This window comes from Loxodonta africana, chromosome 3 (genome assembly GCF_030014295.1).
Source record: "Loxodonta africana isolate mLoxAfr1 chromosome 3, mLoxAfr1.hap2, whole genome shotgun sequence".
Classification (NCBI taxonomy): domain Eukaryota; kingdom Metazoa; phylum Chordata; class Mammalia; order Proboscidea; family Elephantidae; genus Loxodonta; species Loxodonta africana.
Window position 1 is genome coordinate 76,990,079 of NC_087344.1, and position 59,079 is coordinate 77,049,157.

The window sequence follows — 59,079 nt, forward strand, 5'->3', positions numbered from 1 at the left end:
GTGTTAACTGCAGTATGCAGTGGTCTGCTTCAGCTCATTGGGAATAAGGTGGAGCTGGGGGTGTTAACTGCAGTATGCAGTGGTCTGCTTCAGCTCAGTGGGAATAAGGTGGAGCTGGGGGTGTTAACTGCAGTATGCAGTGGTCTACTTCAGCTCATTGGGAATAAGGTGGAGCTGGGGGTGTTAACTGCAGTATGCAGTGGTCTGCTTCAGCTCAATGGGAATAAGGTGGAGCTGGGGGTGTTAACTGCAGTATGCAGTGGTCTACTTCAGCTCATTGGGAATAAGGTGGAGCTGGGGGTGTTAACTGCAGTATGCAGTGGTCTGCTTCAGTTCAATGGGAATAAGATGGAGCTGGGGGTGTTAACTGCAGTATGCAGTGGTCTACTTCAGCTCATTGGGAATAAGGTGGAGCTGGGGGTGTTAACTGCAGTATGCAGTGGTCTACTTCAGCTCAGTGGGAATAAGGTGGAGCTGGGGGTGTTAACTGCAGTATGCAGTGGTCTACTTCAGCTCAGTGGGAATAAGGTGGAGCTGGGGGTGTTAACTGCAGTATGCAGTGGTCTACTTCAGCCCATTGGGAATAAGGTGGAGCTGGGGGTGTTAACTGCAGTATGCAGTGGTCTACTTCAGCTCATTGGGAATAAGGTGGAGCTGGGGGTGTTAACTGCAGTATGCAGTGGTCTGCTTCAGCTCAGTGGGAATAAGGTGGAGCTGGGGGTGTTAACTGCAGTATGCAGTGGTCTGCTTCAGCTCAATGGGAATAAGATGGAGCTGGGGGTGTTAACTGCAGTATGCAGTGGTCTACTTCAGCCCATTGGGAATAAGGTGGAGCTGGGGGTGTTAACTGCAGTATGCAGTGGTCTGCTTCAGCTCAGTGGGAATAAGGTGGAGCTGGGGGTGTTAACTGCAGTATGCAGTGGTCTGCTTCAGCTCAATGGGAATAAGATGGAGCTGGGGGTGTTAACTGCAGTATGCAGTGGTCTACTTCAGCCCATTGGGAATAAGGTGGAGCTGGGGGTGTTAACTGCAGTATGCAGTGGTCTGCTTCAGCTCAGTGGGAATAAGATGGAGCTGGGGGTGTTAACTGCAGTATGCAGTGGTCTGCTTCAGCTCATTGGGAATAAGGTGGAGCTGGGGGTGTTAACTGCAGTATGCAGTGGTCTACTTCAGCCCATTGGGAATAAGGTGGACCTGGGGGTGTTAACTGCAGTATGCAGTGGTCTGCTTCAGCCCATTGGGAATAAGGTGGAGCTGGGGGTGTTAACTGCAGTATGCAGTGGTCTACTTCAGCTCAATGGGAATAAGGTAGAGCTGGGGGTGTTAATTGCAGTACATCAGGAGGCAAGTAATCTGGACTAATTTGTTTGCGTCCTTTCTTAAATGGAGCAATACAGTACAATTGGCTTAAGTGGAAAACAGTTAAATTTCCAATACTGGACAAATACAAACTGCCACCTAAAGAGCTACTGGAGCTGTGGTGGAGCAGTGGTTAAGAGCTTGGCTGCTAACCAAATGGCCAGCAGTTCAAATCTACCAGCTACTCCTTGGAAACCCTATGGGGCAGTTCAACTCAACAGGATCAACTCAATGGCAGTGGTTATTATTATGGTTAGAGATCTGTCACTGATCTCATTCTCAGGTTGTGCAAGATTTTGGCAAGAAGAAAACAAAAGCTCTATGCTCAGTCCCATCCAAACATCTCAGATTTCCAGAACCCCATAGTCTATTTGTGCTCTGGCTAAAACAACAACGCACAACCTAAGTGAGAAATCCCTCGATTTTTCCCACCTCTTATGTGTATGTCAGACCTTGAGATTGTCTTTTTTTTTTTCCTATAAAAAGATCACTCCAGTTGCCATCTTTTTTATATACATAGATAATGGACTGGCATTTTCTCCCAATGAAATGTCATTTTTTCCCGATTATATCATATATGCTATTTTTTAAACCACATACAAAAAGTATAATGAAAAGAATAACAAAGTAAAATCCTACTTTTTCTGAGGAAAAAACCATTTAGTGGCCATTTTGTTATGCACTGTTACGACTGTATACACATAATCTTAAAGAAACTGCATCATTTTTTGTCTTTTATTTTGAATTTTTTTAATGCAAGGTGTTTTCCTTCACTGACTTCCTCCTCCCTGAATTCATTCCCTCACAGTTTTCACAGTGATCATATAAACATGACATATTACATATACACAAGCATATTGGAGTCAGAATGGACTCGATGGCATGCAACAACAATATTGGCTGTTACATAAGAAAAGTGAGATTGTACACTGCTACAAAAGCTACCATTATCTCAGAAGTAGGGAGGTTGGTCAGTTGGTCAGTCAACCTTAGAGGGTGGGGTGGGGTGGGGGAAGGGATCCAGGAGGGATTTAGGGGAGGTTCCTCAAAGATTTAGGGATCTCCATGAACCAAACCTTTCACCATCTACCACATTCTCATCCTTGCCTCACAGCTCTTTGCTACTGGTTCCCAGGCTGTCCTGCTACTTAGGAAGTTCCTGTACCAGCAATCTTTCCTGACACAGATTCACAGTTTTTAGTCTAATGTTTACATGTGGGCCTTAGGTGGTAAATTAGGTCCTGGGCTTACCACTCACTGACCCGCTTTAAACTGGTAAATCTAAGTAAGTAGTGATAATATATAATAATAATAATTACCAATTTGGACCAGTAAGAAATAAGATAAAACAAAAACACTAGATAGCACAGGAAAAGTGGAAAAGACAAATGAGTTTAGGATTCCTTGTGTTGTTCTGGAAGACAATGGAGATAAACTTTTAGGCCTTGTTAAGGATAGATGTAAAAACTTATTAGAAAAGCACAGAAATACAACGTGTAACTTAACAGACCTGAAGAGGGAAATAATGAAAACTCAAATCCAAGAGAGTAGGAAAGGTAAAAGTCGCAAAAAAAAAAAAGTATGGTAAATAGAAAAGAAAAATAAAAGCATAAATAAGTAACAACATATCAAAAAATCACATTAACTGCAAATGGGTTAAACTCCCCTATGATGAGAAATAAACAATGGTCTAGTATATTTTTTTCAGAAGCACTTTAATCTTCTTATAATTTCCTTTGCAAACTGAAATCTTCTGATTCCCAGTGAGCTAGAGCAGAACACTGCACATTTCTTGCCACCTTGACCTACTAAGCAGCTCTTTCAAGGGGATTTCACACTACAGCAAACAGTGGAGTCCCATACACCCTTTCAAAGGGGGTGCTCTTCCTATTAAGTACAGTTTGGAGTTCCTCAGATGAAGGACAGGAGCAGGGGATGAACTAACAGTACCATTATTGCTATATGATTTTGTACTGTGTTCAAAGTTACTTGAATTGCTTCTTTGTGTGTTTGTTACTGATTTAATAACTCAATTTTTTTTTGTTGGTTTATATTCAATTTTAAGGATGGGGGCAGTCCAAGTATAGCCTGCCATCTTTCCCTGTGACCCATGAATGAATCTGTGCTTAGGCCCAGATGTATTGGCCTAGTTTGTTGGACAGGATATGAGTGTAGGATGACTCCCTTCCTGGGGTGTCTTGACCCAAAACACATTCCATAGCAGATAGCAAGTAATGGTCTGTCAGCACATTCCTTCCCTTTTGCCCTGAGCACATGTCAACGTTTTTAGGAACTGCTTACCTAAGTATGTGCATTATCTAGCACCTGGCCAACCCCACTACTGTATCTGTTTCCAGCAGGAACACCTGCAGCACAAGAGGGGTGTGTGCTATCTCCCTGCTGTTGGCTGCGGAGTAAAATCTGGTGGTCATGGGGGACAGACACCCACTATTGAAGCTGATCTTACTCTGTCTCGTCTCTATTCAAGTGAAGTGTTGTTCTATCCAGTGTGTCTGTGAGTTGTGTCTTTCTTGGTGACCCTGACACCCCCCTGTAATGTAGCCTCAGAACTCGTCTACATCCATGAGGGATAAAAATCAGGATCAGCACAAAGCTGGCTTCAATGAGGTAGAGGTCAAACATACCTCCACCCTCCAACTTTTCCACCATTTGATACCAGCTGCCCCCTACCCCCAGCACTCTCTACTCTGCTGGGTTTGATAATTCATTGCAATGGCCACAAAGAACTCACAGATCATACTCACAATTATGTGGTTTATTAGGGAAGTAACAGGCTACAACTCAGGATCAGGATCAACCTGGAAGTAACAGGATACAACTCAGGAGACAGGATCAGCTTTGACAATCAAGGCAGCTTCCAACCAGAACATCTCTCTTAGCAACTTGGCCATGCTCACAGACAACCCTTCTTGGTCGTGCTCACAGGCAGGTCACCTTCCTTTCAGCAGTGCCTACAGGTAGGCCACCCTTCTTTCGACTATACCAGGACCTTCTCTTGGCCATGCATGTGCCCTTCTTGGCCATGCACATGCCTTTCTCTGCCTTCAGCCTACCCACCATTGGCCTCTTCTCTACTGACTGGCCAGTGTAGCATCCCACTTGGCCACTGCCCTCCTAGCAGCAGCTTTCTGCCATCACTGCTGGCTCTGCTGCTGGGCCCCTTCCTGGGCCTTTCTGCCACCAGGCCCCACTAGGCCTCTGCTCTGCTCAGGCAATGGTTGGAACTCTTTTAGCTCTGCTGACAAGTACCCGGAGGCACACTGTTCTGCCGGCAAGCCTCCTGCCCAAAGGCGCTCAGCTCTCTCTCTCCATGGGCTGACAAGCCCACCACAGCTGCTTCTCTCTTTCCGTGGGCTGGCAAGCTCACTGTGCCATCTTGTGCTGGTCTCCTGGTTTCTGCTACTCATACCATTGCCACCATTTCTCTGCTGCTGGGCTCTGCTGTGCTTGCTGCCATTTCTTGCTGTCTTGTACCATCTTCAGTGTTATGGCTTTATCTTCTAGGTCTAGGAGGTTCTCATTGCAGAGACCCTGGGTCCAAGGAGTGTGCTCTGCTCCAGACTCTTCTCCATGGTAGTGAGGTCCTCCCTGAACCTCTGTGGGATTGGCCTTATATAAATAAGCAAACTCCCTGTCAATTTTAAGGCATGTCCCTCCCAGCAAGGCCACAAACTGATCAATCCCTGCAAGTCACTCAATCCTACTGGGTGGTTTTATACACCAGTATTTGCGTAGTAAATCGACCAATACCTGCAAGGTGCATAAAATAGACCAATCACAATACAGACTGCGGCCCAAACAGTCCTTTTTGGTAGAATTATAAGCCCAAGGCCAGAAACACCATACATAAAGAGAAACCCATTGCAGTGCATCCCCCAACACATGGAGTGGGTTGACATCCTCGGGCTGCTGCTCCTGGTGACAGGCGTTGTTATGGATTGAGTTGTGCCCCCAAAATATGTGTTGTAAATCCTAACCCCTATACTTCTGGATGTAATCCCATTTGGGAATAGGGTTTTCTTTGCTATGTTAATGAGGCCGTATCAGTGCATGGTATATCTCAGGCCAATCACTTTTGAGATACAAAGAGCACATTATGGACAAACAGGGAAGATTGATGGCACATGACAACTGCCAAGGAATCAAGGATCAGAAGCTGAAAGACACAAAGATCTTCTTCCACAGCCAATAGACAGAGTGCCTTCTCCTAGAGCTGGTGCCCTGAATTCAGACGTCTAGCTCCTAAACTGAGAAAATACATTTCTGTTTATTAATGCCATCCACTTGTGGTATTTCTGTTATAGCAGCACTAAGAAACTAAAAAACAGACATTATTGTGCTCCTTGCTATCCTCCATGTGCTAGGACTTCTCCCCTGGAGGTAGCAGCAGGTGTCACTTACTCAACACAGGAACTGTATTTTTACACAAATAATGCATGCCTTCTGCATTTGTTTGCCAGTCTTGCTTTCCTCCTGTGAGGCACCTTTGCAAGTGCTGCCATGCCAATCCTCTTCCCCATGTTGCTGTAAAAACAAAATTAGTATAGTACGCTTACAAAAATACCTTGTGGGGTGGTGAAGAGGGCATGGCCGTCAAACAAATGAAGGCATGTTCGTTTTGTAAAAATAAGGTAATTATGGAAAATTTCAAATGTAAACAAAAGTAGACAGAAGAATATAATGAATTCCTATCCATGTACATTATTACCTATTTCAAGTATCAGCAATTCAAGCCCACTCTTACTTCTATACGTTCCCAGTACCCACCCACTCCCAGATAATTTTTGAAGTATCCCAGACACCAGATCATTTTATTCATGAACACTTTAGTCCGTATGTCTAAAAGTTAAGCATTCTTTTGAAAACACATGACAATAATACCAGTATGTCTACTAAAAATTTTATAATGATCCATTATAATAATATAACTATCCAATCAGGATTTGCATTTCTTTTATTTATTGTGGTAAATATATATAACAAATTTGCCATTTTAACAATTTTTAAGTGTACAATGCAGTGGTATTATATTCAAATGTTGTGTAACCATCACCACTATTTCCAAAACTTTTTCATCACCCCAAAAACAAACCCATTAAGCTGTAACTCCTCGTTTCCTCATCTCTCCAACCCCTGATAACCACTCATCTACATTCTGTCTCTATACATTTGCCTATTCTAGATATTTTATATAAGTGATGTCATAAAATATTTCTCCTTTAGCGTCTGGCTTATTTCATTTAGCGTGCAAGGTTTATCCATGTTGTAGCATGTGTCAGAACTTCATTTCTCTTTATGGCTCAATAATACTTCCTTGTATGTATAAACCGGAAGAAAGGCCTGGCGATCTGTTTCCAAAAGGTTGCGGCCTTGAAAACACTATATAGCACAGACCTACTCTGCAACACATGGTGTCACCATGAGTTAGAACTGCCTCAACGGCAACTGGTTTTGGTTTTGGTATGTATAGACCACATTTTGTTTATCCATTTGTTCATTTACTGATGAACATTTAGGGTGTTTGCACCTTTTGGCTATTGTGAATAATGCTGTAATAAACATTGTACAATTATCTATTTGAGTCCCTGCTTAAAATTCTTTTGGGTATATACCTAGGAGTAGTAGTACTGCAGGGTCATATGGTAATTCTACATCTAAATTTTGAGGAAACACCAAACTGTTTTCCAGAACAGTTGTACCATTTTACAATACCATTAGCAATGAATGTGGGCTCTACTTTCTCCACATCCTCACAAAGACTTGTTATCTTCAGCTTTTTTTGATAATAGCCATCCTGGTGGGTGTGAAGTAGTATCTCCTGGTTTTGATTTGTGTTTCCCTTGTGACTAACAGTGTTGAACACCTTTTCATGTACTTATCGGTCATTTCTATCTCTTCCTTGGAGACATTTCAAGTCCTTTGCCCATTTTTTAATTGGGTCATTTGTTTTTGTGGTTTAATTGTAGGAGTTCTTTATATATTCTGTGAGAGAAAGATGTGGCAGACTGTTTCCGTAAAGATTACAGCCTTGGAAACCGTATGGGGCAGTTATACTCTGTCCTACAGGGTCCCTATGAGTTGAAATTGACTTGATGGCAGTGGGCTTGGGTGGGTTTATATATTCTGGGTTCTAATCCTTTATTAGATATACGATTTACAATTACTTTGTCCCATTCTGAGTTGTTTTTCTACTTTCTTCATGGTGTTTTTTAAAGTACAAAACTTTTTATTTTGACAAAGTCCAGTTTATATATTTAATCTTTTGTTGCTGGTGGTTTTAGTACTGTATATAATAATTCATTGCCAAGTAAAAGGTCCTAAAGATTCACTCCTATGTTTTCTTCTAAGAGTTATATTGTTTTAGGTCTTATATTTAGGTCATTGATCCATTTTCAGTTAATTTTCATATATGATATGAGGAAGGAGTCCAACTTCATTTTTCTTACACGTGATGATCGAGCTTCCCAGCACTATATGTTGAAGAGGCTACTCGTTCCCCGTTGAATGGACTTGGCACCCTTGTCAAAACTCAATTGGCCATAGATGTGTGGGTTTACTTATTTCTGGACTCTCATCCTATTGCATTGGTCTATATTTTTATTTTTATACCTGTACCACACCGTTTTAATTACTATAGCTTTATAGTACATTTTAAGACCTCTGGATGGCACAAATGGTCTGCATTCAGTTAGGAATCAAAAGGTTGGCTGTTTGAACCCAGCAGCACCACAGAAGAAAGGCCTGGCAACCTGCTTCCATAAAGATTACAGCCAAGAAAACCCTATGGAGCAGTTCTACTCTGTAACACATGGGGTCGCCATGAGTCGGAAACGACTCAGCAACAGGTTTGGTTTGTTGAGTTTTAATAAGCATTTTTAAAATGACTTTAGTGGGCTTAACATTTGTTCTGGAAACTAGTCACCCATCCTAATACCTGTCAGGTAAAAGACAAACAGATATACCCTCCTTTTTGTGGCTAGCCGACAATGACTAACCATTCTCTTTTTGGGGAAAGAATATAAAGTCCCTTCCCTGAGTGAATATCGGAATTGGCCTGTTGCTGTTCCCTTACAGCATGATTGTAATACTTTGAAACATGCTAACTAAATTTAAAAAAATAAAGTTTTTAACAGAGCTCTGACACAGCAATTTACAGTTTATATTTTTAAATTATTTACAATTAAGATATATTTATGTTATACTCGTGTATTAAATTCAATTCTTTTTAAAAAGAAAATAAAAGAAGAAATGCTACTTGGTCATGGTATGTTAAGGATGTTAAGGTACAGTTTCCTTAATAAACTATTTTCTATTTGTATTTTTTTTTTTTAATTCTCATGTCCGTTTTAAAAGCGAAAATTACATACGTGTTTCCTTTCAAAATGACCAGTGCCCTCCTTGAAGTCCCATCGATTCCAAACTGGAAATCTCCCCTAGGCAAAAAGGAAATCCCTGAGGCCTTCCGGGAATAAGTTCCAAGCGCCTTATGGGAAATAGTGTCTCAGGTGACTGGACTACACTCCCAGAGAACTCTGGGAAATCTGGGAGGACAGCTACTTTAGCACACGCGCAATGGCGATCAGGAGGTAGACTTGTTATTTGGTGCACTTCGGTGCCTCGCAGTCTGTAACCCTTAAGTGCTTGGGGTACAGTTGAAGGGTAAAGACCAATTTTTTGGTTCATGGGAAGGAAATAAAAGTTTAGGTAACCCCTACCAGCGGCTACATTTGACTCAGAGGAAGCCGGGAAAGGGCAGGGCTCTCAATGCCGGGCCATGGAAGACCGTGTTCCAGATGTTGTCCCAAATGTTTGAGAAGAGGTGAGAATTACAAAGGAATGGAGGCTGTGGACTATGTGGTTAGGTTCCATATGAAAGGAAAACTTATTGGAGGGGAATAAGGTTATGGCCAAAGCAAGGAAGAATCAGAAACTACTACTGAAGAAAACATATTCATTCTCTCTCTCTCTCTCTCTTAGTTTCTGTCTAAGTCTTTTGTGGCCTCTCACAAACACACTCACACTCATGTTCCCTTTATTCCCCATTGGTTCCTACAAAATTAAGCTGGCTCCCTACCATTTCTATTGTCACACTTGGCCTCTGGGGATATGCTGATTCTCCTCTTAACCTAATGCAGAAATAGTTTGCAGAATCACAGACTGATAGAGCTAGAAGAACTTTTAGTTACACTTCTATAACTTCTAGTTATACTTCTTCATTTTCAGGAGGGATAAAACTAGCCCTGAGATGGTAATTGAGTGCCTAGTATCTCACAGCTTGCTAGTGGATAAGTCAGGCCTAAAATCCAGTCTTCAATTTCCAGACCATTACTGTTTTCCCTGTAACACAGTTCAGTTGGGTCAAAGTTGCTTAAATCTCTTTTGAAAAAGTATAATCGGGACAGACTTGACAATAAAAGAGGTTCATTCATTAATTCACTCAGCAAAGACTTGTTGAGTGTCTTTTGGTCTGTGATGCACTACGATAAACAAAACATAGTCTCTGCTTTTCATGGAGAGAGATAAAAACCAAATAAACAGACACATAATCTGTCATCCGGTGATAAGTGCTATGGAGAACAATAAAGCCAGAATAAGGGAATACAGAGTGATGATGATAGTGAGGGGCCTCATTTTATAAGGTGGTCAAGAAAAGACTCTCTGGTAAGTGACACATAAGCAAAGACCTAAAGGAATTTAGGGAGCGAGCCATGCAATAAATCAGTATGTCCCATGGAAGAACAGCCCAGGCAAAATGAACATACAGAGACCCTGAGCTAATTAAGCTTGGCATTTCAGAGGAACAGCAAGGAAGCTGAATGACTACAGTAAGCAGTAGGAGAGTGATTGGAGGATTTAAATTGATGAGGCCAGAAGAGGCAGGGCCAGGATGCTGTAGGGCTTTGTAGACTTTGGTTTAAAAAAATGTGTGTGTGTATATATATATATGTATGTATATATATATATGTACTCATATACAAAATGTCTTGTGTATATACACTGGGCTGACTGTGGAACAGACCATCAATTACTCATGTGCAAGTTCAAACTGAAGAAAATTAGAACAAGTCCACAAGAGCCAAAGTATGACCTTGAGTATATTCCACCTGAATTTTGAGATCATCTCAAGAATAGATCTGACGCACTGAACACTAATGACTGAAGACAGACAAGCTGTGGAATGATATCAGGGACATCATACGTTAAGAATGCAAGAGACTGTAAAAAGACAGAAAAGAAAGAAAGACCACAACAGATGTCAGAAGAGACTCTGAAAGTTGCTCTGGAACATAGAGCAGATAAAGTAAAATGAAGAAGTGATGAAGTAGAAGAGCTGAATGGAAAATTTCAAAATTTCAAAGAGTGGATCAAGAAGACAAAGTATTGTAATGAAATGTGCAAAGACCTGGAGATAGAAAACCAAAAGGGAAGAACACACTTGCCATTTCTCAAGCTGAAAGAACTGAAGAAAAATTCAAGCCTCAAGTTGCAATATTGAAGGATTCTACAGGGAAAACACTAAGCGATGCAGGAAACATCAAGAGAAGATGGAAGGAATACACAGAGTCACTATTCCAAAAAGAATTGGTCAACATTCAAACATTTCAGAAGATAGCGTATGATCCAGAGCCAGTGGTACTGAAGGAAGAAGTCGAAGCTGCACTGAAAGCATTGGCAAATATCAAGCCTCCAGGAATTGACGGAACACCAATTGAGATGTTTCAACAAATGAATGCTGGGAGTGCTCACTGTTCTATGTCAAGAAATTTGGAAGACAGCTACCTGGCCAACCGACTGGAAGAGATCCGTATTTGAACCCATTCCAAAGAAAGGTGATCCAACAGAATGTGGAAGTTATCAAACAATATCATTAATATCACACACAAGCAAAATTTTGCTGAAGATCATTGAAAAGCAGTTGCAGCAATACATCAACAGGGAACTGCCAGAAATTCAAGCTGGATTCAGAAGAAGATGTGGAACCAGGGATATTATTGCTGATGTCAAATGGGTCCTGGCTGAAACCAGAGAATAGCAGAAAGGTGTTTACCTGTGTTTTATTGACTGTGCAAAGGCATTCGACTATGTGGATCTTAACAAATTATGGATAACATTTGCAAAGAATGGGAATTACAGGACACTTAATTGTGCTCGTGAGGAACCTGTACTTAAGAGGCAGTCATTCAAACAGAACCGGGGGATACTGTGTGGTTTAAAGTCAGGAAAGGTGTGAGTCAGGGTTGTATCCTTTCACCATGCTTGTTCAGGCTGGGTTGCTATGAGTCGGAATCAACTTGACAGCAATGGGTTTTTTTTGTTGTTGTTGGCCAGAAGAATGGACATGTTATCAGGAGGGATCAGTCCCTGGAGAAAGACATCATGCTTGGTAGAGTAGAGGGTCAGTGAAAAAGAGGACCCTCAACAAGACGAATTGACACAGTGGCTGCAACAATGGGCTCAAACATAGCGAAGACTGAGGATGGTACAGGACCAGGCAGTGTTTCTTTCTGTTGTACATAGGGTTGCTATGAGTCGGAACTGACTTGATGGCACCTAACAACAAGTTTTTCTGTTCCATTTGAAAGACAGTTACTTGCATGCTGTTGGACCTCATTGACACCGAACTTGACATCACTCAGGTATCGGGATGCTCACATGCCCAGAAATCCCAATCATGTCCTGGATAATGGGGGGTCCCAGATACCCACTCTGGTTGAACCCAACAGTAGAGCATTGTTAAATGGAAATGGTACATTCAAGACTGAAGACATTTAGGGCCCCAGGAAGTGTCCAGGTTCCACAAGTTGCACCTTTGTTTGAGGTGTCTTTTTCAGGAGCAAAACAGCATGGCCATCTTGTGACCAGAATGTGTGACCATCTTGTGGTCATTACCCCCCCGTGTTAAGAGAAAAACATCCTTCCCTTCTACGATCTAAGATTAGATCTTGCCAGCATGCAATTATATATTTAATTATATACCTTAAGACTAAAGCACTAGGGGAGGGGGCCTACTTATCCTAGGGTAAATTATTTCAGGACAACTTCAGAGTCGTCGGCAGTGGGTTTTTTTTTTTTTTTCAGTATAAAGGTCACACAGGCAGCGGGAGCAAAAGTGCTTTCTGCAGCTACTCAAACTTTAACCCCAGAACATGATTTTAGCAAGAAGCAAACCAAAACTTTTTTATACTCGGCTCAAACTGAACGTGATCTTAGATGCCCAGAAGTCTATTTTTCTTCATATGAATTCTGTCCCTTTGTCTGATTGTCAAAACCATGTCTGAAATAGCCGTGCATAATGTAAGCAGGATATCCTTTTTACACCTTTTGCTCTAAAATATGTTACAGCATGTGATATTTTTACTTTTATTTTTTCCCTTTTTAACAGGAACACTCAAAAATGCCACCCCTCTCTTTGTTTAAAGTATTTATACTCAGATGCATGGATTTTTTTTTCCATTTTGAAAGATAGGTTCATTTTTTATAATTATGTAATACTGCTCATTATGCATCTATATAAATAAAATACAAATATTTGATGAAGAAAATGTTACCTGAAATCCCATTTTCCTGAAAATATCCAACATTAACATTTTAGTGACCCTTTTCATGCATCTCTTTCAACCTGTAAATAAAATGCTAAGATTTTATATAAGTTAGATCATGTAATGTAGGTTATATTTATCAGGTACACATTTATTAAAACTATAATCTTTTTTCTTTGCTTTATTTAGCCCTTCCTTCCCCTCGATTATTGCCCAACATGCATACAGTTTCTCCACATTCCTATTCTCATAAATATAAATAGGAAAGAGCTTGGGATGATTTTTTAGAAAAGAGGGGTTGTATTATACTATATTGGAGTCCCTGGAAATGGTTAAGTACTTGGTTCCTAACTGAAAGGTTGGCAGTTCAAACTCGCTCAGAGGCACCTCTGAAGAAAGTCCCATTGATTTGCCTCTGAAAGGTCACAGCCACGAAAATCCTATGGAGCACAGTTCTCCTTAAACACATGCGGTTGCTGTGAGTTGGAATTAACTTGATGGCAACAGGTTGGTTTTTGGTTATTATACTATGTACTTCTCTGTTATGAAGCCTGACTTTCTCCCAGCCTTAGGAGTGGAAAAGAATAAATCTGTGTGCTCAGCTTCCCCCAAAGCTTGGGGAGCGGGATACTACTTGCCTTGGGCTCCTTGCTGCTGGTTACTAAGCTGTCCTCTTGCACATAGAAAATGTGCTGTGCCAGCACTTATTAAAAGGTGACCAAAGCAGATCAGGATTTCTTAACCTACGTTTATGTGCGGGCCTCAGGTGGCTGAGTCTCCTGAGTTTACTATTCACAGACCCTTACTGAGAGATTTAGTTCAGTAAGAGAATTGAACCCAGGAAGAATAAAATGCAAGAACCAGTGATAAATTGTGGGAACTGTAACTACTGTCACAGAACAATTTGTGTATAAAATTTTTGAATGAAAAAGTAATTTGCACTGTAAATTTTCAACTAGAACAATAAAATTTTTTTAAAAAGCTTATAAAGAAAGGAGTTGTAAACATGTTGGTAAATCTGAATGTCTTAGTTATCTAGTGCTGCTGTAATAGAAATACCACAAGAGGATGGCTTTAACAAAGAGAATTTATTCTCTTACAGTCTAGGAGTCTAGAAGTCTGAATTCAAGGCACCAGCTCCAGGGGAAGGCTTTCTGTCAGCTCTGGGGGAAGGTCCTTGTCATCAATCTTCCCTGGTTGAGGACCTTCTCAGCGCAGGGACCCCAGGCCCAAAGGATGCGCTATTCTCCTGGCTCTTGTTTCTTGGTAGTACGAGGTCCCCCTGTCTCTCTGCTTGCTTCTCTCTTTTATATCTCAAAAGAGATTGACTTAAGACACAAACTAATCTTGAAGATTGAGTCCTGCCTCATTAACATAACTGCCATTAATCCTGCCTCATTAACGTCATAGAGGTAGGATTTATAACACATAGGAAAATAACATCAGATCACAAAACGGTGAACAATCACACAATCCTGGGAATCATGACCTAGCCAAGTTGACACACATTTCGGTGGGGGCGGGGGGAGACACAATTCAGTCCATAACACTCTATAAGTGTTGACTGAAAGTAGTTTCAATAATGACTGATTTCTGAGAGGGCTAGAAGGTGAAATGAATATACTAGATAATATCGGAAAGGTAGGTGTAATGAGGGTTGTTATAAAGTCCTTGTTCTGAGAAAGGATAGAGATACTAACTTCATACCTTGTTGAGTATGCATGTTAAAAATTGAAGGGCACCACTAAAAAAATAGAATACGTCACAAATCACTGGAGTTAAAAAAAAAAAAAGGAATAAAGAGAACTCTATCTCTAACTGAGTCTTGGTGGCACAGTGGTCAAGCGTTCAGCTGTTAACCAAAAGGTTGGCAGTTCGAATCCACCAGCCACTCCTTAGAAACCCCATGGAGCAGTTCTACTCTGTTCTATAGGGTCACTGTGAGTTGGAATCGACTCATCAGCAAAAGGTTTGGTTTTTGGTATATAACAGAAAACAGGAAAGAACTAAAGCAAGAAAGAAAAGGCATGGCAAATAGAAAGCAGAAGTAGGATGGCAAGACTATGTGAAAGTATACCACTAATTACAATAAATGCAAATAGATAACCAACTCGCCTGTCCTGAGGAATAATGCTGCTCTGTGTTATATTTAGCTTTTTAATCTGTGAGAAGCACCTTAATTTCTTTGTGACTCCCACTGCAAAAGATACTCAGTTTCCCTCCCCTCAAATCAAAAGACCTGGTTTTATGTATCTTTTTGGAGAAAGCAAGAAGAAAAGGAGATAAATTGGCGATATTATTAAATTATTTCATGAAATAGTATTATCTCCTGTAAAAATATACATTTTCTTCAAGTAATTTTTTCAAGTCTAGAAATTAAGTACAGCTATAAGGCGAAAAATGAAAGTTAATTCCAACTCACAGCGACCCCATGTTTTTAAGGAGAACTGTGCTCCATAGAATTTTCATGACTGTGACCTTTCAGAAGCAGATCAAACTAATTTAGTCTAATTTTGAACAAGGCCTTTCAGAGCACCACGGGAGTACAAAGAAGGTTTAAGGTCAAAGTGGCTGTTTCTTTTGAGTCAAGGTTCTCTGTCTTTTTTTTTTTTTTCTCCATCAAGAGGGAGAAGGAGATAATTTTTATTCTTTTTCCTTTTCTCTTGACAAAAGACAACCCTAAAAATCCACACGTTTCAAAAGCAGACTATCCGATTGGTTTTTTAAATCAATATATTAGCTGCATTCAAGAGCATTAAAGCAAAACCATACAGAAAGGCTGAATAATAAAGGAATGAAACAAGATCCATTAAGCAAATAATAGGGAGCTGATGTAGCAGTTGCTACATTGTCTGGAAGTGACACACATTACTTCTGCTCATATTTTAAAATAAAAAACCAAACCCATAGCCATCAAGTCAATTCCAACTCATAGCGACCCTACGTACAACAGAAAGAAACACTGCCCAGACCTGCACCATCTTCACCATCGTTGCTGTGTTTGAGCCCATTTTTGCAGTCAACGTACCAGTCCATTTTGTTGAGGGTAGTGCTCTTTTGCTCTGACCCTCTACTTTACCAAGCATGATGTCCTTCTCCAGGGACTGGTCCCTCCTGATAACATGTCCAAAGTACCTGAGACAAAATCTCACCATGCTTGCTTCTAAGGAGCATTCTGGCTGTACTTCTTCCAGGAAGGATTTGTTCGTTCTTCTGGCAGTCCAGTCTATTTAATATTCTTCACCAACACCATGGTTCAAAGGCATCAATTCTTCATTGGTCTTCCTTATTCATTGTCCAGCTCTCGCATGTATATTAGGCGATTGAAAATACCATGGCTTAAGTCAGGTGCATCTTAGTCCCCAAAGTGACATGTTTGCTTTTTAACACTTTAAAGAAGTCTTTTGCAGCAGATTTGCCCAATGCAATATGTTGTTTGATTTCTTGACTGCTGCCTCCATGGGGCTTGATTGTGGATCCAAGTAAAATGACAAGCAAAATTGCCAACTTCAATCTTTTCTCCGTTTACCATGATGTTGCTTATTGGTCCATTTGTGAGAATTTTTGTTTTCTTTGTGTTGAGATGTAATCCATACTGAAGGCTGTATTTTTTTTTACTTTCATCAGTAAGTGCTTCAAGTCCTCTTCGCTTTCAGCAAGCAAGGTTGTGTCATCTGCATGTCGCAGGTTGTCAGTGAGTCTTCCTCTAATCTTGATGCTGCATTCTTCTTCACGTAGTCCAGCTTCTCAGGTTATTTGCTCAGCATACAGACTGAATAACTATGGTGAAAGTATACAACCCTTATGCACACTTTCCTGATTTTAAACCATGCAGTATCCCCCAGCTCTGTTTGACTGTCTCTTGGTCTATGTACAGGTTCCTCATGAGCACAATTAAGTGTTCTGAAATTCCCATTTTTTGCAGTGTTATTCATAATTTGTTATGATCCACGCAGTCGAATGCCTTTGCATAGTCAATAAAACACAGGTAAGCATCTTTCTGGTATCCTTTGCTTTTAGTCAAGATCCATCTGACATCAGCAGTGATGTCCCTCATTCCATGTCCTCTTCTGAATCTGGCTTGAATTTCTGGCAGTTCCCTGTCGATATATTGCTGGAACCACTTTTGAATTATCTTCAGCAAAATTTTACTTGTGTATGATATTAATGATATTGTTCAAAAATTTCTGCATTCTATTGAATGACCTTTCTTTAGAATGGGCATAAATATGGATCTCTTCTAGTAGGTTGGCCTGTGGCTGTCTTCCAAATTTCTTGGCATAGACGAGTGCTTCCATGGTTGCATCCCTTTATTTAAACATCTCAATTGGTAGTCCATCAATTTCTGGAGCCTTGTTTTTCGCCAATGCCTTCAGTGCAGCTTGGACTTCTTCCTTGAATACCATTGGTTCTTGATCATATGGTACCTCCTGAAATGGTTGAATGTTGACTAATTCTTTTTGGTACAGTGACTCTGTGTCATCCATTTTCTTTGATGCTTCCTGTGTCATTTAATATTTTCGCTATAGAACCCTACAATATTACGGCTTGAGGCTTGAATTTTTTCTTCAGTTGTTTCAGCTTGAGAAATGCCAAGTATACTCTTCCCTTTTGGTCTAACTCCAGGTCTTGGCACATTTCATTATAATACTTTGTCTTCTTGAGCTGCCTGTGAAATCTTTACCCCTAATATCCAAGGGGCGGAAAAGTGTAATTCTATCATGTGCTTTGAAGAAAAACGAACCCAGAACATTTATGAATAATGCTAGCGACTACCAGAGTTTACAGATTGAACAATGGGAGAACAGTTTAAAATTTTAGATAAATCCATGTGCAGGACATCATACAGCTCTAACAGACATTAAGTGGGCTTTGCCCTTTAGGCTAGGATAGAGTCTAGGATCTACAGGTGAGGCCTCAAGTATCCCACATTGTAAAAAGAGCCACAAACAATTGGGGGCCAGACAAACCCTCCACTTACAGGATTTATTAAAAGGTGACCAAACAGGCTTCTTTATCCTCAATCATCTTCCCAGGCTTGCTCTGCTGACCCCTCTCCCCTGTTTAACTAGTATGTTTGGTGAGTCATGAATTAGCCTTGAGGAAGGTGGATTTCTCTTAAAAAATCCAATGAAAAGGATTCCAAGAGATCCCCTCATGGAGATTGGCAAGGGGGGTTGGAAGCCTGTATCTCTATCCTCTGTGCCTACTGTTGGGGAAAACTGGAGAGAAACAGTAAGGGTGATGGAAAGATAGCCAAGTGGGCCCTGTATTAGGTGTACTAGCTGAGGGTTAGGAGCCCTGGTGGCACAGTGATTAAGCGCTGAGCTGCTAAATGAAAAGTCAGCAGTTCAAACCCATCAGCCGCTCTGTGGGGGAAAGATGTGGCTGGTCTGCTTCTGTAAAGATTACAGCCGTGGAAACCCTATGGGGCAGTTCTACCTTGTCTTATAGGGTCACTATGAGTCAGAATGGACTAGATGGCAAGGGATTTAGCTGGGGGTGGGGTAAACTGAGGATGTTGGAAGAGGTCACTGGGGTGGAGCTCCCCGTCAGAGAACTGTGCAGGAGGGAAGGCCTCACGTACTGGCCCGTTGTCACCCTACATTGGAAAGCCTGCCCCAGAGGTACCTATGCAGGTCAGTGTGAGCCAGTGCGGTGGTGACATTCCAGAGGGTCAAATGAGAAACAATTGTCCCTTTCCCTTTTCTTAGCTCCCAATCTTGTTGGGGAATTTATAATTAAAAATAAAATTTGCTCCCAACCCAGAAAATCTCTCCACAAAGGTAGAAGAGAAAGAAACATTTTATTATTGAATAAGCATTAAACCAGAATGTAATGCATTGCAGGCAATTCAGTAAAGAGGATGCAAAGACAGAAGGGAACCTGACCCTTTCTGTAGCCAAGACGATGCAACTCAGTTCATAAGTATTTTAAGATAAATGATACTTAGTCCTCAGGTACGATTTAAAAGCACCATTTCTTATACCTTGTTGTTAGCTGCCCCCAGTAGAATCCAACATATATCTTAAATTATTAATTGGGGTAGCCGCTTGTGTTCATTAATTGCCTTTACCAAAAAGGAAAAAAAAACAAACTTTTCATATCTTTAAGACAGGGGATAGTTTTGTAACTTGGAGCAAGGTGCCCTTAGAAGTTAGACTCCCACAGTCCCAAAGAAACTGGGAGATGGAGGTGCTGTCTTTATTGATGATTCCATTTCAAAAGGATGGCTCCCAGGTCCTTGAGGAAACATTTCTGTGTTGTAAATCTTGTACGGAGCTTGTTTAGCCTTTTAAAAAGATTTCTATACATTTCAAAAGAGGCAGAGAAAATTTACAAGTTTTCTAAAGTAAATGCTCTATGAAAACGGGAGAGGGGAGTCTCTTACCCCTTTTGTACCAGGGAAAACTACTTAAGGGGAGAGAGAGAGAGAGAAGAGAAGAAAGGAAGGGAAGGGAAAAGAGAGAACAAAGGCGAGAGGGGAGAGAAGAGAAGAGAGGGAGAGAGGAGAGAAAGAGGAGGGAGGAGAACCCTGGCGGTGTGATTGTTAAGCGCTCGGATGCTATCAGAAAGGTCTGCGAAAGATTTCAGCCCAGGAAACCCCATGGGGCCAGTTCTACTATGTCATATAGGATTGCTGAGTCGGAATGGACTCTACAGCACACAACTGTGTGTGTGCACGCGCGCACGCACACACAGCCCTACATAAAAGGAGCCAGACTCAGAGGTGCGAATGGAAGAAGTCAAAGAATGGGCTCCATCCCACCCGACTCGGAGCTCGGACCTCCTAGGTGAAGAGTCAGATTCTACATCCGAGGGACACGGAGGCCCTCGGCACTATTATTAAATAATCCTAAAAACTAAAATTAAAAAGTGATTTTCCCATCGCTTGGCAGGCTAAAAGAGGACTTCCTAGGCCGCGAAGCTAAAGTATAAAGGGGGTGGGATGCGCTCGTTCGCAGACCAGGTAACACAGACGAACAGCCCACGCGGCGGCCGGGCCTCGGGGGTACTGAAGGCTCGCGCCGCGGGGCCTTGTGGGAGGCGCCGCCGGGCTCTGCGCGCAGGCGCGGTGCTGTCGCAGCGGCGGGCTTGGCCCGGGTCCTGCCGCCCAGGAGGTGAGTCTGGATCGCTTTTCGCGCCGCCAGCAGCTGCTTGCATTAGGGCTGCGGCTCGGAGGGGCACCCGGGTTTAGGGGGAGGATGGAGATCAGAGGGCCCGAGTAGGGGTGGGATTGAGGGATTCGAAACCCCAAATCTGGTCCCCTGGGAGACGTGGTCCCAAAAAGAGTGGCGTCTGCGATTTCGCGATTCACTTGTGAAGGATTGAATCTTTCCAGGTTCTCTAAAACTGTCATTTCACCCGGCCCTGGTCACCTCAGACAGGGGCAGTAATAGTATCTGCCGCCCGAATGGCCCCAGGATCCCTGCCTCCCTCAGACACCAGCCTTGGCTCAGCAGCCCTGTTCCCAGCTGCTCAGGGCTGTGAGCCACTCCGAATCGGGACCAAGATCCCGAGATAACAGCAGCCTATCTTCCCTCACAGAGCAATGTGTGCGGGGTGCTTGCACCCTTTGGGGCCTCAAGTCTTCCTTCAGATGTGTTTGGTCGCCTGCCTTGCAGCCTCGGTTTCCAGAGTTCCTTTGCCTGATCCTCCTCCCGGAGGTGCATAGTGTAACCTGGAGCCCGATGGGTTTCCGACTGCGGGAGTTTTGCTGGGGGCGGGGGAAGAGATTTGGGGCCCAGGAGAAAAATGTCCGTCAAAGAAAAGCTGCCTCAGAACCCCAGGTCTTTGCTGCACAGAAATACGCCAAGCCCTTAAGAATGAAGCCTGCAGCTCGGCAGGCTGTAGGTAACTGTCTTGAGAGAACAAACCTGTGATCCAGGCCTCCTGCCAAGGCTGAGCCAAGGCTGAAGTCTGGAGGAGAAAGGGGTTCTGGAGTTGCTGGGACTGCAGGGGTTACTTAGTAAGGCTTGGGTGAAGTGACTACTTCGAGGTAACAGTGAGGGGCCATGGAGGTTTTGACTCGGAAGAGAGGGGACACTCATGTAAAATGGTGAATAATCTGTAGCAGAGAAGGATTACCCAATAACCAAGGTACGCACAGCTTTGCTTGTGCTTACTTACTAATCTGTAGTGCACAGTTTCACCTGTTTTTTAACCACATCAAAGGTGTGGTGAAACCCATGTGAAATTGTGCATTACTGATTAGTAAGCACAAATGAGCCTGTGTGTACCTTGCTTACTGGTTAACCTGCCCCTGTGTAGTGTGTTTAAAGAGGAGACAGCACATGACAAGGTGGTTGAGGGAATGGTTCAGGTGAAATAGGTACATTTGTCCCAGCTGGCCACTCTGGGAGCTTCAAGTCAGGCCTGGTCTCTCATGGCTCCTTTCTCCTCCAGCTCTGCTTCCTTAACACCCTGACCTTTCCCAAGAGGAGAAAGAAATGACCAATTTCCAGGTGAGATGCAATTTTTTTTCCCTCAATCCAGAATGTGTCTACTCTTGAGAAAAGAGATAACAATTTCCTTTCTTCCTTAGGAAAAGGGAAGGAAACCCAACACTGATGGAGCACTTACTGTGTGCTAGAAACATTTAACACTGACTTTTCTTTTAATACCCAAAACAACTGTGAGAAGTGGATATTATTTCCATTTTACAGATATGGCAGCAGACTTAGTAAGTTTAAAATTTGTCAAGGCCAGCAAACTGTTAAATGGTGGAGCCAGGATTCATCTGTAGGTCTCTTGCCTCTACTGTACATGCTGTCAGTGGACAAGTCTTCCCGCCCAGGGACTGAGCCTAAATCGTCCACATCTAGAAGACTGGGCCTAATCTGTGAAATGAAGAGCTGTGAAGGGAATACACTCTCCTTGCCTGATGCTCTCCTTTAAGGTTGATCTCTTCTCCTTTTAACATGTCACTCATTCATTTGTCCACTTAATTGAGGCTACTTTGTGCTCAGTTTTAAGAGCAAATCAAACAAACAAACAAATTAGATAAAATTCTTACCTCAGAGTGTGTGGTTTCTTTGGGGGAGATATATACACATATGAAATAGTGATTACTGTCTCACATATATAGGTCCTTGGGTGGCACAAAAGGTTTGTGCTCAACTACTAACTGAAAGGTTAGCAGTTTGAATCTGCCCAGTGGCACTGTGGAAGAAAGGTCCTTTCATAAGAAAACCCTATGGAGTGTGGTTCTTTTTGGATACACGTGGGGTCACCATGAGTCAGAATTGCCTGGGCAACAATGGGTTCTATCTCATGTATACATTAAATAAAATGCAAGAAACTCACATTAAGTGCCAGTTTGAGAAATGTAGTTAGTGGTATCAGTGCCAGAGGAGGGGAAAAATCACTGTGAACTGGGATGATTAAGGAGATTTCTGAAGGAGCTAAGTTTTCATTTCTTAACGAGATGATTTGATATATGATTAACTTCCATACCTCCTTCTAGTCTCTTCCTTTTCATTGTTGATAACTGCTTTATGGCCCAGTTTGTGATTAGGTTTGTTTCATGTATGCTTGAGGAGAATGTATTCTCTAATGGTAGGTGCTGGCTTATGTGTGTATTCCTAAGATCTGACTTGTTCAAATTTTCTGTATCTTTATTGATTTATTTTTTTGCTCGACCCATCAGTAATTGAGAAAATATGTGGAATCTCTTTGAGTGGTAGGTATGTCAATTTCTCTCTATAGTCCTTACATTTTTACTTTGTGTAATTTGAGGTGTTCTGTGAGGCACAGTGGTTAAGCCCTGTGCTGCTAACCGAAAGATCGACAGTTTAAACCCACTAGCTGCTCTGCAAGAGAAAGATGTGACAGTCTGCTTCTGTAAACCCTGTGGGGCACTTCTACTCTGCCTATGGGGTTGCTATGAGTTGGAATCCAGTTGATAGCAGTGCTTTTTTTTTTTTTTTTTTAAATTAGTTGTCCCTAGGTGGTACAAAGGTTTGCTCTCAACTACTAAACTAAAGGTCGGCGGTTCAAATCCACCAAGCGGTGCCACAGATGAAAGGCCTGGTGATTTATTACAGCCAAGAAAACCCTCAATGGCAACGGGTACTATATATTAAATACTGTGCTTAAAACTCGATGTTCATCTAGTAGGTCGTTGGGTCTGGAGCTCTAGGTCTGGCATGAGGCCTCAGCTGCCAATGTACATTTGAGTCTTGACAGTATTCAGATGGCATTTGAAACTTTTGAAATAGTTGAGATCATACAGGGAGATGAGTAGAATGAAAAGGGCCTGGAAAACCCCAACAGTGGTGAGTTGAGTAGAGAAGGAAATTGAGAGTGATCAGAGAGGTAGGAGGAAAAGTCAGGTGATTGAGATCTCCAGTCCCTGGAGGAGGGAGTTTTGAGGAGGACCGTGTGTCAACAATGCCAAATAATGCCAACAAGTCAAGCATGAGAAGGATTGAAAACTTTCCATTGAATATATCAACAGAGAAGTCATTAGTTATCTTAATGAGGATGAATTTCTATAAGTGTAATGGTTGGATGAAAAGATATGATTGATAAATATTATCAGTTGCCCTCCAGAAATGTTTGTACCAATTTACACTCCTTCCAGTAATACACGAGAGTAGCTGTTTCCTAACACACCAGTATTAAGGCTTAAGTCTTCTTACTCTTGCCAAATGGATAGGAGAAAATACCTCATTGTTATCTAAATCCCTATCTCTTTGATAATTTGATAGGCAGAACATCTTTTTGTGTGTTTATTTAGTGTTTTTCTTCTAGGAATTACTCATTCAGGTTATTTTTTAGTTTCCCGTTGTTCAACTGAAGAATTTCATCTTTTTCTTATTGATTTTTAAGGGTTTTTCATATTGTTAGGGTTAATGAGTCTCTGCATAAGATATGCATATCTTTCTTAATTTTTAATTCTTTAAATTATGCTTATGGTTTGGGGCAGAACTCTGAAGTCCCTGTAATTCTGTTGACTTTTCTTAGTGTTGCCAGGTTTACCTTGTGCCACATATGTTGACGTAGTTGCTTGCTCACTGAAGAGAAATTTCTGCTGATTGGTGTTGTAGGAACCTGTTACATTCAAGGATGTGGCCATGGATTTCACTGAGGAGGAGTGGGAGCAACTAGGTCCTGCACAAAGGGCCCTATACAGAGAGGTGATGCTGGGGGTCTATGGTAACCTGGTCTTAGTGGGTAAGGACAACTAGTCTTCGGAGAATTTGGTTCCTTTGGTTGTTAAAAGCTGTGGGCTCTTAAAGTGTTAAACTAAACTAGGGATTGAAATCTAAATATCAGAGTTTCCAAATCACCATCGAAGAAAGGACAGAAAGATGTTATTGTTACCTAAGTAAAAAACAGTTTCCTTCTGTATTTTTATTTTATTATTATTAGAAAAGTATTAAAACAATTGAAGTATTTTGTATTAAAGTCTATTTTTTTTTTACTGTTTCCTGTTTATATTTAAATATAAACAGGCAGAGAATACATAAGCTCACTCATACATATATTTTATGTATTTGTCTGTTTACTTTACAAAAATGAGTGTTTTGGTGTACAAAAGTGTCCAGGCATGGACCAGTAATTTGAAATTTGCCTCTGAAATTGGTGGGCACTGAGAGACCAAAGAAGGAGGCAGGCAATTCCAGTGTGGCAGTGAAAGAGTTTTATTAAGGAGACTTACAGATGAGAACAAGTCCTGGGCGGCAGCAGGACTAGAGCAGATCTCCCGCCCCGCAGTGGGAGGACAGAGTTTTTATAGTGTTGTTGGGCAGTAGTGGCTACATGCTAGGACCTGTCACAAAGATGACTTAGCAAACTGTAGTGAACTAGTGAACCACATGAGGGCACTCATGTTCAGCCTATTTCTCCTTCAGTCCACCCCACAAGGCCAGCTGTTACAGTCTGGCACCTCTACCCCCTCTCATGCCCTAGTACCGCAGACCCAGTTCCCTGCTCCTTGCTGGAAACAGATACAGAAGTGGGGTTGGCCTGTGCATGTGCAAAAGACAGAGAAAGTTACCATGTACCCAGAACAGGGGAAAGGCTTCTCTAATAAGGAGAAGGAACGGGAAGAGAGAAGGTGACCCAATTCCCAGCTTCCTTACCAGAGAATGTTCTGGGCCCAGGGCCTTTACTTAGGCAGCCTGGATAGCAGGCGTAGAGGCAGACCATTCCGCCAACAAAAAGTGTTTGTAACTTTTATGAGGTCACATTTATCTACTTTATCTTTTGCTGTTCGAGCTTTTGTTGTCATATCTGGTAATCGGTTGTTAAATACTAGATCCACAACCTCGCCCCTACATTCTCGTCTATGAATTTTATGGTTTTAGTTTTCAAATTTAGGTCCTTGATCCATTTTGAATTGGTTTGTGTGTATGGTGTCAGGCATAGATTCATTCTTCTGCATGTGGAAATTCAGTTTTCCCAGCACTGTCTATTGCAGAGACTCTTCCTTCGCCATTGAATGAACTTTGCACCCTTGTAAAAAATCACTTGACCATAGATGTATGGGTTTATTTCTAGACTTTTGATTCTTTTCCATTGGTCCGTATGTCTATTATTATACTGGTACCAAACTAAACCCAGTGCCGTCGAGTCGATTCCGACTCATAGCGACCCTATAGGACAGAGTAGAACTGGCCCATAGAGTTTCCAAGGAGCGCCTGGCGGATTCAAGCTGCTGACCTTTGGTTAGCAGCCGTAGCACTTAACCACTACACCACCAGGCTGTCTTAATTACTATCACCTTATACTATGTTTTGAAATCAGGCAGTGTGAATCTTTTTTTGTTTTTCTTCTTCAAGATTCCTTTAGCTATTCATGGTCCCTTGCCCTTCCATATAAAGTTGAGGGTTGGCTTTTTCATTTCTGTAAAGCGGGCTATTGGAATTTTTATGGCGATTGCATTGAATTTATAGAATGCTTTTGGGTAGTATTGACATCTTAACTATATTAAGCCTTCCGATCCATGAACACGAAGTGACCTTCCATATATTTAGGTCTCCTTTAATTTCTTTTAGTAATGTTTTATAATTTTGTGTATGCAAGTCTTTCTCCTTCCTAGTTAAATTTACTCCTAGGTGCTTCATTCTTTTGGATGCCATTGTAAGTAGTAATGTGTCCTTAATTTTCTTTTCAGCTTACTCATTGCTGCTATTTAGAAACCTGACTAATTTTTGTGTGTTGACCTTATGCACTGCCACCTTCATGAATTCATTTATTATTGCCTAGTGTGTTTTTGTCTCTTAAGGTAAATATAACTGGATTTTTAAAAAACTTAATCTTAGAATCTATCCAAGATTCAAAGGGCCGGTTAGCCCTTCACATTTACTGTGATAATTGATATGCTTGATCTGATTACTGGCATCTTATTTTATGCACATGCTGCTTAATTTCTTGGCTGTTGCCTCTTATTATTAAAAAACCAAATCCATTGCCATTGAGTTGATTCCAACTCATGGCAACCCCATGTGCTACAGAGTAGAACTGCTCCATAGGGTTTTTTGGGCTGTAATCTTATGGAAACAGATTGCCAGGCCTTTCTTCCACAGTGCCACTGGGTGGGTTCAAACTGCCAGCCTTTAGGTTAGTAGTCAAGTACAAAACCTTTGCATCACCCAAAGGATTTCCTCTTACTATTAGGCAGTTCTAAATGATTTATTATTTATCTCCTCACTATTGTTGTTGTTGAAATCCTTAACAACTAAGACAAAGGTGTGCCTGACCCACCAAAACCAAACCAAACCTGTTGCCGTTGAGTCAATTCTGACTCATAGCGACCCTATAGGACAGGGTAGAACTGCCCCATGGAGTTTCCAAGGAGCGCCTGATGGATTTGAACTGCGGGCCTGTTGGGTAGCAGCCATAGCACTTAACCACTACGCCACCAGCGTTTCCTGCCTGACCCAAGCCATGGTGTATTCAGTCGTCTCATATGCATGTGAAAGCTGGATGATGAATAAGGAAGATTGAAGAAAAAATGATGCCTTAAAATGTGGTGTTGGTAAAGAATATTGAATAGACCATATACTTCCAAAGGAATGAACAAATCGGTCTTGGAAGAAGTACAGCCAGAATGCTCCTTGGAAGCAGGAATGGTGAGACTGCGTCTCAGATAGTTTGGACACGCTACCAGGAGGGATCAGTACCTGGAGAAGGACATCATGCTTGGTAAAGTAGTGGGTCGGCCAAAAAAGAGGAAGACCTTCAACAAGATGGATTGACGCAGGGGTTGCAACAATGGGCTCAAGCATGACAACGATTGTGTGGATAGTGCGCATTGCTATGTTTGACCTCATTTTTGCAGCCACTGTGTCAGTCCATCTCATTGAGGGTCTTCCTCTTTTTCTCTGATCCGTAACCAAGGACAGCTTCATTCTCCGGGAACTGATCCCTCCTGATAACATGTCCAAAGTACTTCTTCCAAGACAGATTTGTTCTGGCAGTCCATGGTATATTCAATATTCTTCCCCAACACCATAATTCAAAGGCATCAGTTCTTCGGTTTTCCTTATTCATTGTCTACCGTTCTCATGCATATGAGACAATTTAAAATACCATGGCTTGGGTCAGGTGCACTTAGTCTTCAGAGTGACATCTTTGCTTTTTAACACTTTAAAGAAGCCTTTTGCAGCAGATTTGCCCAATGCAATATGTTGTTTAATTTCTTGACTGCTACTTCAATGAGCATTGATTGTGGATCCAAGTAAAATGAGATCCTTGACCACTTCAGTACTTTCATCATTTATCATAATATTGCTTGTTAGTCCAGTTGTGAGGATTTTTGTTTTCTTTATGTTGAGGTGTAATCCTTACTGAAGGCTGTAGTCTTTGATCTTCATCAGTAGGTGCTTCAAGTCTTCTTCACTTTAAGCAAGCAAGGTTGTGTCATCTGCATAAGGCAGGTTGTTAATGAGTCTTCCTCCAATCCCGACGCCATGTTCTTCTTCATATCATATTTGCTCAACATACAGATTGAATAAGTGTGGTGAAAGGATAGAACCCTGAGGCGTACCTCTCCTGATTTTAAACTACTTGTTCTGTTCAAATGACTGCCTCTTGGTCTATGTCCAGGTTCTGCATGAGTACGATGAAGTGTGCTGGAATTCCCATTCTCAGCAAAGTTATCCATAATTTGTTATGATCCACTCAGTCGAATGTCTTCGTGTAGTCAATAAAACACAGCAGTCCTACTAAGGGGAAATATTTTCAATCTGAAGAATGAAATTCTTTTTCAGATTAAGTACACTTGCACTATTTCTTCTCTCCTGGATCTCTTTTATATGTGTGTGTGTGTATATGAAATTCTATACTGATCCTTCATGTATTAATATTTTTCTCATAATTTCACTTTTTAATCCTTTTCCTCTGGGTTTGCTAGAGTTCTTCAAGTTTGTCCTTTGATTGACTAACACAGTTTTCCATATTCTCTAGTCTGATAATTCTATTTTTGTTTACAACCTCCATTGAAATTTTTTAATTTGATGATCATTTTTTACCATCAAAAACATTTGCCTATTTTCAAAGCATCCCCTTTTCCACACAGGAAAGAAACTTTATGACTGTGCTGAGTGTGGTAAGAGCTTCAGTAGAGCACAGACCTTCGCTATCATCAGAGGATTCACACAGGAGAGAAACCTTTCGTATGTGATACGTGCGGCAAGGGCTTCAGTTATAACACAAACCTCTGTGTTCATCAGAGAATTCACACAGGAGAGAAGCCTTTTAAGTGTGAGGAGAGTGGCAAGGGCTTCAAACAGAGCTCCAATCTTCGCATTCACAGTCCATACAAGAGAGAAACCTTTCGTGTGTGATACCTGTGGCAAAGGGTTCAGTTGTAACACAAATCTCCGTGTTCATCAGAGAGTCCATACAGGAGAGAAACCTTTTAAATGTGAAGAATGTGCTAAAGGCTTCCATCAGAGCTCCAATCTTTGCATTCAGCAAAGAGTCCACACTGGAGAGAAACTCTACAAATGTGATAAGTGTGGTAGAGGCTTCAGTAAGAGCATATATCTTCAAGTACATCACAGAGTTCACGTGAGAGAAACTGTTTAAATGTGAAACATGTGGCAAGGGCTTCAGTTAAAACTCAAACCTTCATGTTCATCAGAAAGTCCACACAAGAGAGAAACCTATACTTGTGAAGAGTGTGGTGAGAACTTCAGTCAGAGCTGCAGCCTTCAAGTTTGCCAGGGTATGAAACTGGAGAAAAACTCTACAAATGTGATGTGCTTGATAAGGGCTGCAGTCAGAACATAGGCTTTGAGTTCATCAAAGAATTCACACAGAAAAAAAAAACCCATTTATATGTGATAAGTGTGGTAAGGGCCTCATAAAGAGCGCTAAGCAAGTCCACTTAGGAGGGGAATGTTACAAATGGATGTAATAAGAGTCTCATTTGGAACACAGACCTTCCGTATCATCAGAGTCCACAGACAAGAAAAACCATTCAAATGCAGTACGTGTCATAAGGGCTTCCGTTATAACATGAGCCTTCATCAGAGTTGAGCTCAAGTCTTCACATCCATCAGATTCCATGTGGAAGAAAAATACTACAAGCGTGGAGAGTGTGGTGACTTCAGCTGGAGCACAAATCTGTTCCTTCACCAGAGATCCTGTGTCTCCCACTAGCCTCTGAGCTCCAGGCAAGCACACTATTTAGGCTCTGCTCACCGCTGTATCTCCAGCTCCTAGGGTAATACCTGGCACAGAGTAGCCATCAGCAAATACTTGTTGAATGAGAATCTATGTGGGAGAGATCGCCTATTCATGTTTTATGTGTGGTAGTGGCTTCAGAGTCTACACATTGAAACCTTTTAAAAATATGTATTAAAAATTTCATCAGATTACAGTTTTCATCTGTAGGAGAGAAAGCCTGTTAACTTGATAAGTATGGCATTGCATTGGACTTTAATCAGAGAGAAATAGTGATATTATTAAATCAGTATAGTAAATTTAAAATTACATATCTTTAATATAAGACAGTCCACAGGGGGAACCCAAAAAGCTGTGTCAAGCATAAGAAACTAGTCAAAACTCATGCATTAAAACGTGTATCTAATTGTTATTCAGGAAGAAAAAAGTCCTGTGAATGCTCTAAATGAAATTATGTGTCAGGCTCTGGACCCAGCACCTTTTCCTAAGGTTGACTCAACAGAATCTGGTAGCAGTAGGTATTCTTTTGTTTTATATTTTATCTCAAAGAGGCATATGTTGACCTCAACCAGTGAGTTTTCTAGGGCTAGTGACTAACAAGGTCTTTCTCTTGGGGAAGACACCCCTTATCTTGCAAAGCGCCTATAGCCCTAACCTGTCTCCCTACCCATCATGTCACCAGGCTGTTGGATACCTCTCGCCATGGATTATAGAAATCATCGGATGAGGTGTCTTCAGGGAGGGTGTCTGCAAAAGAGATAGCTAAAGGAAGGGGCGGGTCAAGGTGTAAGGAAGAGGGTTAGAAGAGAGGAAAGCAAGTCTGAAAGGATGGGGAATGGGTAGAAGGAGAGGGAAAAGAACAGTGCCTGGGAGGTGGGTGGTAGAGTAAGAAGAAGGTGAAAAGCTGAGAGGCTTCTCCAAAATTTCCCTCAAGTGGGTCAACTACCAGTACAAGACTCTCCCTTTAGGTCTGTGCTAACCAGAGAGTTGTCTGTAGTGGATGGAGATGGACCCTGTTGACATCAGGACCAGTTGGAAGCAGAGATGAAAGAGCGGCTTTGAGGGGCCTTGAAAGGTAACCTCATGCACCAACATTTCCCCAGGTGGACCAAATCAGGTGGGCCCATTGTCCCTCCAGTGGAAGGAAGAGTCATATATGAAGGCAATAATAAGGCTGATCCCCTTCAGCAGCCATATATTAATCAGAACAGAGCCTGAGGGAAGAAGGAAAACCTTGGGTAGCGGAGGCTAAGGAAGATGTCAATGACCCAGTCTCATCACTAAGTCTGGGGAAGGAAGAGAAAAAGTTTGTCAACATGTCTACTGAATCCTTCACCTAAGAACAATGTGTGGATCCCATCCCCCCTCAGCAGCTGCTTCTGGGAAAGAATATTCAAGATTAGAGAGGTTGTTGGGCTTCTTAGGAGGACTATTCCGCTTGACGGCACTGGGTTTGGTTTTTTTGGTATGCCCCTTGAGCTTTCCAGACACCATTGGCCCAGGGTGGGAAAAGGGGTCATATCCTGGGACTTACAGTGGTGACTGGTACCGGGGTATCTTTGAATGAAGGTATTAATTAAATTCTCACAACTCTTAGGTTTTATATTTTCTTTTCCTTTTTCCTCTTTTTGCTCTCTGTGTATCTCCTGTTTCTCTTTGCTTTTAGATTTGAAAAAAAAGTACACTTTAAGTATAAAAATATTTCAGACATACAGAAAAATTCAGAAAATATAACAAGCGACTGTTTTCCTACCATTGATATAAAATAGATGTTAAAAAATTTGCCATATTAGCTTCAGATTTTTTTTATTCTTTCGGTAAGGAGTAAAATAGAACAGATACAGCTTAAAGCCTTATGCCTCATCTTTTCTCTCCACTTCCTGCTCTAACATTATGCTCAAGTTACGGTTATTATTCCTGTGTATGTTTTTGTGTTTTTATTACGTGTTATGTCTGTAGTATTTTAAAATTTTACGTAGATTGTGGCATATATTATATTTTTGCAATTTGCTCCCTTTACTGCATTACATTCTTTAGATTTTTATGCTGATACGTTGTTGTTGTTAGTTGCTGTTGAGTTGGCTCCTCCTTGTGGAGACCCCATGTAAGGCAGAATGAAACGTTGCCCAGCCCTGTGCTACCATCAGGATCACTGGTATGTTTGCGTCCATTGTTGTGGCCATTGTGTCAATCCAGCTGATACGTTAGAACTAGTTAACGTCTTTGTTGTTCTAAGCTATCAGTTAGATATTCTTTTCAATAGATTTATTTGTATATCCCTATGCCAGTAATACACTTTTTGACTATTATGGCTTTATGGAAATTGTCTTGGCTGATTTAAACCCTTTATTCTTTCGTGTAAATTTTAGGATCAGTTTGTCAAATTCCTTGAAGAAAATCCGTTGGGTTTTTTTTTTTTTTTTCCAACTGCTTGAGTTTTTGTTGTTTGTTACTTTTTCTCCTTTCTTCCACTGGAATATATTTCCTTTATTCTCCTTTTGTTTTCCCCTAGAAGATTAGAAGTGAAATTTCCTCTGCTTATGTTTTGTGTTAACATGCATAACTTAGCAAAGTCTATATTATGCCTCTCTTTGACAATACAGAGCAGAATACTTTAACTCTATTTATCTTCCTCCCAAGTTGCATGTTCTGATAACATGTATTGTTACATTGTGTAGTCTAACATCATATTTTTAGTACATTCTCAGTTTGTCATTATTATTATTGTTTTAAGTAGCCAGTCCAAGTTTGTATTACCCAGCTCTTTTACCAATTTCTTACCACTGGTTTTGTGTTTTTTCCTCCAGAGTTCAAGGTCCTCAGCCTTCCAGAGCAAAGGCAGCTTGTGTAGTGGTTGAAAGCACCAACTCTGTAACTAGACTACCTGAGTTTGGTACCCAGATCTGTTGATCTAAAGTTGTGTGACCTTGAGCAGTTTATTTAATTTCTTTGTGCCTCAATTTCTCTGTCTGTAAAGCAGGAATATGTTACTATCTACTTCATGGGGTTGTAGAATGATTAAAATTGTGCCTGGCACATAAGCGTTATAAAGGTATTTGTTATATAAATAAAATAATTACTCAGTAGTTTTTCAGCAAGAGTGTCTGAGAGTAATAAATTCTTTATCTTTATTTCTCCCTCACTCTTGAATTTTAGTATATAGCTGGTAATAGAATTCTAAATTGACATTTATTTTTCCTCAGCAATTCATTAACCTTTAGTGCTACAATTGAAATATCTTTTATTAGCCTAGTTGTTCTCTTTCAGGCAGTCTTTCTTTTCTCTCTGGTTGGTTTTAAGATGACCTCTTTGTCTTTAGTGTTCTGCCATTTTACCACAATATATTTGGGTGTAGATTTATTTATATTTTTTCCAATCAGAACACATTGCAATTTTACATTTTGTTTTCTACTTAAAAAATTTTTTTAACATCCTTATTTTGTCTTTCTCCTTCCTTTAGTTTTTTTTTTTTTCTAGTTTCTTAAGTTGCATGGTTAGAGCTTATTTATTTTTTAGCCTTTCTTGTTTTCTAATTATTTAAGTTTACTCTGAGTAATTTGGTAGCATCTTTTCCAGAATACACTTTGGCAATATGTATCAAAAGCCTTTAAAATGTTTATGCCATTTGACTTAGAAATTTCACGTTTAAGAATCTATGTTAAGGAAATAATCAAATGAATTAAAGTGATTCACATTTAATAGGTATTCCTTACCATGTTATTTACAAAATTTTTAAAAGAAGACATTGCTTTATTACAATAGAGATTTTTTTCTAAATGATAGTACTGTGTATCTATATGATACAATATTCTCTAGCAAGAGGAATGATATTTTCAGGTAATTTTAATGACTTAGAAAAATGTACATAATCCAGCAGATACAAAGACATGTACAGAGAGAAAAACTTTTCAGGATTTTGCAAGCAATCTCTTAATGTTTCCCTATGCCTATTTACAATATAGGGATATCGATTACAAAATAATACATGCCCTTTGTAAAATATCAAGGCATTATGAAGCAAAAGCAAATGTATCTGGTTTATTGTGGAGTGTCAACTCAGTGAGGTATGTAATGTTGTGATATGGTTTTAGTTTGTCCAGTCACTGCCTTCAACTCTATTCTGTTGATTCACCCTGAATCAATGAATGCATAAATAAATATTTGGTAGGAAAGAGAGATCTGGAGGTGGGGCTTTCGGAAAAAGGGAGGCTTTCCCTCTCACTAGAATAGGCTCAGTTCCCTGAGGAAGAATACAAACTGGGTAAAAGATTAAAAACTGGTGAAAATACTTGCAACTCATATCACAGACAAAGGAATTCATCTCCCTGGTTATCAGAGCTCCTAGAAATCAAGACGAAAAAGCACAAAATCATGAATGAACTGTTCAGAGATGAAGAAATACAAATGACCCTAAATATATGAAAAGGTGCTCAACTTTTCTCATAATATGAGAAATACAAATCAAAACCGTACTCAGATACCATTTCCCACTAGCATATTAGCAAAATATCAAAAAGTTTGAAAACTCATTGTTAGTGAGGGTGTAGAGAAGCATTGGTGCTGGGAGTGCCAGACAGAGCAACTCCTATGGAGAGGGATTTGACAATGTCTACTAAAACTATAGATATATTTATCTTTAGATCTAGATATCCCACTTCTGAGATTCTACCCCACAGATGTACTTGAACATGTACTTTAAAAATATTTGAGATTGTTTCTAATACTAAAAGATGGAAAACAATACAAATGCCTATTAATAAGGGACTGGTTAAGTAAATCGTGGTACATCTACACAGTGGAATACTATGCAGCTATAATAAAGAGTAAGAAAAAATTCTTACTGAAATGGAGAGATCTCCAAGATACATTATTAAATGAAAAGTGTTAGGGGAAGAACAATGTGTGTGTGATATGAATATATAAAAAACATAATATATATAAAAAACATTTTGTATAAGAAGGGGAATGAGACTCTATACCCATATTTGCTTATATTTGTGCAATGTCACCCTGGAAGGATAAACAAGGAACTAATAAAATGGTTTCTGGGGGACCAGGGGTGGGAGGGAGGCTTCTCTGTGTACTTTTTTCTTTTTTACTTTTCAATGTAGTTTTGATTGTTGAATGATTTGAATGCCCCAGTACCTTTTCATTGACATTATAATATGGGCTTTCCTTATTCATTATTTCATGTGATGAATTATTTTTAATAAAATATTTATATGTAATTTTTCCATCTATAGGTTAGTCTGGTTTTATTTTTTGTGCTATTTTAACCAGGATTTGGTGGTATGGTTATGCCGTCTCCAAAGCATAGTAAGCCATCTAAATAAACTAGAAAAAGGAGAACAAAATAAACACAAAGCAGAGGCAGAAGGAAGGTTATAATAATGATAAAAGCAGACATTAATTAAATTGGAAAAAGCAATAGAGAAAATCAATGAAACCAAAAGATGGTTCTTCAGAAAAATCAATGAAGTCGAGAAACCTTTAGCCAGACTAAGTAAGAAAAAAGAGGAAAGACACAAATTACCAGCATAAGGAATGAAAGAGGGGACATCACTACTCTTCCCATAGACATTAAAAGGGTAATAAAAAAATATTGTGAACATGTCTGTGCACATACATGCAACAATTTAGATGAAATGGATCAATTCCTTGAAAAGACAGAAGTTATGAAGACTCATTCAAGAAGAAATAAAGTGAATAGTGCTGTATCTATTAAAGAAATCTAATCCATAACTAAAAACCTTCCAAATGAAACTCTACATCAAGATTATTTTGTTGGTGAATTCTACCAAACATTTAAGGAAGAAATGACACCAATTCTTCACAATCTCTCCCAGAAAATAGAAAAGGAGATAACACTTCCCACCTAATTTTATGAGGCCAGCATTACCCTCACATAGAAACTAGACAAAGACAGTATAAGAAAATAAAACTACAGGCCAATATCCCTCATGATGATAGACATAAAACTCCTCAAACAAATATTAGCAAATCAAATCCACCAGTACATAAAAAGGTAGTACACCACAACCAAATGAGGTTTATCACAGGAATACAAGGCTGGTTGAATACTGGAAAATCAATATAATTCACCACATTAATATACTTAACATGGAGCCATGGTGGCGCAGTGGTTAAAAGCTTGGCTGCTAACCAAAAGGTCGGCAGTTTGAATCTACCGGCCACTCTTTGGAAACCCTATTGGGCAGTTCTCTGTTCTATAGGGTTGCTATGAGTTGCAGCTGACTCGATGGCATATAACAACAGCAATAATACACTTGTGATGGTTAAGATTTTGTGTCAGCTTGGCTGGGTCATGATTCTCAGTGTATATATGTGATCACTCCCGTGATGGAATCTGCTGTAAGTAGCCAGTCAATTGAAAGGGAGTTTCCTTGGGCATATGGCCTGCATCCAAATATAAGTTGATGTTCTGGCTTTGGCCCTCTGTGGATCCTGCAGTTGCCTCCTGTTGGTCTGACCTCCGTTTCTTGGGACTTGAGCTAGCAACTTATCTGCCGATCTTGACTTTTTCTCTCTCTGGACCGTAATCACCTTTCCCTTCCACAAGACGTCACACTGGTCCATTACGTTGATGACGTTATGCTGATTGGACCTAGTAAGGAAGAAATGTCAATGACTCTGGACTTACTGGTAAACATTTGCATGCTAGAGGGAAATTAATCTCACAAAAATTCAGGTACCTTCCACCTCAGTGAAATTTCTAGGGGTCTAGTGGTGTGGGGCATGTCGAGATATTCCTTCTAGAGTGAAGGATAAGTTATTGCATCTGGCAGCACCCACAACTAAAAAAGGAGGCATAGTGCCTAGCAGACCTCTGGATTTTGGAGGCAACATATTCCTCATTAGGGTGTGCTACTCCAGCCTATTTATCAAGTGACTTGAAAAGCTGCTAGTTTTTAGTGGGGCCCAGAGCAAGAGAAGGCTCTACAACAGGTTCAGGCTGCTGTGCAAGCCACTCTGCCACTTGGGCCATATGATCCAGCTGATCCAATGGTGCTTGAAGTGTCAGTGGCAGATAGAGATGCTGTTTGGAGTCTTTGACAGGCCCCTATTGGTGAATCACAGCGTAGACCCTTGGGATTTTGGAGCAAAGCCCTGCCATCCTCTGCAGATAACTATTCTTTTGAGAAATAGCTTTTGGCTTGTTACTGGGCTTTAGTAGAGACTGAACGCTTAGCCAAGGGACACAAAGTCACCATGTGGCTTGAGCTGCCCATCATGAGCTGGGTGTTGTCTGACCCACAGAGTCATAAAGTTGGACGTGCACAGCAGCACCCCATCATTAAATGGAAGTGGTATATACGAGATCGGGCCCGAGTAGGACCTGAAGGCACAAGTTGCACAAGGACGTGGCCCAAATGCCCATGGTCTCCACTCCTGTCACAGTGTTTTCCATCCCCCAGTCTGCACCTATGGCCTCATGGGGAGTTCTTCATGATCAATTGACGGAGGAAAACTTGTGCCTGGTTTACAGATGGTTCTGCATGACAGGTGGGCACCACTCGAAAGTGGACAGCGGCAGCACTACAGCCCCTTTCTCGGACCTACCTGAAGGACAGTGGGGAAGGGAAACCCTCCCAATGGGCAGAACTTCCAGCAATGCAGCTGGTTGTTCACTTTGCTTGGAAGAAGGAATGGCCAGATGTGCAACTGTATACTGATTCATGGGCTGTGGCCAATGGTTTGGCTGGATGGTCAGGGACTTGGAAGTAATGTGATTGGAAAATTTGAGACAAGGATTTATGCGGAAGAGGTAACTGGATAGACCTCTGTGAATGGGCCAAAGAAGTGATGATATTTGTCTCATGTGAATGCTTACCCAAGGATGACCTCAACAGAGGATGATTTTAACAATCAAGTGGATAGGATGATGTGTTTTGTGGAAACCACTCATCTTCTTTCCCCAGCTACTCCTGTCATTGCTGAATGGGCTCATGAACAAAGTGGCCATGGTTGCTTCAGGATGATGAGGAACATGGTAAGACCAGTGAACTCCATGAGCATGCGCCCACTGCCACATTTCATTTGCTGTGAAGTGAATTGCTTGACCAGAAGTAATGCTAAGTGGGATACCATGACAGTGGATAAGGCATTCTGTAAATCCACAAATGGTAGTTTCCAGCAACATGGACTTCCACTCACCAAGGCCGACTTGGCTACAGCCACAGCTGAGTGCCCAATCTGCCAGCAGCAAAGGCCAACATGAGTCCCTGTTATGGCACCATCCCTTGAGGCAATCAGACAGCAACCTGGTGACAAGTTGATTACATTGGACCACTTTCATCATGGAAAGGACAGCATTTTGTTCTTACTGGAATAGACACTCTGAATATGGATTTGCCTTCCCTATATGCAATACTTCTGCCAAAACTACCATTTGTGGATTTACAGAATGCCTTATCCACTGTCATGGTATCCCACTTAGCATTACTTCTGGTCAAGCGATTCACTTCACAGCAAATGAAATGTGGCATTGGGTGCATGCTCATGGAGTTCACTGGTCTTACCATGTTCCTCATCATTCTGAAGCAAATGACTTGCTAGAATGATGGAATGGCCTTCTAAAGACACAATTACGGCACCAGCTAGGTGGTGATACCTTGCAGGGTTGGGGCAGTGTTATCCAGGAGGCTGTATAACCCATAGCCAGGATTCATGGGTCTGGGAATCAAGGGGTGGAAATGGGAGCGACACCACTCACTATTACCCCTAGTGGCCCACTCACAAGATTTTTGCTTCCTGTCCCTGTGATGTTATGCTCTGCGGGTCTAGAGGTCTTAGTTCCAAAGGAAGGAATGCTCCTACCTGGAGACACATCACTGATTGCATTGAGCTGGAAGCTAAGAATGCCACCTGGCCACTTTGGGCTCCTTATTCCTCTGCATCTACAGGCAAAGAAGGGAGTTACCATACTGGCTGGTGTGACTCATCCTGATTACCAAGGGGATTGATATTACATAAGGGAGGTAAAGAAGAGTATGTCTGGAATGCAGGAGATCCCTTAGTACAACTATGCCCTGTGATTAAAGTTAATGGAAAACTGTAGAACCCAGTTCTGACATGACTACTAATGGCTCAGACCCTTCAGGAAATCATCCTCTTTTGAGGTCACCCTTGAGTAAGCATTCACATGAGACACAGATATTGTCACTTCTTTGGCCCATTCACAGAAGTCTATCCACTTACCTCTTCCCCATAAATCCTTGTCTCCAATTTTCCAATCATGTTACTTCCAAGTCCCTGACCATCCAGCCAAACAATTGGGCACAGCCCAGATAAAGAACCACAACCAGCTGAGGTGCTTGCCGAAGGGAATATGGGATGGGTGGTGGAAGAAGGTAGCTCTAAATACCAGTTACGGCCACGTGATCAGTTGCAGAAATGAGGAGTGTAATTGTTATTACTATTTCTGCTTTGCATGTTGCATCAAATATTTTTGCTTTCTTATAAAATATAAGATGTAAACAGGGCTAGTGCATTTTCAGGTGTATGTGTGTTCGTTGTATCATGTAAGTGAAAGTATGACTTTATACTTATCTTTATTCAGAGATTATGTATGGTTTTAGGAGACATTTACAGGTGCCAAGTTGACAAGGGCTGGACTGTGATGGTTAAGATTGTGTGTCAACTTGGCTGGGCCATGATTCTCAGTGTTTTGGCAGTGGTGTGATGTTGTGGTCACTTCCCTGCTAAGATTTGATATATGATCACCCTCATGATGGGCAGACGTTCTGGCAGGGCTCCAGGGCTTTTGCTCATTCTAGGTCCTGCAGCGGGCTCCTGTTCGTCTGACCTCTGGTTCTCGAGACTTGAGATAGCAGCTTTCCTGAGATCTTGCCTGCTGATCTTGGGATTCATTGATCTTCACAGCCTGTGAGCAAGAACCTTGCTCCCAGACCTGCTGATCTGGGATTCACCAGACCCTGTGGCTACGTGAATCATGAGAAGCCTCTATCCTGATCCACAGACTTGGGACGTTACAGCCTCTACAACTACATGAGCCATTTCCTTGATATAAATGTCTCTTTCTATATATATTTATACACATTACTGGTTTTGTTTCTCTAGGGAACCCAGCCTAAGACAGCAGCTATGGAATGAAGCCCAGGAATCTGCATTTTACATACTCCCCTTTCCCCTGGTTATTATTTTGTACCCTAAAGTTATTGTACACTAAATATTAGATTACTATTTATACTCTAGTACACACCTGGAGTAATTCTGATATAGGTGGTCTGCAAACCACATGTTGAAAAACAAGAATACTCATGTAAGAGATGTTAAAGTAGAACCTTTCACATATCTCAAATAAGACAAGATTTCACACAATGCATAGAACATCATTATCCAGGAAAAAGCAGCATGTGTTACTTCCCTCCATGATCATTTGTGTTCTTGGCAGAATCTTGTACCACAGGATGAGTCATGTTATGAACTCACCTCTCCATGAGGTTTTTTGTCTCCTAATGGGTCCCGCATGCCCCATAATAGATCTTTTGGTTTTGATTGTTCTTTCTGGTGCAATATTCATCAAATCTCTACATTCTTTTTCAACTCTTTTTGTTGCTTCTTCATAAACAGAACCTTAAGGTAACCTTGTAACGTTAAAATACTTGACAGTACACTAGTGTTCATTGTAGCACAACTCACAATAGCCAAAAGGTGGAAACAGCCCATCTACAGAAGAATGGATAAACAAAATGTGGTATAAACATATAATGGAATATTATGCAGCCTGTCTTAGGCTGGGTTCTCTAGAGAAGCAAAACCAGTAAAGCATATGAATATATAAAACTCCACAATGAATTCTACGGAAGCTCTTACCACACTCTTCACATATACAGGGTTCTCCCCTGTGTGAATTGACTGAAGAACTCAAAGACCCAGACTCTGGGTAAAGCCCTTACCACACTCACAGAGTTTCTCTCCTTTGTGAAATGTCTGAACTTAAAGCTATGTGCTAAAGGGTTCAGTGATAACTGAGTCATAACACATGTTATTTTTCTTCTCTGTGAATTGTTTTATATCCTTGTAAGTTTGAGTTATTATAAAGGATTTTGCCACAGCTACTACAAATTTAGAATTTCTCTTCTCTGTTACTTCTTTGGTGCCTCTTTGTGACAAATTGTGATTTCCAATTATAAATGTTCTTATACCTATATACGTAGATTTGGATTAGGTTACTTAGCCATTAGGTAATGGATGGTTTTTCTCTATAATGTCAGACAACAGTTGACTGTGGAGCTTCTTTGAACAAGTTCTCTGGTAGAGGTTCCCCCCCCCACACCCCATTACTCTTCCTTCAACATTTTTCTGGGTCCCAAAGTAGTCTTTGCTGCCTGGAGACTTTTGGGCTTCACTCACATAGGATTTTATACAAGACCCCGAGTTTTTTCCTAGCTTTATTGCATTTGCTGACACTGCCAATGTGGCATTGAATAGGAGGAAAACATTCCATCTCTCACTATTATGTACGATGTAAGCTATGGATTTTTTGTAGAAGCATTTACCAGATTGAGTAAAAGTTAAGAGGTTGGCGGCTAACCAAAAGGTCAAGAGTTAGGATCCTCTATGGGGCAGTTCTACATGAGCTGGAATCAACTCAACAGCAATGGGTTTGGTTTCGATTTGGTTTACCAAATTGAAGAAATTTTCTTCTATTCCTAGCTTGTTTTTATTATGCATGTGCGAATTGTTAAATGCTTTTGCTGCATCTATTGATACGATCACATGGTTTTTCTTGTTAAGTATTGTCTTAGGCTGAGTTCTCTAGGGAAGCAAAACCAGTAAAGTGTATGAATATATAGAGAGATTTATATCAAGGAAATGGCTCATGCGATTGTAGAGGCTGGAATGTCGCAAGTCTGCAGCTCAGGATAGAGGCTGATCACATAGGCACAGGGGCTGGTGAACCCAAGATCGGCAGGTCAGAGAGCAGGGCTCTGGTTCACAGGCTGTGAAGATCAACGAATCCCGAGATCAGCAGATAAGCAGATAAGTCCCAAGAAATGGAGGTCAGAGGAACAGGAGGCAGCTGCAGGATCCAGAGAGGGCAAAAGCAAGAATGTCCATTTATATTTGGATGCAGACCACATGTCCAGGGAAGGAAACTCGCCTTCAACTAATTAGCTACTCACAGCAGATCCCATCATGGGGGTGATCACACATCAAATCTCGAGAAGAAAGTGACCACAACATCGCATGACTCCATAAACACTGAGCATCATGGCCCAGCCAAATTGACACACAGTCTTAACCATCACAGCTATTTAATCAGTCTGTAGGTGTGGGAACCACAGCTCTGCATTTTCAAATGCTCTTCCCCTCCTTGGAGGTGATATGGTATATTAAAGTTGGAGAATTATTGCCCTATAGGGTATTTGGGTAAGGTTAAGAAAATCTTAGGTGGCAATTTTGCTACTATCCTGAATCCACTGGATAGAGATTTTTACCAATGAACTGGTTGAAGTCAGAAAGTGAAATTTAGGAGCTAGAAAATGCAAGTCAGTTAGTCCAAGGAAATATTAACAAATTGCTATATGATATCACCTATGATGAGATGGGTGATAATCACAAATGAACACCAATGGGGACAAGCAGCCACAACTCTGCTTCAAACAGCATTAAACATGGTTGTGTGTGAATACAGTACTTGATAAGGGATATCTGGCTTGAGTTTCTTATATATGAAAAATAAAAACCAGATTGAGGAGCTCCTATATTAAATAGGATAGTGGTTAAATTATCCTTAGTGCAGTGATGATCGAATCAGAAATATTAGCATAAGTTCCATCTGTTACTGAAATAATCTGTGCCACCTTTGGCATCAGCTTATTTACTACAAATAGTCATAAGGCATGGCATGAATATACAATTTATACTCTAATCTGAATCTGTATCAGTGATTCCCAAAATTGATTGGGCATCAGAATCAATGCTACACAGCTGTTAGAAATATGATTATCCTGGGCTCCACCCCAGGAGGCTGTAATTGAGCGTTCTGTGAGGAGGCATGACTAAGCATCGAAATTCTAGATTTGGGAGCTACTGTTTTATACTCCTTTACTAAATGGAACCTGGGCTTCCTAGAGGCTGGCTAGTTCAGAGTCTTGGTCATGGAAGTTAAGATGGGGCCTGGAACATCCTGTTGGAAGGCACTGGACTGATGCTTTCAGAGTTTCCGGGATTAGTAAGTAAGGGAAGCAAAGGAACCAGATGAGAAGAGGATTTACACTTGTGAGAACAGTCAGGCAATGACAGATTGAGTTTTTAAAGCAATCTATGATTACTCTGCCTTGGGTGCAATATGTTCCACAAGTACTATTTAAAGGATATAAAAATAATTTTGCACTTGTCAGCAGTTACTCCCAGAAAAATGTTTCTGGTACTGGAACATTTTGCTCTACTAAGTAAGAAGGCTGTTGGTCCTGTGATAAATAAGCCCCCTCTTTTTGACATGGTATGGAAATGAGTGAACCAATAGGCTTCAAGCACTTACTTCCAGCTTCTGATATAGGAACCTTAAGTGGGGCTCTGATACTTTTTCAGAGACATTCAGTAGGGCCCTCAATAAAGAACAAGTGTATGCTTCTGAAAATAGGCTGGGAAAGGGTGAAGAAACCACAGAGGACTGAGCAGCTGTCAAGGACAGGGCTACTGTGGTATCCAACTGTTTTGATAACACTTCAAGACATTTAACAGTTGGCTTCCCTTAAACCAGCAAACCACTAAGTGTGGGGGCCCTTCAGTGGACAAATTATGGCCATGAGATGCCTCCTCAACAAGTGATTTACTAGCCACATTTGCCTGGAAGCCAGGCTTTTATTTTAAGAATCTAATGTTGAGCACCTAATTTGATCAGTCCAAATGGGTAGATTATGGAAGATGGGGATAAGCCATTCTCCTTATGGTCTTCTTATTCCTCCAGCTAATCTGGGCCACCTGGAATACCAAAGCATACTTGGCAAATTCACTCAGAAGCAATTTCCAGAATTTCTTTATCAAGCCTTTCTCTCAACTTAAAATTTCCTCTTAAATAGGAAATCATTGCTCTTTTGTTTGTTTTTCAATCTTGGTTTATATTAAACATTGTCAAATTAATTCGTAAACCCTGGAATGGCCATCAGCTTCCACTTAGGGAGTTATTCTCTTATCTTGCACTGTCCCTGTTCCCCCAGAATCTTAGAAATGTCACCCTCAAGTGACTAAGATCATTATCTTTACTTTTGATCTATTACTCATCTGACCTTTCCCCCCAAATACTGATCTTCAGATTGGAAATGAGTAACATCTCTCAGGCCGGAATCTCCCTGTTCATAAATAGTCTCTAAGGGTGTAGTTCCTGATAATCCTTGCTGAGCTTCTTGTGTTTAGTCCTTTCATCACCCAGAATTCTGATTCCAAGTTCTTTCACTCAAACTTCAAAGAGGACTTTGGCTTATTTCAACGATTCTAAGTAGAGACAATGATAAATAAGTATTAACTATGTTTTTTCTTTTTTTAATGGTATAAGTAGAGGAAAATGTCAAAGTTGGCACATAGAAGGTAGCTTTGGTAGTCCCAGGTATCTGGCACTCTCTCCCTATCTTTCATTCTCCCACTCTCCCCGTTCTGAATATAATTTTTAGCACCTCTGTACACTTGGGATACAGAGCCAAGTATTACTTAATTCAGTCATATTGTTCCAGTAAAGTGAACTGCAGCCCTCCAAATGAATTTGTGTAATCTTGATATTCATTTCATTCCACATATTAACCTTCCAGCCATAAGGCCCCTGGAATCACTTTACTCACTTGCTGTTAAAATTTCCAGAGCTTCACTTACCCTTCAAATGGACTTAAATTCAAACGTTTATTGTCCTTGACAATTTAGCTGATTGGATGTATTTAGTAGATGTTCCCTCATTGAAAACCATTCACTCACTTAAAAAGCATGCATTGAGTACCCATCCCGTGCCAGGCCCTCTGATGCGTAAAGACTGGCTGGCTCATTCCTCCTCTGTGTGCCTCTCTGTGTGTACTGGAAATGCCTGTCCTTTGTGTGATTTAGCCAAGGTTGACCAGTACTAAGGAGTTCTGGTGGTACAATGGTTAAGTGCAACTGAATGGTTGATGGTTTGAACCACCAGCCAACCACATGAGGAAGATTGGCTGTCTGCTTCCGTAAGGATTACAGCCTTGGAAACCCTTTGGGGCAGTTCTGCTCTGTCATATAGGGTCCCTATGAGTCAGAATTGATTCGAAAGCATTTTTTTTTCTCTTTTTTGACCGGTACTACCTATGTTGCTCAGAGCATACTGTAGTCTCAATAAAAATTTTTATTTTTGAGGACATCAGTGAGTTGAGCCTTTGTTCATCTTCTATGAGCAGTTCAAACTCAGATTTCATGGAAGGCACTCAGTAATAGGGGGATAAAATATGGATGGCCTAGAAAATTAGGTACAGATTTATATGACTTGAAGCAGAGATTAAGGAGTCACTTAAGGTTTTATACCAGGTGAGGAATAAACTAAATTGGGTGTTTCATATAGAAAATATGGCAGAGACATTAAGTTTATTTAGAAAAAGGGTGTGATAGCAGGAAATGCTAGTAAAAAAATTAGTATTTCAGTTATGGAGTCATGGAGACCTGTGTCAGCTTATACAATGGGAAGGGAGAGTATGGGAAGATCTAAGAGCTACGTCCGAAGAAGAACTATAGAAAATGAGTGAAAAAATTGTGGCAGAAAATATAATATTCATTCAAGCCAATACTATAGTTTCTAGGAAAGAATGTTATGAATGAAGATGGAAAGGTCGTAAATTGCAAAGGTTCTGAATAGCACAAAGACAACAAACATGAATTTTGTCCTACCAGCCTAGCTGGTATTAGGCTACTGACTTCCCCTCTTGTCTACGTAACTTTACAGAATTTACCTAAAATCACTGGTCGCCACCTCCTGTCTTCCCAGTTTGAGTTCTCTGGCACCTACACTCCATTAATTCTTCAACCTCATTGGACCTCCCAGGCATTGATGCCCACCACTTTTCCACTATCTTTTCTTCCCCTTCTTTCTCCACTTTCCACCTCTCCCAGCATAGATTCCGTAGTCCCTCATCATAGATCTTTGCGAACAGCTTCAATCTCTCTCTTCTCTCTCCATTCATTATTGTTATTGTTGTTGTTGTCGTTGTTAGGTGCCATCGAGTTGGTTCCGACTCATAGCGACCCTAAGCACAACAGAAAGAAACACTGCCCGGTCCTGCGCCATCCTTACAATCGTTGTTATGCTTGAGCTCATTGTTGCAGCTGCTGTGTCAATCCACCTCGTTGAGGGTCTTCCTCTTTTCCTCTGACCCTGTACTCTGCCAAGCCTGATGTCCTTCTCCAGGGACTGATCCCTCCTGACAACATGTCCAAAGTATGTAAGACACAGCCTCGCCATCCTTGCTTCTAAGGAGCATTCTGGTTGTACTGCTTCTAAGACAGATTTGTTTGTTCTTTTGGCAGTCCATGGTATATTTGATATTCTTCGCCAACACCACAATTCAAAGGCGCCAACTCTTCTTCAGTCTTCCTTATTCATTGTCCAGCTTTCACAGGCATATGATGTGATTGAAAATACCATGGCTTGGTGCGCCTTAGTCTTCAAGGTGACATCTTTGCTCTTCAACACTTTAAAAAGGTCCTTTGCAGCAGATTTGCCCAATGCAATGCGTCTTTTGATTTCTTGACTGCTGCCTCCATGGCTGTTGATTGTGGATCCAAGTAAAATGAAATCCTTGACAACTTCAATCTTTTCTCTATCATGATGTTGCTCATTGGTCCAGTTGTGAGGATTTTTTCATTTTCTTTATGTTGAGGTGTAATCCATACTGAAGGTTGTGGTCTTTGATCTTCATTAGTAAGTGCTTCAAGTCCTCTTCACTTTCAGCAAGCAAGGTTGTGTCATCTGCATAACGCAGGTTCTTAATGAGTCTTCCTCCAATCCTGATGCCCCATTCTTCTTCATATAGTCCAGCTTCTCGTATTATTTGTTCAGCATACAGAGTAAATAGGTATGGTGAAAGAATACAACCCTGACGCACGCCTTTCCTGACTTTAAACCAATCAGTATCCCCTTGTTCTGTCCGAACAACTGCCTCTTGATCTATGTAAAGGTTCCTCATGAGCACAATTAAGTGTTCTGGAGTTCCCATTTTTCGCAGTGTTATCCATAGTTTGTTATGATCCACACGGTCGAATGCCTTTGCATAGTCAATAAAACACAGGTAAACATCCTTCTGGTATTCTCTGCTTTCAGCCAGGATCCATCTGACGTCAGCAATGATATCCCTGGTTCCGTGTCCTCTTCTGAAACTGGCCTGAATTTCTGGCAGTTCCCTGTCGATATACTGCTGCAGTCATTTTTGAAAGATCTTCAGCAAAATTTTGCTTGCATACAATATTAATGATATTGTTCTATAATTTCCACATCCAATTGGATCACCTTTCTTGGGAATAGGCATAAATATGGATCGTTTCTAGTCAGTTGGCCAGGAAGCTGTCTTCCCTATTTCTTGGCATAGACGAATGAGCACCTCCAGCGCTACACCTGTTTGTTGAAACATCTCAATTGATATTCCATCAATTCCTGGAGCCTTGTTTTTCGCCAGTGCCTTCAGAGCAGCTTGGACTTCTTCCTTCAGTACCATCGGTTTCTGATCATATGCCACCTCTTGAAATGGTTGAATATTGACTAATTCTTTTTGGTATAATGACTCTGTGTATTCCTTCCATCTTCTTTTGATGCTTCCTGCATCATTTAATATTTTCCCCATGGAATCCTTCACTGTTGCAACTCAAGACTTGAATTTTTTCTTCAGTTCTTTCAGCTTGAGAAACACCGAGTGTGTTCTTCCCTTTTGGTTTTCCATCTCCAGCTCTTTGCACATGTCATTATAATACTTTGTCTTCTGGAGAGGCTCTTTGAAATCTTCTGTTCAGTTCTTTTACTTCATCAATTCTTCCTTTTGCTTTAGCTGCTCGACACTCAAGAGTAAGTTTCAGAGTCTCCTCTGACATCCATCTTGGTCTTTTCTTTCTTTCCTGTCTCTTCAGTGACCTCTTGCTTTCTTCATGGATGATGTCCTTGATGTCATTCCACAACTCGTCTGGTCTTCGGTCACTAGTGTTCAATGCGTCAAATCTGTTCTTCAGATGGTCTCTAAATTCAGGTGGGATATACTCAAGGTCATATTTTGGCTCTCGTGGACTTGCTCTGATTTTCTTCAGTTTCAGCTTGTTATTAGTTGTTGTCAAGTCAGCTTCAACTCACAGCAGCCTTATGTATAACGGAATGAAATGTTACCCAGTCCTGTGCCATCTTCATGATCTTTGATATGTTTGAGCTCGTTGTTGTGGCTGTTGTGTAAGGCCATCTCACTGAGAGTTTCTCTTTTTTTTTTTTTTTTGCTGACCCTCTATTTTACCAAACATGACATTCTTTTCTAGGGATTGGTCTTTCCTGATGACATGTCCAAAGGAAGCAAAACGAAGCCTACCATCCTCACTTCTAAGGAGCATTCTGGTTGTATTTCATGTAAAACTGATTTGTTCATTCTTCTGGCAGTCCATCATACGTATATTCAATATACCTCACCAGTACCACAGTTTGAGTGCATTAGTTCTTCTTCTGCCTTGCTTTTTCATTCTTCAGCTTTCACATGCATATGAGGCAATTGAAAAGACCATGGCTTGGGTCATGTGCACCTTAGTCATCAAAGTGACATTTTTGCTTTTTAACACTTTAAGGAGGTCTTTTGTAGCAGATTTGTCCAATGCAATACTTCATTGAATTTCTTGACTGCTGCTTCCATGGGTGTTGATTATTGATCCAAGTAGAATGAAATCCTTGACAACTTTAATTTTTTATTCATTTATTATAATTTTGCTTGTTGGTTCAGTTGTGAGGATTTTCGTTTTCTTTATGTTCAGTGTAATCCATATTGAAGGCTGTAATCTCTAACCATCATCAGTAAGTGCTTTAAGTCAGCTTCATTTTCAGTGAGCAAGGTTGTGTCCATCAATCATACTAACCTGAAAAAACCCAACCCTTGATAAACCTAACTCTCTGCCTTTTCTGGGCTGGAGAAAAACCACACAACATGACTGGCTCCACTTTAACCTCCTGGTTACAAAACCCCATGGCAGTCAAATTGATTCCAATCCATAGCGATCGCATGTGTTGCAGAGTAGGACTGCTCTATAGGGCTTTCTTGGCTGTAATCTTTTGAAAGCAGATTGCCAGGCTTTTCTTCCACGGCATTGCTGGGTGAGTGGAAACCAGCAATCTTTAAGTTAGTAGACATACATAAACCATTTGCACCAACAAATAGGTATATTGAAAAAGCACCACTGGTGACACAATCGAAACCAAATTTTTTTTTGTCTCCTACCATCCCTTTAATATTTATCTAGTACAGTAACCTTCCCTGGAAGAGACTCCAGCAGACCCATGACTTTTCTGTTCGTAGAAGATAAACAGCCTTCTCGTCACTTTAATTTGCAAACCAGTCTTGATGCAGTGATTAGAATGTCCAGACATGAGTTAGTGTCGAATCCTCCGACTTTCCCCAGCTGGGGATGCTTCCTGTGACATTCAGTTTTTTTGTCTACGAATCCTTCAGCATTGCGACCAAGAACAGTAACTCATATCTGGCGAGCACTTAATAAGTATTAGCTTTTACTACTTTTTTTTTTTTTACTACTACTTTCTCCTCTTAGCACAAACCAGCTATAGCTCACCTCATTCTTGTTTGATGACTTTACCTTGTATTTTATTGAGAAAATAAAAGCAACCAGAAAGGAAAGCCCTCTTCTTCCACCAAATCTACCAGCATGCCAGCATCTGTACTGACATTCTTTCTTTTCTCTGCCCATTAAAACAGAAGTCGTGTCCTTGCCAAAATCTCCCACCTCATTTTTCTCCAGAGCACAAGTCAACATGAAATATACGAGAAACTTTATTTTTATTATTGTCTCTCTTCCCCTACTAGACTGTAAGCACCATGAGGGTAGGGCTTGTGGCTGTTATTCACTGCTGTAGGTGTTCAAAATTTTTATATTTTTGAATAAACAAAGGTCTGTAATTGGTTTGTTCACTGTGAATAAATTAGGTGGAATGGTTGCTCCTGGTGGGGGTGGATTGGGCAAGAGGAGCCTCTCAGTCTGCTCTGCTTATAATCCAAGCCCTTACCACGACGGGGAGAAATGACCTCCATAAAATAAGAGGTAAGAAGGGTCTCTGGTTGGGGACACATCCCTTTGCCCAGCTGGGCTGTGCTTGGGATCGGGTCGCCACCCCTACCCAGGATCTGGTCGAGACCGAGCCTTCTCACCAGCTGGGCCAGGCAAGAGGAGCGGGAAATCGTCAAGACTCAGGTGCTTTGCTCCCAGCCCACACTCTGGTCCCAACTGTAAGCGGAAGCGTTGGGACCTCAAGGGTGAATGAATTCCAGGCCTGTATTTCCGGTTACAGACTGCGTGGACATCTACCTGACGTGCAAACAAAAGAACTGGAGAAATCCTGCCTCCCTGGCTCTTAAATCTTGTGGTGGAGCAACCATTCTCACCATAACTTTAATAACTTATGACCAGGACCAAAGTGGAGAAACCCTCAAATGCTACAGTACAAACCAGAAGGAGCTGAGAAATTGTATTTCATAAGATCTCTCTCGAGGTACTCTCTCCTACCTAGGAAAGAGAGCAAATATGACAAAGTGAGTATAATTTTACAAAAGGAAATGGGGTAGGGGAGGCCCTTCTTCCAGGTCAGAACCATCAGACCAGCTGTGCTGGGCAAGAGCAGAGGGTGGTCACTGCTGAGCAAGAGATCCGTGACCTGCCAAGAACACTTTTCCTGGAAAATAAGAACAGATGCTGCTCTACAGAGCTCTTCTGAGCTTTGAGATGAAGAGAATACAGGAATATAGCATCATGGGTATTAATCAATGGAAGAGCTTGGAAATGAAAACTAAAATATTTATTAGAAGAGTTGCATAGGAACATGGATGCAGGTGAAGATGAAATCAGTGAACTGGAAGATTAAACCTAGGAGTTCTTTCCAAATGTATCTCCCAAACACAAAGATATAAAAAGTTTCAAAAGAAAGACACAGCTCCCAGAAGTCCCACCATCCATGATATGGGAGTTCTAGAAGGAGAAAAGAGAGATACTGGAGAAGGGAGACTTCTCGAAGTAATAATGGAAAAAGAAATTCAGAACTCATGAAATCTCTGGTAGAAAGAGGGCTTAGCAGGATGAATGAAAAAAGGAACCGTGTGGTGAAATGTCAGAAACCAAGGATTAAGAAAAAAAAATCCAAAAATCATTCACAAGGAAAAACAGATTCCCTAATGTTGGAATATGCATCAGGTTGATTTCAGACTCCTTCATCAACAACCATGGTTGCAAAAAATACAGTGAAGCTGCGTCTACCCCAGACCTACTGAATCCGAGTCTCTGAGGGAGAACCCTGCAATCTGCATTTTAGCCTGTATGCATACCCAGATAGCCTGAACACCTCATTTTGAGATAAACTAATTGATCACTGTAGTGAATTAATACAATTTTAATGTTTTCTTTTTTCTGTGTATTTACTATTATTGTATAAATTATTGCATATATCATCACATAAAAGAAAGAATACAAATTGTGTATCTAATGTTTAACTGAAATTAGTCATGAAGTTATTTAGCTGCTTCATAATCAGAAAGAATAAGCCAAAAAAGAGAAGGAAAGTCAGAATCCCCTAAAGATAATAATGACATTTAAAAAAATTGCTCCACATCGTACAATGATTGTATTTTATAACATATTGTTTGTTTCAGAAAGTGCTTATAATATGTGTATAATGCATATATATTTACAGAAAGATTTAATATAGTATAATTAATCCCTAATCTTTAAAAAAAAAATACAGTGAAGCAATAGCTTCAAATTTCTGAGAGAATATAGTTTTGAACCTAAAATTCTAAACTGAACCAAACTCTCATTCTAGTGTGGAGACAAAAATATACACTCTCTGTTTTGCAAGGTCTCTGGAAGTTTTCGACCTACAGACCTTTCCCGAACGAACTATTAGAGGATGTAGAAGAGAATTAAGAGGAAGAAGTCAGATACCAAAAACAATAAGCAAAGAAACATGTAAATTTTGTTGGTAAATTTAAATGCCTGTGTATTAAAAAATACTTTAGAAGACTGTAAGAATCATATGGAACTAAAATTCTAGTTCTCTCTTTGCCTTCCTCAGTGATCTTGGAGTCACATGTCCCATAGAGCATAGGTCCATCACTTGCTTAGATGTCAAATGCTCAGGAGCGTGGCCTGACCCTCGTCAGAATATTACGTGAATGATAAATAAGCCTTTAGCGTACCTCGTTGTTGCACTGACATTTCAGGGTTTGCTATAGCAGTATAACCTGGCCTATTCTGAGGAATATGCCTCTACCTGCAGGCCCTCCTGTTGCAGGGCCTCAGGACAGGTGCTGAAGGTGTGTGACATTGAGACAATGGGACCAGGATGGGGCCAGGAAGGTGGGGCTTTGGGTATGAGATTCTCATATACTCAGAGAGTGTTCTAGGTTGAAGGGGTGATTGTGCTGTTGTCATTATATCCATGTGTCCTTGTATTCCCATTTCATTTCCCAATTTTGCCATTTGATTGAAAGAGCACAGCACTAGGTGCCCTGAATTCTCATCCCGATGTTGTTACTTCCTGGGCAAGCGTCTGTCCCTATTTGGGCACAATTTCTTTTTTCTTCAAATGGAGGTAACATCCCTTCCCTGTGAACTTCCAGTGAGACAAACTGGCCAAGATATGGAAGCCTCTAATCCAGCGAATAGAGGGAGGATCTAAACTCCCTGTGACCCCTTCCCCTGCTTCACCAGAACCTTCCTCCCAGGTACCCATACCCCTAGGCCTGGATTTTTTTTCCAGGCATGGATTTGAGCTCAAGTATTGCCTGGTGAGGGTGTCTGACTTTATGTTTTCTTCATATTCAGTCTCTTTCCTGGGCATGTGAAATGACCTTTTCCTCAGGGGGATACAGGCCTCATTGCAGTTCTGGGAATGGCTAGCCAGGGATAGATGTGTTTGAAGGTTCCTCATGAGATGTTAAGAGAATGGCCATCTCCATTACCTCTATCTAAGGTGGGCCCCATTGGACATAGAGGCCCTTTTCACTCCCTGGAGAGCTCTGCACCTTTGCCAGGTCAGCTTGGGCTTGTGGGAAGAGCTCTGGATTGGATTCAAACTAGGCCCCTAACTGTTGGGTAACTTTGGACAACCGTCTGGGCTTTCTCTTCTTAATTTATAAAATAGGGGAAGTTGGTCTCAAGGATCTCAAAGGTCTCTTCCAACTCAAATGCCTGAGAATCTCGGACTCTTCTTTTAACATGGTATCTGAGTCATAATGGAATCAAGCAAGGAAAGAATTCAGAACACTGAACCCATCAAACAGACCCTCATTTCTCAGCTGAGCAATGCAGAAGAAGCTCCCCTTCCTTGTTCCTGTGCAACCTCCTCCTCAGCCTACTTCTAACCCTGCTCCTGCTCTGCCTTCGGCTCCCTCCCTTCCCCCTGTCCTGCCTCTTGTCCCTATGACTTCCTTGTCTCATTGTCCTTTGCCTGCCTCAGTCACCACCAGTCGCTCAGACCAACCTGGCCCTCTTTCTACCTCATGCCCAGACCATCTACCCCCTCTTAGAGGTTTCTCCTCTTCCCATCTGTCTGCCCGGGTCACTTCCACCCTTGCCTGTCCCCCTGCTCCTCCTACGACCTGCCTTCTTCCTCTCCCTCTCCCTTCCATTCGCCGCCCCTTTCGTCTTGCTCCCCTCTTCTCCCATACCCCTCCTCTTACCCCTGGCCCTCCTCCTTACACGGATTCCTCTCCCAGCTGCATGGGCCTTGGGCCCAGGTAGGCCTGCCCTGCTCCTGCTAGGCTGTCTGCCCCAACCAGCCCCCACCAGGCCTGATGATTCCCACAACTCATCATGAGGGCCTGGTTTCCCTACCAGTGAGAATGCAGTGCACAGCAGCCTGGTGCCCTAGTGGACGTTGGAGGACACTGGATAATGACCAGCAGGCATCTGACTTGGAGGAGCACCTCCCTCAGGTAAGGACCTCTTTTCAAAGATTGGTCTCAGCCTCCACTGTGTCTTGCTTATCCTGCTACCTTAGTTCAGTGTGTTCTCCACTCCCATTCTGTACATCAAATATAAACGGGGATGTTATTTTTACCTAAGAAGCTCCACTGTTAGTTAGCTGCTGTCAAGTCAGCTCTGACTCATGGGAACCCCATGTACAACAGAATGAAAGTTGTCTGATCCTGCACCATCTTCACAGTCATTGGTATGTTTGAGTCCAGTGTTGTGGCCACTGTTTAAGTGCTTTTTGACTTAGGGGATTCATCTTCCTGCACTATGTTGGACAATATTCCATTGTGATCCACAGGATTTTTACTGGCTAATTTTCAGAAGTAGATCACGAGGCCTTTCTTCCTAGTCTGCCTGAGTCTGGAAGCTCTGCTGAAACCTCTCTACTGTGGGTGGCCCTGCTGGTATTTGAAAAATCAGTGGCATAGCTTCCAGCATTATAGCAAGGTGCATCCCACCAGATTAAGGCAAACCAACAGACGAGTGGTAGAAGAGACTCCATAGGGAGTGGTAAAGCTTAGGGCAAATTCTGATTACCCCTATCAATCATACCACTTAAGTCATGGACACTCTGACACACACGCACTAACGTACACATACCCACCTGCACAAACAATTCATGGTTACCATAACCCTATACAAGAGACGTCAGCATAGAAGTGCGAAGCAGCTTTAACTTGATAATCACGTGAATGGGATGCTCCCGAGAAATTCTGTTCTCATGGCTCTTTTGTACATATCCAAAAAGCTTAATTTGGATCTCTTGATTTGCTTCTACATCATGTTCGTCATAGAACATGAATACATTGGCCACGGAATATATTTAGTCTTGGGATGAGGAACATTTGTTTAACATCAGGAATAGAGGGGTAGTAAATCTACTCAACTCAGAACATGATCTTTATCATTGGTCTGTGCAAGGTCCCTCTCTTGTTTTACTTTTTTATTCATTTTTGCGTCTTCTCATTTTCTTCCTTTGTCAATTTGGTCAGTGGTTTGTCAATTTTATTGATCCTTTCAGAGAACCAACTTCTAGTATTGTTGATTCTTTCTGTTGTTTTTCTGTTTTCTGTTTCATTTATTTCTGCTCTGATCTTTAGTTTTGGCAAGTTTGATTATGTCATGGTGACTCTCTTTTAAAATCTACCTTATGTGGATTTCAATGAGCATCTTGAATAGATATCTTCTCATCTTTCACGATATCAGGGAAGTTTTCTGCCAACAAATCTTCAACAGTTCTCTCTGTATTTTCTGTTATCCCTCCCTGTTCTGGTACTCCAATCACTCGTAGGTTATTTCTCTTGATAGAGTCCCACATGATTCTTAAGGTTTCTTCATTTTTTTTTTTAATTCTTTTATCTGATTTTTCTTCAAATATATTGGTGCCAAGTGCTTTATCTTCAAGTTCAAAAATTCCACCTTCCACTTGCTCAGGTTTGTCCCTCTGACTTTCTATGGAGTTGTCTACTTGTGTGATTTTATTGTTAATCGTCTGAATTTCTGATTGCTGTCTGTCTATGCATTTTTCCAGCTTATTAAATTTTTCGTTATGTTCCTAAGTAATCTTTTTAATTTCTTCAGCTGCTTTACCTGTGTGTTCCTTGGCTTGTTCTACATATTGCCTCATTTCCTCCCTGATGTCTTGAAGAGTTCTATATATTAATCTTTTGTATTCTGCCTCTGGTAATTCCAGGAAGGCACTTTCATCTAGAAGATCCCTGGATTCTTTGTTTCAAGAACTTGTTGAGGCAATCATGCTCTGTTTCTTTATGTGACTTGATATTGACTGTTGCCTCTGACCCATCTATAAGTTATTGTATTAGTTTATTTTATGTTTGCTTACTGTGTCATAGCTTCTTGCTTTCTTTTCTTGTGATATGCCCAAAGGGGTTGCTTGAGTGAGCTAGCTTGATTATTTTGGCCTTTGGAGCTCTGACATCCTGTCCCCAGATGGCTAGAGCTGTTATCAGGTGTATCGGTCTAGGAGTTCATTCACTTTTCTTGTATGAACTCAGCCCAGGTGTCCAGATAGCTGATCATCAAGTGTGTGGTATAGGCTCTGACCTACAGTCTTAGAGGGGCAGGGGTGATTGGTGTAGGTACTGGTACCTGGATGCAGCAGGGTGTCATGCTGTGAACAAGGCAGGGGGCTGAGAATTGTCCCCCAAGTGTCTCTGAGGAAAGTGTGTCCCCGTTCCCTAGAGTGTACAGGTGAGTGGGTTCTGCAGATGGACCATGAACACCCAATGTTTTTAGTTGTAAGGACTGGGAGGTACCAGTTATCCTTGGACCCCTGTCTCGGGTGGCTGGTGACCTGAGTGGAGCCACCAGTTCTTAGGCTCCTGATGTGGGTAGGTGAGGACCCTGTTTAATAGGCAAAGCAATGTCAAACTTCAAACACCCACCTCTCTACCACACAGCTGAAACAGTTGTAGTCTGCCAACAAGGGCATATTCTCCTGAAATAGGCCCACACAGGTCCATGCAGGGGGGAAAGATACTCAAAGTCCATGGATAGTTTATGCCTGGACAGGAGCCGCTTCTGTCCTGAGCTACCCCAGTTAGTAGAGCTGACAAATTATCTTTTCCCCCAATTGCAAATTTATTCCTTCTCCAAGGCCAGGAGGATGGCTTTAGGCACTCAACAGGGCCTATCTCAGCCCAGGGAAATCAGCCGCTGAAGCCAGATTTTCTTGGATCTCAGTAGATGTTCCTTATCAATCTATGGAGTTTTGAGGTAAATACACATACACATAAATAGAGACTGTAGACTCTCCATTTTAACATAAACACCAGCAAACATTATCTAATGAGTCAGTGCTCCTTGATAGACTTTATTTATAAAGGAGCTGTTTGCTTGCCAGGCTTATTCGGCAACCTCTTTACAACTTGATCTTATAATATTATTAATATCATTATTACAGTAGTTCCCGTTATACGTGAACCTATAGTGCCTCACGCTTCCAAACTGGGAGATCTTTAGCAAATTCCTTTTCCTTAGGCAGGTTGCTCCTCCCCCTCCCCTGATGCATGCTTGGTTGGTCTGCCATTCTTGAAGGGCATCTCCCTTTGTAATTGTCCCCACATACCACCTGAGCCTATGGCCAAACCATGAAAGATGCAGGACTAGTGAAGGCTGAGCTAGAGAAGAATGCTACCCTTAGAGAGACCACAACTCGAATTTCCTAAGTAACTTCCTTCCAGGCCCACCATCTCATCAGTACTGGTCTAAGAATCTACCACCTGCAGGAAGATGGTAGGTTTCTAATGCTCCCTTCAAAGCTGCGACCCTCTCAAGCTGCAACCTCTCTCAAGTTTTTGAGGTAGTAAGGTTTGGAAGGCAACGGTAGTCTAGATCTTACACAACTATACCCAAACTGAAACCATTGCCATCCAGTTGATTCTGACTCATAGCAACCCTATAGGAGACAGTAGAGCTGGTGGATTCAAAATGTTGGCCTTTTGGTTAGCAGCTTTAGCTCTTAACCACTATACCATCAGGGCTCCACACAACTATAGGTATCTAATTTACACATAATATTTTTAAAATAGCTATGACTGACGTATCCATCTGTTGCCATCAAATCGATTCAGACTCGTAGTGACCCTATAGGACAGGGTAGAACTGCCACATAGGGTTTCCAAGGAACATCTGGTGAGTTTCAACTGCCGTCCTTTCGGTTAGCAGCCGTGTCTCTTAACCACTACGCCACCAGGGTAATGTACCCTCTTTAAGAGTACAGTTTAATGCATTTTGATAAATGTTGTGCGTCCATGTAATCACCACTACAACGAAGATATAAAACATTTCCATTGTCCCCCCAAATTCCTTTTTGACCCAGTTTGGTCAATCCCTACTCCCACCCACATCCCCAAACAACCCCGATTGGCTTTTTGTCCTTATAGATTAGTCTTGCCTGTTCTAGAATCTCATATAACAGTATTAACTCTTAGTGTTTGATTTCTTTCATGCAGCATACAGCTTTTGTTTTTGTTGTTGGTGTTTTGTTTTTTCATTCATCTATGTTGTTGCATTGTCAGTAGCTTATTATTTAATGCTGAATAACCCATTGCCATTGAGACAATTGTGACTCATAGAGACCCTATAGGACAGAGTAGAACTTCCCTATAGGGTTTCCAAGGAGAGACTGGTGAATTTGAACTGCCAAACTTTTGGTTAGCAGCCAAGATCTTAACCACTGTGCTACCAGGGCTCCAATGCTGAATAGTATCCCATTATTATACTAATATACCACAAATTTGTTTTCTATTCCACCAGTCACTAGGTTTGACAGTTATCAGTGTGTTGCCTCTCAACTCTAAATCTACCCTTCATTACCTGCTCTGCCATAATAGGATGGACACTTCAAGCTTTTCTCCTTTGGAATGAGCACAGTGTTGAGCTTTGTCGGTAGATGGCGCTGGAGGAATACTGCAGGAGGAAGAAGCATCTCCTCCTAGTGCCAGCGTGCTTCTGTTGTGCTTCTCTTCTTCCTACTGCACAGCTGCCAGAGGCAAATAATGCATTAGCTCTCTGCCCCAACTGTGCATCCAGAGAACATCATGCCTTGGTGAGTTTGGAGCCGCAGCCCTAGCCCAGTGCCTACCTCATTGCAGTGCTCCCAGCGTGGACACTGCACAGCTCGGAACTTGCACCGTCCTGCTGGTGGGTAACCAGGCCCCTGACACCCCAACTTTCTCTATGTGTCAACGTTCAACCCTCAGCCCACTAGCACTCTAGAGGGTTGTTTCCAGTGGCCTCCCAGGCATGGACATTATGCACCCTAGGCATTGTTCCACCCTGCCTGCGAGCAGACTCCAGATTCCCTGACTCTTCCTGTGTATGTACTGTCAGCCTCTGCCCACCTGCACTATAGCAGGGTATTTCTTGCTTACCTGGAGGCTATGGACCTAGTCTGGTCTGGGAAACCCAGTAAACTTCTTCATGCCCAGTGGGCTGTAATCACATATTTTTCAATGAAGTTTGAATCCCAGTCAATTTATTCCTTCCTTGGGTATGCTCCCTCAGCATGAGGATTTTTTAGTTTTTTTTTTTTTAAACACCTTCATAGTGACTCTCCTCTTAGAGTTAATAATTTTTGTATTAAAATCTTCTTGTCCAAATTAGGAGTCCTGATGGCACAATGGTTAAGTGCTCGGCTGCTAACTGAAAGGTCAGTGGTCTGAAACCACCAGCCACTCTGAGGGAGAAAGATGTGGCGGTCTGCTTCCTTGCTTCCTTAAAGACTGGGGAGAAAAAAAAAACACACACACACACTCACACAAAATACCATTGCCATTGAGACCAATTG

At 41.3% G+C, this 59,079-nt stretch overlaps 1 long non-coding RNA gene across 1 annotated transcript; it reads left to right on the plus strand.

Annotated features, from left to right (window-relative positions):
- Positions 1-20,007: 20,007 nt before the first annotated feature.
- On the plus strand, positions 20,008-46,020 carry LOC104846374 (uncharacterized). Its single transcript, XR_002787071.2, has 3 exons — positions 20,008-20,041; positions 21,327-21,385; positions 28,450-46,020. It is a non-coding gene; the product is annotated as an uncharacterized LOC104846374 (long non-coding RNA).
- The last annotated feature ends 13,059 nt before the right edge of the window (positions 46,021-59,079 follow it).